General features: G+C 43.3%; 1 protein-coding gene, 1 long non-coding RNA gene and 1 pseudogene across 2 annotated transcripts; 2 read left to right on the top strand and 1 right to left on the bottom strand.

Moving 5' to 3' along the window:
• Positions 1-27047: 27047 nt before the first annotated feature.
• LOC108175811 (uncharacterized) lies at positions 27048-54408 on the bottom strand. The gene is made up of 4 exons (XR_001792479.3): positions 53211-54408; positions 49364-49425; positions 36454-36776; positions 27048-30411 (listed from the first exon to the last, which is right to left on the bottom strand). It is a non-coding gene; the product is annotated as an uncharacterized lncRNA (long non-coding RNA).
• ORYCUNV1R1651 (vomeronasal 1 receptor oryCunV1R1651) lies at positions 30570-31517 on the top strand. Its single transcript, NM_001167332.1, is given in 1 exon segment — positions 30570-31517. A coding segment is annotated over 1 exon segment (948 nt).
• ORYCUNV1R-PS1655 (vomeronasal 1 receptor oryCunV1R-ps1655 pseudogene) lies at positions 49593-50532 on the top strand (annotated as a pseudogene).
• Positions 54409-72089: the final 17681 nt, after the last annotated feature.

Below are 72089 nucleotides of genomic sequence, written 5' to 3'. Positions count from 1 at the left end.
CATCTCAAGTGCAGGTTTTCCATAAGTGTGACAGTGACACTGAGCTTGGCAGGACATCTGTACCCAGACAGAGCTGGGGGAAATGCATGGAGGGTAATTGGGTTGTGTTGGGAGGCAGGAGGGGGCAGAGCTGAGACTGGGCTCCCTCACATCTGCTGTGGGATAGTGACTAGAAAGCCTGGTGCAGAGGCTCAGCCACGTGGGTAACCCCTGGGGAGTGAGGTCTGGGTGGTTCTCCCTCTGGGTCTTTTTATGATGATTTTAGTTGCAGGCTCAATGCCAGGGGGGCTGTAGCCAAGTTCACTGGGGATGGAGGCCATTTCTGCATTTGACCCCAGGAGTAGGCTCAGGGGGTCTGCTGCCTGGATGCGGATCTGAGCTCCCAAAAGGACACTCCTGGGTCCCATGTTCCACCAGGGTTTCATGGCCCCTCCCACCAGAATCCAGAGACTCCCACAGAAGACTGTTGTCTCCCTATGGTGCAGAAGTCTTGTTGTGTGTTCAACAGGAGTGGGGGACTTCCTTACTCCAATTGCCTTACCACTGTTGGTAGACAAGTGTATAAAGTGAGCACTATCTCTTAATAGGTATTTAATGCAGACTGAATTAAAAAGGAAGTTCAAATATTTGTGCATTCTTCATGCATTATAAATGCAACTTCCACAGACAGTTCTGCATATTGGAACATACAGGTTCAGTGATAAAAATGTAACATACAACACTTAATAAGAAATGCCTTATAATAGGCCAAGATGGCGGAATAGTGAGGGCGCGCACCGATAGTCCGGGAAAATTTAGTTTAATAAAAGGGGAGTTACGGTAGCCGCAGAAAAAAGAACCAGGAAAAAATTGCACGGGAATCGTGAATCGGAGGACCTACTGGGAGAACAAGGTCGCCCACCGCGCAGAAGCCAAGTCGTGGGACCGAGCCGCAGAAGCCCCAGTGCTCCAAGGGGAGTGCATGCCACACAGACAACAGCGGGGAGACTTGGGACGCTCAGGGCTCCGAGTCCACACATCGGCGCTGGAAGGGGAGGTGAGCTCAATAACCCGAGACATTGGTGGGGAAACGGGGGTCAGAATCTAGAGGGGGGCAGAAAGTGCAGCAAACTCACTACCGGAAAGAAGGAAAAAAAAGCTTCGGGGTTTCTCTTCCCCCTAACCTAGCAAAGGTTACAAGACTGGGAGGCTAGAAGAATTCCCAAGAGACAAAGAGCAGGCCTGCTCTCTGGATTTACATATCAATGGGGGAGAGCTAAGGAACTGAGTCACTACAATTCAGTAGCCTAGGCAACCCAGTGGGAGTCCAGAGGAGCCAAAGACTGGAAGCTAAATACCATCAATTCTGCACAGCCATGCCCTGCAGTGTTACTTACCCCCTGAATAAATAAAATAAATAAATAAATAAAAAGAGAGAGATTTACCACGCATAACCTGAGGGTGTCACCTTTGTACACCCTTAACCAGGAAGAACCAGGCAGAGCTCTCAGGCCGCACCCATCTCAAGCCTCCAAGGCTCCTCCAACAGCAGGCAGTCCACTTAACACGGACACAGTATAAAAAAAAAAAAAAGAAAGAAAAAAACAAAAAAACGCACAGTGACGCAAGAAGAATTAACTATGCCGAGTAACAAACACAGAAATAGAGGGAGCAAGATCAACGATGACACTATGATGCCTCCAAATAAGCAAAACACCCCAAGCCAAGAGTATGAAGATGATGAGATAGAAGAAATGCAAGATACGGATTTCAAAAAATTTATGATAAGAACATTTAGAAGTTTTCAAAAGCAAATCCTTGAACTACAGAAATCCTTAATGGACAAGATTGAAAATCTCTCTCGTGAAAACGAAATTTTAAGGAAGAGTCAAAATGAAACTCAGACACTAGTAGAACAGGAAAGTGTTATAGTGAAGAGAAATCAAAATGAAATGAAGAGCTCAATAGATCAAATGACAAACACATTAGAAAGCCTTAAAAACAGAATGGGTGAAGCAGAAGAGAGAATATCGGACTTAGAAGATAGAGCACAGGAAAACATACAGTCAAACCAAAGAAAAGAAGAGGAAATTAGAAACCTAAAAAATATTGTTGGGAATCTACAGGATACTATTAAAAAAAACAACATTCGAGTTCTAGGAGTTCCTGAAGGCATGGAGAGAGAGAAAGGATTGGAAGGCCTTTTTAGTGAGATACTAGCAGAGAACTTTCCAGGTTTGGAGAAGGACAGAGATATCCTAGTACAGGAAGCTCATAGAACCCCCAATAAACATGACCAAAAGAGATCCTCACCACGACACGTGGTAATTAAACTTACCACAGTGAAACATAAAGAAAAGATCCTAAAATGTGCAAGAGAGAAACGTCAGATTACTCTCAGAGGATCTCCAATCAGACTCACAGCTGACTTCTCATCAGAAACCCTACAAGCTAGGAGGGAATGGCGAGACATAGCACAGGTGCTAAGAGAGAAAAATTGCCAGCCCAGAATATTATATCCTGCCAAGCTCTCATTTGTGAATGAAGGTGAAATAAAGACCTTTCATAGCAAACAGAAATTGAAAGACTTTGTGGCCACTCGTCCGGCCCTGCAAAAGATACTTAAAGATGTGCTACACTCAGAAACACAGAAACACGGCCATCAATATGAAAGAAGGGAAAGGAAGAACACCTACCAGTAAAAGAGCATGGGAAGCTCAAAGCATATACTAGAAAATATTTCCGGGAAAATGGCAGGGCAAAGTCACTACGTATCAATAGTCACATTGAACATTAATGGTCTGAATTCTTCAGTTAAAAGACACCGTTTAGCTGACTGGCTCACAGAACACAACCCAACTATTTGTTGCCTACAAGAAACACATCTCTCTAACAAAGAGGCATGCAGACTGAAAGTGAAAGGTTGGAAAAAGATATTCCATGCCAACAGAAACCAAAAAAAAGCAGGTGTAGCCATATTAATATCAGACAAAATAAACTTTAATACAAAAACTGTTAAGAGAGACAAAGAGGGACACTATATAATGATTAAGGGTTCAATTCAACAGGAAGATGTAACTATTATAAATGTATATGCACCTAATTACAGGGCACCGGTCTATTTAAAAGATATGTTAAGGGACTTAAAGGGAGATTTAGATTCCAATACAATAGTACTGGGGGACTTCAATACTCCACTCTCAGAAATAGACAGATCATCCGGACAGAAGATCAACAAGGAAACAGCAGATTTAATTGACACTATTGCCCAAATGGATCTAACAGATATCTACAGAACTTTCAACCCTACATCTACAGACTTCACATTCTTCTCAGCAGCGCATGGAACCTTCTCTAGGATTGATCACATACTAGGCCATAAAGCAAGTCTCAGCAAATTTAAAAGAATTAGAATCATACCATGCAGCTTCTCAGACCACAGCGGGATGAAGCTGGAAATTAGCAACTCAGGAAACCCCAGAAAGTATGCAAACACATGGAGACTGAACAACATGCTCCTGAATGAACACTGGGTCATTCAAGAAATCAAAAGAGAAATCAAAAACTTTCTGGAAGTAAATGAAGACAACAACACAACATATCAAAACTTATGGGATACAGCAAAAGCAGTATTGAGAGGCAAATTTATAGCAATAGGTGCCTATATCAAGAAATTGGAAAGGTACCAAATAAATGAGCTTTCAGCGCACCTCAAGGACCTAGAAAAACTGCAGCAAACCAAACCCAAATCTAGTAGGAGAAGAGAAATAATTAAAACCAGAGAAGAAATTAACAGGATTGAATCAAGAAAAACATTCCAAAAAATCAGCCAAGCGAGAAGCTGGTTTTTTGAAAAAATAAACAAAATTGACACCCCATTGGCCCAACTAACTAAAAAAAGAAGAGAAAAGACCCAAATCAATAAAATCAGAGATGAAAAAGGAAACGTAACAACAGACACCACAGAAATAAAAAGAATCATCAGAAATTACTACAAGGACCTGTATGCCAGCAAACAGGAAAACCTATCAGAAATGGATAGATTCCTGGACACATGCAATCTACCAAAATTGAACCATGAAGACATCGAAAACCTAAATAGACCCATAACTGAAACAGAAATCGAAACAGTAATAAAGGCCCTCCCAACAAAGAAAAGCCCAGGACCAGATGGATTCACTGCTGAATTCTACCAGACATTTAAAGAAGAACTAATCCCATTTCTTCTCAAACTATTCAGAACAATCGAAAAAGAGGGAATCCTCCCAAATTCTTTCTATGAAGCCAGCATCACCTTAATCCCTAAGCCAGAGAAAGATGCAGCACTGAAAGAAAATTACAGACCAATATCCCTGATGAACATAGACGCAAAAATCCTCAATAAAATTCTGGCCAATAGAATACAACAACACATCAGGAAAATCATCCACCCAGACCAAGTGGGATTCATCCCTGGTATGCAGGGATGGTTCAACATTCGCAAATCAATCAATGTGATTCACCACATTAACAGACTGCAGAAGAAAAACCATATGATTATCTCAATTGATGCAGAGAAAGCATTTGATAAAATTCAACACCCTTTCATGATGAAAACTCTAAGCAAATTGGGTATAGAAGGAACATTCCTCAATATAATCAAAGCAATTTATAAAAAACCCACAGCCAGCATCCTATTGAATGGGGAAAAGTTGGAAGCATTTCCACTGAAATCTGGCACCAGGCAGGGATGCCCACTCTCACCACTGCTATTTAACATAGTTCTGGAAGTTTTAGCCAGAGCCATCAGACAAGAAAAAGAAATCAAAGGAATACAAATCAAGAAGGAAGAAGTCAAACTATCCCTCTTTGCAGACGATATGATTCTGTACTTAGAGGATCCAAAGAACTCTACTAAGAGACTATTGGAACTCATAGAGGAGTTTGGCAAAGTGGCAGGATATAAAATCAATGCACAAAAATCAACAGCCTTTGTATACACAAGCAATGCCATGACTGAGAAAGAACTGCTAAGATCAATCCCATTCACAATAGCTACAAAAACAATCAAATACCTTGGAATAAACTTAACCAAGGACGTTAAAGATCTCTACAATGAAAATTACAAAACCTTAAAGAAAGAAATAGAAGAGGATACCAAAAAATGGAAAAATCTTCCATGCTCATGGATTGGAAGAATCAACATCATCAAAATGTCCATTCTCCCAAAAGCAATTTATAGATTCAATGCAATCCCAGCCAAGATACCAAAGACATTCTTCGCAGATCTAGAAAAAATGATGCTGAAATTCATATGGAGGCACAAGAGACCTTGAATAGCTAAAGCAATCTTGTACAACAAAAACAAAGCCAGAGGCATCACAATACCAGACCTCAGGACATACTACAGGGCAGTTGTAATCAAAACAGCATGGTACTGGTACAGAAACAGATGGATAGACCAATGGAACAGAATGGAAACACCAGAAATCAACCCAAACATCTACAGCCAACTTATATTTGATCAAGGATCTAAAACTAATTCCTGGAGCAAGGACAGTCTATTCAATAAATGGTGCTGGGAAAACTGGATTTCCACGTGCAGAAGCATGAAGCAAGACCCCTACCTTACACCTTACACAAAAATCCACTCAACGTGGATTAAAGACCTAAATCTACGACCTGACACCATTAAGTTATTAGAGAACATTGGAGAAACCCTTCAAGATATTGGCACAGGCAAAGAATTTCTGGAAAAGACCCGGGAGGCACAGAGAGTCAAAGCCAAAATCAACTATTGGGATTGCATCAAATTGAGAAGTTTCTGTACTGCAAAAGAAACAGTCAGGAGAGTGAAGAGACAACCGACAGAATGGGAAAAAATATTTGCAAACTATGCAACAGATAAAGGGTTAATAACCAGAATCTACAAAGAGATCAAGAAACTCCACAAAAACAAAACCAACAACCCACTTAAGAGATGGGCCAAGGACCTCAATAGACATTTTTCAAAAGAGGAAATCCAAATGGCCAACAGGCACATGAAAAAATGTTCAAGGTCACTAGCAATCAGGGAAATGCAAATCAAAAGCACAATGAGGTTTCACCTCACCCCGGTTAGAATGGCTCACATACAGAAATCTACCAACAACAGATGCTGGCGAAGATGTAGGGAAAAAGGGAACTAACCCACTGTTGGTGGGAATGCAAACTGGTCAAGCCACTATGGAAATCAGTCTGGAGATTCCTCAGAAACCTGAATATAACCCTACCGTTCGACCCAGCCATCCCACTCCTTGGAATTTACCCAAAGGAGTTTAAATTGATAAAGAAAAAAGCGGTCTGCACCCTAATGTTTATTGCAGCACAATTCACAATAGCCAAGACCTGGAACCAACCTAAATGCCCATCAACGGTAGACTGGATAAAGAAATTATGGGATATGTACTCTTTAGAATACTATACCGCAGTAAGAAACAATGAAATCCAGTCATTTGCAACAAAATGGAGGAATCTGGAACACATCATGCTGAGTGAAGTAAGCCAGTCCCAAAGGGACAAATACCATATGTTCTCCCTGATCGGTGACAACTGACTGAACACCAAAAAGGAAACCTGTTGAAGTGAAATGGACACTATGGGAAATGGTGAATTGATCAGCATAGCCCTGACTGTTAATGGACAACTTAATACATTATCCCTCTTAGTATTTTTTTTTTGTCTGTTCTACTTAATATGACTGGTTTAATTCTGTAATTATCACACAGTTATTCTTAAGTGTTGAAAATTAACTGAAATGTGATCCCTGTTAAACATAAGAGTGGGAATAAGAGAGGGAAGAGATGTATAATTTGGGGCATGCTCAGGCTGACTTGCCCCAATTGGTAGAGTTGGAAACATACCAGGGGATTCCAATTCAATCCCATCAAGGTGGCATGTGCCAATGCCATCTCACTATTCCAAGTGATCAATTTCAGTTCACAATTGATCATAATGAAAGGACTAAGAGTCAAGGGGAGCACATAAACAAGTCTAGTATCTGCTAACACCAACTGATAGAATAAATAAAGGGGAGAGTGATCCAACATGGGAAGTGAGATACTCAGCAGACTCATAGAATGGCAGATGTCCTAAATAGCACTCTGGCCTCAGAATCAGCCCTAAAGGCACTCGGATCTGGCTGAAAAGCCCATGAGAGTATTTCAGGCATGGAAAGCCAAGACACTATGGCAAAAAGATCTCTGTGAGTGAGATCCCAGTGGAAAGAACAGGTCTTCAAAGAGGGAGATGCCTTTCTCTGAAGGGAGGAGAGAACCTCCACTTTGACTATGACCGTGTCTAAACAAGATAAGAGTCGGAGAACTCAATGGGCTTCCATAGCCTTGGAAACTCATAACTGGTGCATAGGGAGATTACTGATGCCATAAACAGGAGTGTCAATTGGTAAAGTCAACAACAGGAGTCACTGTGCACTTACTCCTCATGTAGGATCTCTGTCCTTAACGTGCTGTACACTGAGGCTTAATGCTATAACGAGTACTCAAACAGTATATTTCACTTTGTGTTTCTATGGGGGTGCAAACGATTGAAATCTTTACTTAATGTACACTAAACTGATCTTCTGTAAAAAAAAAAAAAAATAAATTATAAATTCCCAACTTGACTCTCACTGGGATTAAACATGACAATAGGTCTGATCTGATTTCATCATCATTTAAAAAAAATCATCTATTATTTTTCACTTTATGTTTCTGTGTGGGAGCAAACTGTTGAAATCCTTACTTAAGGTATACTAAGCTGATCTTCTGTATATTAAGATAATCGAAAATGAATCTTGATGTGAATGGAAGGGGAGAGGGAGTGGGAAAGGGGAGGGTTGTGGTTGGGAGGGACGGTATCGGGGGGGAAGCCATTGTAACACATGAGTCGTACTTTGGAAATTTATATTCATTAAATAAAAGATAAAAAAAAAGAAATGCCTTATAATATACAAATATGTCTGTCACACAGGCAAAACATATCCAGGTGACACATTATAACATCTAAATTTCAACTTTCCAGTGGTGGTTCAGTACATGAAAGTTCTCATGAATTCCCAGCATCCTGCGCCTGAAGTGGCACACTGGGGCTTGAGATCCAGAGGAGTTGGACATCAGACACAGCCTTCACATTGACCTGTCAGTCCTTCTGTTCTGCCACATGCTGAACTATTTATAACTGAAGAGCTCACTTTACTTGGGTTTGATGGGAAGCCTGGCCTGATTACAACATTCAGAAATAAACCATTACCATCGTGCTCCCAAAACACGATGGATTTGTCCTCATAGCTGAAATTTGCATTGGGTACATTGGGAACACATTGCTTCTTTTTTTTTTTTTTTTTGTTTTTTGTTTTCCCCATTCACATTTATTTTTTTTTTGTTTCTTTTTTTTTTTTATCTTTTATTTAATGAATATAAATTTCCAAAGTACGTCTCATGGGTTACAATGGCTTTCCCCCCCATACCGTCCCTCCCACCCACCACCCTCCCCTTTCCCACTCCCTCTCCCCTTCCATTCACATCAAGATTCATTTTCGATTATCTTAGTATACAGAAGATCAGCTTAGTATACCTTAAGTAAGGATTTCAACAGTTTGTTCCCACACAGAAACATAAAGTGAAAAATAATAGATGATTTTTTTTTAAATGATGATGAAATCAGATCAGACCTATTGTCATGTTTAATCCCAGTGAGAGTCAAGTTGGGAATTGATAGTTTCTTTTCTTTTTTTTTTTTTAACAGAAGATCAGTTTAGTGTACATTAAGTAAAGATTTCAACAGTTTGCACCCCCATAGAAACACAAAGTGAAATATACTGTTTGAGTACTCGTTATAGCATTAAGCCTCAGTGTACAGCACATTAAGGACAGAGATCCTACATGAGGAGTAAGTGCACAGTGACTCCTGTTGTTGACTTTACAAATTGACACTCCTGTTTATGGCATCAGTAATCTCCCTATGCACCAGTCATGAGTTTCCAAGGCTATGGAAGCCCCTTGAGTTCTCCGACTCTTATCTTGTTTAGACAAGGTCATAGTCAAAGTGGAGGTTCTCTCCTCCCTTCAGAGAAAGGCACCTCCCTCTTTGAAGACCTGTTCTTTCCACTGGGATCTCACTCACAGAGATCTTTTTGCCATAGTGTCTTGGCTTTCCATGCCTGAAATACTCTCATGGGCTTTTCAGCCAGATCCGAGTGCCTTTAGGGCTGATTCTGAGGCCAGAGTGCTATTTAGGACATCTGCCATTCTATGAGTCTGCTGAGTATCTCACTTCCCATGTTGGATCACTCTCCCCTTAGTGTTAGCAGATACTAGACTTGTTTATGTGCTCCCTTTGACTCTTAGTCCTTTCATTATGATCAATTGTGAACTGAAATTGATCACTTGGAATAGTGAGATGACATTGGCACATGCCACCTTGATGGGATTGAATTGGAATCCCCTAGTATGTTTCCAACTCTACCAATTGGGGCAAGTCAGCCCGAGCATGCCCCAAATTATACATCTCTTCCCTCTCTTATTCCCACTTTTATGTTTAACAGGGATCACATTTCAGTTAATTTTCAACACTTAAGAATAACTGTGTGATAATTACAGAATTAAACCAGTCATATTAAGTAGAACAGACAAAAAAAAAATACTATGAGGGATAATGTATTAAGTTGTCCGTTAGCAGTCAGGGCTATGCTGATCAAGTCACCATTTCTCATAGTGTCCATTTCACTTCAGGAGGTTTCCTTTTTGGTGTTCAGTCAGTTGTCACCGATCAGGGAGAACATATGGTATTTGTCCCTTTGGGACTGGCTTACTTCACTCAGCATGATGTGTTCCAGATTCCTCCATTTTGTTGCAAATGACTGGATTTCGTTGTTTCTTACTGCGGTATAGTATTCTAAAGAATACATATCCCATAATTTCTTTATCCAGTCTACCGTTGATGGGCATTTAGGTTGGTTCCAGGTCTTGGCTATTGTGAATTGTGCTGCAATAAACATTAGGGTGCAGACCGCTTTTTTCTTTATCAATTTAAACTCCTTTGGGTAAATTCCAAGGAGTGGGATGGCTGGGTCGAACGGTAGGGTTATATTCAGGTTTCTGAGGAATCTCCAGACTGATTTCCATAGTGGCTTAACCAGTTTGCATTCCCACCAACAGTGGGTTAGTGTCCCTTTTTCCCCACATCCTCGCCAGCATCTGTTGTTGGTAGATTTCTGTATGTGAGCCATTCTAACCGGGGTGAGGTGAAACCTCATTGTGCTTTTGATTTGCATTTCCCTGATTGCTAGTGACCTTGAACATTTTTTCATGTGGCTGTTGGCCATTTGGATTTCCTCTTTTGAAAAATGTCTATTGAAGTCCTTGGCCCATCTCTTAAGTGGGTTGTTGGTTTTGTTTTTGTGGAGTTTCTTGATCTCTTTGTAGATTCTGGTTATTAACCCTTTATCTGTTGCATAGTTTGCAAATATTTTTTCCCATTCTGTCGGTTGTCTCTTCACTCTCCTGACTGTTTCTTTTGCAGTACAGAAACTTCTCAATTTGATGCAATCCCAATAGTTGATTTTGGCTTTGACTCTCTGTGCCTCCCGGGTCTTTTCCAGAAATTCTTTGCCTGTGCCAATATCTTGAAGGGTTTCTCCAATGTTCTCTAATAACTTAATGGTGTCAGGTCGTAGATTTAGGTCTTTAATCCACGTTGAGTGGATTTTTGTGTAAGGTGTAAGGTAGGGGTCTTGCTTCATGCTTCTGCACGTGGAAATCCAGTTTTCCCAGCACCATTTATTGAATAGACTGTCCTTGCTCCAGGAATTAGTTTTAGATCCTTGATCAAATATAAGTTGGCTGTAGATGTTTGGGTTGATTTCTGGTGTTTCAATTCTGTTCCATTGGTCTATCCATCTGTTTCTGTACCAGTACCATGCTGTTTTGATTACAACTGCCCTGTAGTATGTCCTGAAGTCTGGTATTGTGATGCCTCCAGCTTTGTTTTTGTTGTACAAGATTGCTTTAGCTATTCGAGGTCTCTTGTGCCTCCATATGAATTTCAGCATCATTTTTTCTAGATCTGCGAAGAATGTCTTTGGTATCTTGATTGGGATTGCATTGAATCTATAAATTGCTTTTGGGAGAATGGACATTTTGATGATGTTGATTCTTCCAATCCATGAGCATGGAAGATTTTTCCATTTTTTGGTATCCTCTTCTATTTCTTTCTTTAAGGTTTTGTAATTTTCATCGTAGAGATCTTTAACGTCCTTGGTTAAGTTTATTCCAAGGTATTTGATTGTTTTTGTAGCTATTGTGAATGGGATTGATCTTAGCAGTTCTTTCTCAGTCATGGCATTACTTGTGTATACAAAGGCTGTTGATTTTTGTGCATTGATTTTATATCCTGCCACTTTGCCAAACTCCTCTATGAGTTCCAATAGTCTCTTAGTAGAGTTCTTTGGATCCTCTAAGTACAGAATCATATCGTCTGCAAAGAGGGATAGTTTGACTTCTTCCTTCTTGATTTGTATTCCTTTGATTTCTTTTTCTTGTCTGATGGCTCTGGCTAAAACTTCCAGAACTATGTTAAATAGCAGTGGTGAGAGTGGGCATCCCTGCCTGGTGCCAGATTTCAGTGGAAATGCTTCCAACTTTTCCCCATTCAATAGGATGCTGGCTGTGGGTTTTTTATAAATTGCTTTGGTTATATTGAGGAATGTTCCTTCTATACCCAATTTGCTTAGAGTTTTCATCATGAAAGGGTGTTGAATTTTATCAAATGCTTTCTCTGCATCAATTGAGATAATCATATGGTTTTTCTTCTGCAGTCTGTTAATGTGGTGAATCACATTGATTGATTTGCGAATGTTGAACCATCCCTGCATACCAGGGATGAATCCCACTTGGTCTGGGTGGATGATTTTCCTGATGTGTTGTTGTATTCTGTTGGCCAGAATTTTATTGAGGATTTTTGCATCTATGTTCATCAGGGATATTGGTCTGTAATTTTCTTTCAGTGCTGCATCTTTCTCTGGCTTAGGGATTAAGGTGATGCTGGCTTCATAGAAAGAATTTGGGAGGATTCCCTCTTCTTCGATTGTTCTGAATAGTTTGAGAAGAAATGGGATTAGTTCTTCTTTAAATGTCTGGTAGAATTCAGCAGTGAATCCATCTGGTCCTGGGCTTTTCTTTGTTGGGAGGGCCTTTATTACTGTTTCAATTTCTGTTTCAGTTATGGGTCTATTTAGGTTTTCGATGTCTTCATGGTTCAATTTTGGTAGATTGCATGTGTCCAGGAATCTATCCATTTCTGATAGGTTTTCCTGTTTGCTGGCATACAGGTCCTTGTAGTAATTTCTGATGATTCTTTTTATTTCTGTGGTGTCTGTTGTTACGTTTCCTTTTTCATCTCTGATTTTATTGATTTGGGTCTTTTCTCTTCTTTTTTTAGTTAGTTGGGCCAATGGGGTGTCAATTTTGTTTATTTTTTCAAAAAACCAGCTTCTCGCTTGGCTGATTTTTTGGAATGTTTTTCTTGATTCAATCCTGTTAATTTCTTCTCTGGTTTTAATTATTTCTCTTCTACTACTAGATTTGGGTTTGGTTTGCTGCAGTTTTTCTAGGTCCTTGAGGTGCGCTGAAAGCTCATTTATTTGGTACCTTTCCAATTTCTTGATATAGGCACCTATTGCTATAAATTTGCCTCTCAATACTGCTTTTGCTGTATCCCATAAGTTTTGATATGTTGTGTTGTTGTCTTCATTTACTTCCAGAAAGTTTTTGATTTCTCTTTTGATTTCTTGAATGACCCAGTGTTCATTCAGGAGCATGTTGTTCAGTCTCCATGTGTTTGCATACTTTCTGGGGTTTCCTGAGTTGCTAATTTCCAGCTTCATCCCGCTGTGGTCTGAGAAGCTGCATGGTATGATTCTAATTCTTTTAAATTTGCTGAGATTTGCTTTATGTCCTAGTATGTGATCAATCCTAGAGAAGGTTCCATGCGCTGCTGAGAAGAATGTGAAGTCTGTAGATGTAGGGTTGAAAGTTCTGTAGATATCTGTTAGATCCATTTGGGCAATAGTGTCAATTAAATCTGCTGTTTCCTTGTTGATCTTCTGTCCGGATGATCTGTCTATTTCTGAGAGTGGAGTATTGAAGTCCCCCAGTACTATTGTATTGGAATCTAAATCTCCCTTTAAGTCCCTTAACATATCTTTTAAATAGACCGGTGCCCTGTAATTAGGTGCATATACATTTATAATAGTTACATCTTCCTGTTGAATTGAACCCTTAATCATTATATAGTGTCCCTCTTTGTCTCTCTTAACAGTTTTTGTATTAAAGTTTATTTTGTCTGATATTAATATGGCTACACCTGCTTTTTTTTGGTTTCTGTTGGCATGGAATATCTTTTTCCAACCTTTCACTTTCAGTCTGCATGCCTCTTTGTTAGAGAGATGTGTTTCTTGTAGGCAACAAATAGTTGGGTTGTGTTCTGTGAGCCAGTCAGCTAAACGGTGTCTTTTAACTGAAGAATTCAGACCATTAATGTTCAATGTGACAATTGATACGTAGTGACTTTGCCCTGCCATTTTCCCGGAAATATTTTCTAGTATATGCTTTGAGCTTCCCATGCTCTTTTACTGGTAGGTGTTCTTCCTTTCCCTTCTTTCATATTGATGGCCGTGTTTCTGTGTTTCTGAGTGTAGCACATCTTTAAGTATCTTTTGCAGGGCCGGACGAGTGGCCACAAAGTCTTTCAATTTCTGTTTATTTCACCTTCATTCACCTTCATTCACAATTTTATTTCACCTTCATTCACAAATGAGAGCTTGGCAGGATATAATATTCTGGGCTGGCAATTTTTCTCTCTTAGCACCTGTGCTATGTCTCGCCATTCCCTCCTAGCTTGTAGGGTTTCTGATGAGAAGTCAGCTGTGAGTCTGATTGGAGATCCTCTGAGAGTAATCTGACGTTTCTCTCTTGCACATTTTAGGATCTTTTCTTTATGTTTCACTGTGGTAAGTTTAATTACCACGTGTCGTGGTGAGGATCTCTTTTGGTCATGTTTATTGGGGGTTCTATGAGCTTCCTGTACTAGGATATCTCTGTCCTTCTCCAAACCTGGAAAGTTCTCTGCTAGTATCTCACTAAAAAGGCCTTCCAATCCTTTCTCTCTCTCCATGCCTTCAGGAACTCCTAGAACTCGAATGTTGGTTTTTTTAATAGTATCCTGTAGATTCCCAACAATATTTTTCAGGTTTCTAATTTCCTCTTCTTTTCTTTGGTTTGACTGTATGTTTTCCTGTGCTCTATCTTCTAAGTCCGATATTCTCTCTTCTGCTTCACCCATTCTGTTTTTAAGGCTTTCTAATGTGTTTGTCATTTGATCTATTGAGCTCTTCATTTCATTTTGATTTCTCTTGACTATTACACTTTCCTGTTCTACTAGTTTCTGAGTTTCATTTTGACTCTTCCTTAAAATTTCATTTTCACGAGAAAGATTTTCAATCTTGTCCATTAAGGATTTCTGTAGTTCAAGGATTTGCTTTTGAAAACTTCTAAATGTTCTTATCATAAATTTTTTGAAATCCGTATCTTGCATTTCTTCTATCTCATCATCTTCATACTCTTGGCTTGGGGTGTTTTGCTTATTTGGAGGCATCATAGTGTCATCGTTGATCTTGCTCCCTCTATTTCTGTGTTTGTTACTCGGCATAGTTAATTCTTCTTGTGTCACTGTGCGCTTTTTTTTTTCTTTTTTTTTTTTTTTTATACTGTGTCCGTGTTAAGTGGACTGCCTGCTGTTGGAGGAGCCTTGGAGGCTTGAGATGGGTGCGGCCTGAGAGCTCTGCCTGGTTCTTCCAGGTTAAGGGTGTGCAAAGGTGACACCCTCAGGTTATGCGTGGTAAATCTCTCTCTTTTTATTTATTTATTTATTTTATTTATTCAGGGGGTAAGTAACACTGCAGGGCAGGGCTGTGCAGAATTGATGGTATTTAGCTTCCAGTCTTTGGCTCCTCTGGACTCCCACTGGGTTGCCTAGGCTACTGAATTGTAGTGACTCAGTTCCTTAACTCTCCCCCACTGATATGTAAATCCAAAGAGGAGGCCTGCTCTTTGTCTCTTGGGAATTCTTCAAGTCTTGCAGGCTTGTAACCTTTGCAAGGTTAGGGGGAAGAGAAACCCCGAAGCTTTTTTTTTTCCTTCTTTCCGGTAGTGAGTTTGCTGCACTTTCCGGCCCCCCTCTAGATTCTGACCCCCGTTTCCCCACCAATGTCTCGGGTTATTGAGCTCACCTCCCCTTCCAGCGCCGATGTGTGGACTCGGAGCCCTGAGCGTCTCAAGTCTCCCCGCTGTTGTCTGTGTGGCGTGCACTCTCCTTGGAGCACTGTCGCGCAGACCCTGGGGCTTCTGCGGCTGGGTCCCGCGACTTTGCTTCCGTGTGGTGGGCGACCTTGTTCTCCCAGTAGGTCGTCCGATTCACGCCTGCTCCATTCAGAAGGGTTTCCCCTGCAATTTTTGTTTGGTTCTATTTTCTGCGGCTACCGTAACTCCCCTTTTATTAAACTAAATTTTCCCGGACTATCCGTGCGCGCCCTCACTATTCTGCCATCTTGGCTCCGCCCCACATTGCTTCTTGTGTTATATACGTACACCTTGTTCATGCAACTTCATCTCAAGGACATAGAGTGATTGTCATGCACCTGACCTTGGTCAATGTCTTGACCATTGTATTCAGGATGGTACCAGATATTACATCATCTTGTGGAGTAAGACGCCTTCTGGACAGTGTTGGTTGCAAAGCCGTTTTGTACACATCCAGTTTCCTGGGCTCTTTCTATCTGCACCACCTCCTGAGTACATTTCAAGCCATCACTATGAGTCCCAGTCATTCTATGTGGGCCTGTCTGAAATCAAAACATACTGCATGAGGCCCACTTGGGCCATATTCTACTTCTTTCCCAGGCCACAGCAGAGAGCTGGATCAGATGTGGAGCAGCCAGGTCTTGAACTGATGCCCATATGGGAAGCCGGCACTGCAGGTGGTGGCTTTACCTGCTATGCCACAGTGCCAGCACCAGTGTTTCTTAAAAAGTTGAATCTCAAGGGCTTATTTACCAAAGGAGGACAACTCTCTCATTCTGTTTCAGCTGGTGCATTTTTTGCCCATTCCTAATAATCAAAGTCCTTGTGCAGTTTTGAGCAGAACCCACTGGTGGATCAGAAGAGCAATGGGTGTCAGATTCCCAGCATTCTCTCTGAGGGGCTGATGAGTAGGAAATGCGAATCAGTGCATCGGTCTCTCACTCCCACACAGTTTTGTAATTTTGTCTACAATCAGTATTCATTTAAAAATTGTGTATTTATGCATTTTGATTTATGTGAAAGTCATGGCCACAAGTATTTGGTACTTGAGCCATTGTGTTCTGGTTCCCAGGGTGTGTGTTAGCAGGAAGCTAGGTGGGAAGTGGAGGCAGGGCTTGATCCCAGGCTCTCTGATATGGGATGCCAGTGTTCCAGTAGCAGCTTAATCCACTCCACCACAATGCCTGCCATACAGGATCCCTCCCAATGGCTGCTCTCCATTCCAAAACCCTCAAGGATGTGGAAGTGCAAGCCTTCAAATACAGACCATTGCTTCAAGTAACATTATGCAAGGAAAGAGTTTCTCAAAGGATTTAGCTCAGTAAGATAGAATGAGAAGAGCAACTACAAGTTTCTTTAAGCTTTTTGGATACTAATACAGAAACCCCTCAAGCTACTTTTAGAAATCTTCCTTATTAATGAAAGCATCCCCATCAGGGAGCTGGTGTGGGGAAAGATATTCCTTGAAATGAGCTGTGAGGACAAAGCAAAAGCAACCTGGGTACTCAGAAATAGGTGACTCTTTGGGGAAATCCCCATTCAATGGGGAATCTGCATGGTGGAGTATTTTGCAACAGTTCCTGGTGAGCTCCATCTGCCCATGCGGTGGCTCTCAGGGGGCGGGGACAAGATTGCTTGTGGTCGGTAGCATTGACTGGCTGCTCCCTGTGGTCCTCAGCTCTGGCCTCCTCATTCTGAATCTTGGCAAGCCCAGCTTCACTCCTTCCCCACAATCCTGTTGCAGAGACGTGGAGATCAGCTTTATGACTGCACAACACCCCATTTCCTAGGAGGCACCCCCTAGGGCTAGACTCACAGGTTCCAGCCAGAAGTTCAATGTGGGATGGCACTTTGTCAGCTCAGCAAGAGCCCTTGCTGGTTCCTGCCTCCATTCTATAAATGTCCAAGCCTCTGGGATTTTGAGGGTCTTTGCATTTCTTCGTGACATTTTGGGTTCAGTCTGTGGGTCCCACACTGTGGAGAAGCAGCACACTTGGCTGAGTGCTTGCATCCTCAGAGCCACAGTGAAGAGTGCATGATGCTCAGCAAGCAAAGGAAAGCCAGTGCCCCCCAACAAAGCTGTGTAAGTGTCAGAGCAGCTTCCTGTTTCTCTACTTGAGAAAAGGATGTTTTTGCTAAGCTGCAGATACATGCTGGGACCTCAGCAGGCAAAGTCTGGGTGAACTGGGTGAACTGGGTGATGGCAATGCACCTGCTCTGCTGTGAAATGACCAGAAACTGAAACCAAAGGACCTGGCCGAGCTAGGGAATCTCAGCCTGATTCAGTGTTGGTGTCCACGGACACAGAGCTGTGGCAGAACGCAGCGCCACAAAGTTCATTAGAGCTTCCAACAGTATCGAAAGTTTTAGGAAAAGTTTGGATCACTCTGAAGGCTTAGAGCTAATATAATATTTGGCAACATCTCCCATCAGTTTATGAGAGAATTCCACTTCCTACACTATCATCAGTGGCCATGGCAACAGGGTTAAAAAATAATTTCAGGGGTGGCTGCCAGGTGTAGTGGTCAAGCTGCGGGTTTGGAAGCCCACTTCCCACCCTGGAGTACATGGCTTTGATCTCAACTCTGGCTCCTGTGTCTGACCCTGGCTGATGCAGACCCTGGGAAGCAGTGGTCGTGGCTCATGCCATGGGTGGTTCCTGCCACCCATGATGGAGACCTAGATGGAGCTTCTGTCTTCCAGCGTCAGCCTCTTCATGTCTACTGTGGCCATTAGGGGAGTGAACCACTGGGTGGAACCTCTCCCTATCTCTCCCTTGGTCTCATTGTCTCTTAAAAAATAAACATCAGTTTCTCAAAAAAATAAGACATAATTTCAAGATCAAGAATTTGATGTTGCTTTGCTATTTTCCACGCATATTTCTTTAAACTGAATTTATCTGGGACAGTTGAAGATCATTTTGCTATTGTCTTCATAGTCATTGGATTACAAATAGAAAAATGAGTTCTTTTCTCTGACCAGTCAGTGAGTGAACCTTCATTCCATTGGGTTCCAGGAGCACGTTAATGCAGAAAGCAAGAGGCTTACCTTAGGAAATGGTGCTCACTTATTTCAGCCAGTTGCATCACAGACCAGCAAAGCCCATTACCGACACAAGATCACTCTTCAAATCCTCTTCCCAATGCTCCCTCCCTCCTCATGGGGAGCAGCTTTGGGATGCTTTCTTGGGTTAGAAAAATGGAACACTACTCACATACACAACCATTATCTGTCAGTTATCAATAAAATGGTTTGGAAAATAGAGATACTGACTTAAAATGTTTAAATAAAAGTCAAGGACCATGTCTGATCTTAGGAACTCTGTGTGTGATTGGAGACCCCTCAGTGAGGGTTCAATCTTTCCCTCTTGGTGACTTATGAAGACAAACCAATATGACACAGAGACCATGAGTAAGACTCAACAGCCTGGGTATTAGGATATAAAGTGCACATCAAATGCCATATAACAGCAAATTATTGTGTGGACATCTGGCATCTGGGGCCCTCTAACCTAACATTCTTCAACACGCCAGGTTACCTAACTTCAGAGACAGAGTAAGCCCAAGGCTAGCGAGGCATCCAGGGCAAGATGGGGAAGTCCCAGATAGAAGGCTGGGTTCCAAGGGAGGCTGTGTGAGCCTGGAGAGTGGGGCACTGGCTGTCCAAACAGTGTGGATGTCTATGGGATAGGAATGATACTGGTGTGCGAACAGCATAGCAATTGTGGCAAAAACCAAGACCTGGAGGCTGGTGCTGTGACATAGCAGGAAAAGCTGTGATGCTGGCCTCCCATATGGGCACTGGTTCCAGTCAAGGCTGTACCACTTCTGATCCAGTTCCCTGCTAATGGAGCTGGCAAAGAAACAGAGGATGGTCCAAGTTCTTGGGCCCCTGCACCCCATATGGGAGACCCAGAAGAAGCTCCTGGCTCCTGGCTTCATCCTGGCCAGGCCTGGCTGTTTCAGCCATTTGGGGAGTGAAACAGCAGATAAAAGGCCTCTTTCTCTCTCTCTCTATTTCTCACCGTGCCTTTCAAATAAATAAAATAAATCTTAAAATTAAGATGCGCAGTGAGAAGTGATTCATTGAGGCCAATGGAGTTTGTAGAAGAGGAAGAAAGTCCTTGAGATAAGGAGTGAGGCTTCCAAAGTGAGGCCATTATCTGATCCTCTCCCCTTATCTACAGTCATCTCCTCTGACCTACAGGGGTCTTTCCCAGGGCCCTCCAATGAAAACCTGGAGGCGAAGATGGTATGGAACCTTGCATTCACTGTCTGTGCTACACACATGTTGCTATGAGCATGTGTAATGCAAACATTAGGCACAGAGAGGGGTCAATAATACTCAATGACGCAACGGAGCACTCAGAGCAATACACTGGGATTCAAGTCACATGAATGTGATCTCTCTCAGAATACCTCCTGTTGTGCAGGAGTCAGCTCAGTGTTTGATCTTACTCTACTTAGTAAGGGGAGAACATTAACCTCACTTATAGGTAGTGCTCTGTGGCTTCTGCAGTTATGGACTGCCAGCACCACGGCTCTCACATGCTGGGGCCATTATTCATGAGAATAAGGGTTACTTCATCAGGCACAGCAACCCGGTGGGTGTCTATTCCATAGCAGAGATGGACATTAAGTGACTAACTGGCAGTTAGTTCCCAGTAGGAGAGTGGGAGATTTTGTCAAGCTACTGCAGTGGCATGCAATATGTTTGAACTGCTTATTTCTGGAAATTTCCATTTAGCTATTTCAGATCCAGGCTGACAGGGGTAATTGAAGTCAGGTAAAGAGAAGCTTCAGATAATGGGGTTGGCAGTAACTGATCCAGGCCTGACGATTCTTGCCATTTCAATGCCTTCATCTCACATTATTTAAAAACATTTTCCAGGACAACAGTTCTGCCTAAACCCTCATGTGTCAGGCAACACAGAATCAAAACAGAACAGATTGTTTCAGTGGCGGTCAGTGGTTGAGATGAAGACCATCAGGGTGGGGTTTCAGTAGAAATGGGAACTAGGAAATGAGGGGGTCTTGAGACTTGGAGGCCATGGATAGTATGGAGGAAGCTACATCATCGAATGCACCCAAATTCATGACCACAACATATGAGTGTGAGTGTGAGACAGAGGAGGTGGAGAGGGGCAGAGTGAGAGAGAGACACGTTTAAGCCACACATGCAAGACAGTGAGCCACACCCCCAGCCCCCAGGCTCACAACCTTCACTTGGGCATGGATTGGAATGCTGCAGGTGAGCTGCTTCCCTGGGCTTCCCTCGGCTTCCTGCTGCTGTACCATGGGCTCGGGTACAGTGTTGGGGAAGGAACAGACAGAAGCTCACACCTGGGTGGGGCCTGCATGGAGGCCTGAGGGCTCAGTGTGTGAGGTGCTCCCTGAGAAGGAGCGAGAGCTGCTGGGGGCGGCAGAGGCACACAGCCAGCAGCTGCAGGCCTTGTCGAGGCAAACGGGAATGGACAAGGAAGCTGGGTGGTCTCCCCTTCCCTGGGACTTCCTGGAGAGCGGGTGAAGGCAGGACAGGTAGTGTGTTCTCGGTGGGCGGGCCCAAGGAAGGTGCTCCTCTTGACCAACATGGACAGCAGTCCCCATGCCAGGGCCACTGGAGCCCAGCATCTGACAGGTGAAGCCAGGTAAGCTGGCAAGCGTCACGCTGATGAGTCGGGTTGTGTCTTTCTTGTGCTGTGCCTTTCAGCGCTCATGACAATGACTAGTATGTCCCTTTGATGAGAGAGCACAGGAGTGGCAGAAAGTGACAAGTTCATGTCCCTGCCCCGTAGACTGGGAGCTGAGGGTTATGCCACGAAGATAGGTCACAGAGTGCATGGGTAAATGGAAAAGAGAGTGACATTTTATTGTGGTGCAAACATGTTGAAATCCATGCATAGTTGTTTTTTTTTATATATATAAACGCACCCATTCCATGGCCTTTTTGAAGTTCCTTATGTGCTTTCCACATTTGATTTGCACCAAATGTATCTCTGAATTACGTTTTCCATAACTGTTAGATGTATTCATCGGGCAACTCAATGGAACCCACGGCTTGGTTGTGGGTAACTGGACTGGACAGAAGCAGCCCTAGGAAAATGAGGAGCACGCAGGCAATTTGAGAGGCATTCCCAGCTCAGGGCCTCACAAGCACACGCACACACTGCCAAACAGGGTCTCTAATAGTTCATCTGTGTGTGTGCAGCACAGAAATAGTTTAATAGTTTAGTGCTTTCATTTGTTTCCATCAACTTCCCTGGAAAGTTGTTTGAAGTCATCCTGAAATTCAGGGACACCAGCTAAAGGCCATGAAGTCCTCATTTTATTCCATAACCCAGGATCAAATGCACCTGTCTGCTCTCCAGGACACAGAGAGCCGTGCATGGTGGAAATCCAGGCATAGAAACAAGTAGAGTAACACGACATTTACCCACTGCAGCATGGACGGAGTAGTTGGGAAGTGGAATACAATGCAGCAGGGAAGATTGATTCACTACAGTGTAAAAATCTAGCTCTTGTTGTCACAACAGACATTTTCAAGAGCAAAGTTTGAATTTGTTAAGAATTTATTTGCACAAGGCTGCTCACAAGAGAATCTGTTAAAAGCCCAAGATCCTAGGCTTTGAAACTCAAACCTATCCTGGTGTTAATCTAAAAAGTGAACCACTTGGTAAACAATCGGGAACATTAGCCCTGGGAGATTGGAGGAGGTTATTAGTTTCAGGAGCACTTGTTTTAATGTGTTCAGCTTCTGACAGTGAGCTACTAATCATCTGTGTGTGTGGACACAGGTTCTGTGGGTATTTGCTTATTTTATTTTTAAAAAATGTACTGATTTAATTAAGAGGCAGAGAGAGAGGTCTTCCATCTGCTGAGTCACTCCCACAGTGGCCACAGCTGCTGGAGCTGCACGAAGCTGAAGCCAAGAGCCAGGAGCTTGCTCAGGTATCCTATTGGGTGCAGGGGCCCAAGAACTTAGGTCATCTTCCACTGCTTTCCCAGGCCACAGCAGAGAGTTGAGTCGGAGGTGGAGCAGCCGGGTCTAGAACCAGCGCCCATATGGGATGCCAGCACAGCAGATAGAGGCTTGGCCTACTACACCACAGCACTGGCCCTGTTACTCAGTTCGTAGCCCTTAGTGTGTAGGAAGTGTTCAACAGTTTAAATTGCAGCAGTTCCAATCTTTACAGGGTGGGAAACAATTTTAAAAGGAGAAAACCGCTCTGCATCAAACCATGTGCGGCTCACGCTGGGAGCTTCCTGTGTCGGTGCTTACAGCCCAGCCCCCTGCTCTGTGCCCGCTGTGCACTGTGGGACACGAGCAGTCACAACTCCCTGAACCACGTGCACTGTGCATTGCGGAACACGGAGTACTCTGTGCATTGAGGGACTAAAGGAAGTTACAACGCCCTGTAGTGCGCGCTGTGCATTGTGGGACACAAAGAGGTTACAACTTCCTGTCCCGCGCACGCTGTGCAGTGTGGGACTAGGAGCGAGGTGTAACTCCCAGCTCCCATAGGAGGTGACACGGGGGGCTGTGCCGACGGGAGTGTGAGCTCTGGGGTCCGCTCAGGGCCGGGCCATGTGGAGGGCTCAGGAGATGCAACCAGCTGTGGGAGACAAACTTCTGATGACGTGTGTCGTCCTGAAGTTTACTTTCTGACGCTGCTCAGCTGGGGAAAACGCAGCCCCAAGCGCCGAACTCGTGCTGCCCCTGAGGAAACCCCGTGCGCCCCCCCAGGAGACTCATTGTGCATCTGGGAGGGCGATTTGGGGCTCTCCCGGGGGCGTCAAAGTGACGACAATAAACAAGGCGGCGGAGGCAGCAGTGACAAGGTGACCGGTGTCCACCGGGAGGAGACGTCCTGCCGGCCCGGGCCTGATCCACAGTCAGTGCCAGGCAGCCCCAGCCTGTGCAGGACGCCCCCGGTAAGGACCCTGCACCCCCAGCCTGGGGCGGGAGGGCGGCGAGGCCTCTCCCCCTGCCCGCTCCCTGTTCTGTGTGTGTTCCAGGGTCTCTGGGTTTTTGTTTTTTCAGATGTGTCCTGCTAACACTGTTTTCCTGTACCGTGTTGTTTCTCTGTCCATCGCTCTATTTGTTTTCACCACTTCCTTCTTTACACCGAGGGTCTCTGAAGCTCTCCAGATCGCTCGCTGTCCTGTGTGCACCGAGTGTTCTTTGCTTTTCTGCTGTGCGCTCCTCTTTCCTCTGAACACCTCAGTGGTCCTTATTACATTTCAAGTTCTGCACCTGGAATTCCATCTTGTTACTTCCCATTCTGTTAAGTCCTGTTGTTTACAGCGTCATTGCATTTTGTTACTTCCCTATCAAGTGAATGGATCCACATTTTAATTTTAAAGGGATTCATAATTAGATAAACTTGTCATCATTTCCAATTAGAGGTTTTACATGTTTTATCATCTGTGAGTGCTGATGTTCATCATGTTCGTGTTGAACAGTATCAATTATAGGATTTTCTTTTTTTTAAATGCTTTTTATACTGACTTTGCTCTCAGCAACCTAAAATTCTTCAGATCAGAGCAGGCATGGGTTGTGCATCGCATAGGGGCACTGGTTTGAGTCTTTGCTGCTCCCCTCCTGGTCCGGCTCCCTGTTGGTGCAGAAGATGATCCAAGTACTTGGGTCCCTGTGCCAAACCTTGTGCTGGGGTAGGAGACTTGGGTGGAGCTCCTGGCTCATGGCTTTAGACTGGCAAAGCCCAGCTGTTGAGCCATTTAGGGAGGTAGCCAGCTGATGGAAGACCTCTCTCTCTCTGCCTCTCTCTGTCACTCTCTTTCTCAAACTCTACCTTTCAAATAAGGAACATAAATCTTTAAAAAAAAGAGAATTTCTCAAATTGATGAGGTAATTTTGCAAATGATTCTATGAATTACTGTCTTCAAACATATAACAGCTGAGATAAAATCTGTTATTTCTTTGTAATTAAGTTTATTGTTTCTTAAAATAGACCTCTCTAAAGGCAGGAGGAAGACACATGGAGATAGCAGATGTTTCATTTATATCCATTCTCAACAAAAAAAAATTTCAGTGTTGAACCATTATTTGGTAATGTTGATATATAGATATTTTACCGTGTAGTGTTAAACCTTTCTTTCTGCCGTGTGACATCAATCTTAAACATTTCTAGTGGTCATTCTCTTGGTCATTGCTAGACTCCTTTTGGAGAGCCCTGGATCAATTCTATAAATTGTGGGACTGCTTCTCATTTGCTTCCTGAACGAGATGGCCTCAGCATCATACTTTTCACACCAGGTTTATTTGGTTTTCCCGCACTGTGATTGACAAAATGCTCTCTCTTTCTCCCTAGGAAGTGTTTATAGATATTTTTTTCCCACACCATTGAAGCATTCTCTGGAATTCCTCATGGAATGATTTTTTCCTGCTGCTCAATTTCATCCGGGGAAGCTTTGCACCATTGTGACTTTCTACAGTTCTTGTGTTTTTATGGTGAGTTAAATTTTCTGAAAATTTGTCCCTCAGTCTCAACCATCAAGTTTATTAGCATAATCACTATATCATCTTTAGAAAATACAAGTTCTTAGTTGTTGTATTTTCAACATTTGAAGTCTGATATTATTGGTGTCTTCTCTTTAGGAAGGCAGCCATCTCTCTAGAGGGTGAATCATTTTGTTCATCTTTAGAAAAATGGCATTTTGACTTTATGTTTCCACAGTGCATTTCACAATAGTTTTTTCCACTTTGTTCTTACTATGCAATGCTTTTCTTATGAACATAGTGAGAAATCAGTGTTAGGAATTAAAATGTTCTTTTTGTAATTCAGCACAATTGTGTAAGATACCTGTTCAGTTAAGTTCAATTCTTCAGGCTTGCTCTCATTCACTTCAGTGTTTGCTGTATGGCTGAATAGATTGCATGGTGCACGTGATAGCGTGAACGGGATTCGGGCATTTGAGAGTGACTTGTATGTTCTTCAAGGCATTAGGTGCAGCAAAATAATTCATGTGCTTGAGTTTTTTGTAGCCTGGCCTTCTGTCTGCTGGTTCCATGGTTACTGAAGGACTTTGGTTAAATCTCCTACTACAATGGCAGATTTTCCTGTTTTTTTTTTTTAATCATTTCTTGTGTTTTTACATTAAGTAATGCTGCTGTTGTTTAGTATTTACAAATTTACAAATTTATTTTTACCATGGTGGATTTCATTATATCCAGTTATTCTTTTCCCTAAATGTTGGATTTGTCCAATGTTATTCTGCATGCACCTGCTTTCTGTTACTTGTTTGGTAGTTTTTACATTTTCCTTTTCTTTATTTTGAAACTTTCTTCTTAATTTCAATTATTTCAGAAGATATTTTCTTTGTCTTATTTTGAAAGATTTACTTATTTGAAAGTCAGAGTTACACAGAGAGAAGGAGAGGCACAGAAAGAGAGAGAGAGAGAGAGATCTTCTATCTGCTGGTTCACTCCCCAATTGGCTGCAATGGCTGGAGCTGTGCTGATCTGAAACCAGGAGCCAGCAGCATCTTCCGTGTCTCCCATGTGGGTGCAAGGGCCCAAGGACTTGGGCCCTCTTCTACCCCTTCCAGGGCCATACCAGAGAGTTGGATTTGAAGTGGAGCAGTTGGGACTCAAGAAGCACCCATACAGAATGCTGGCAGGCAGCACTTACCCGCTACGCCAGAGCGCTGGCCCCATTGTCTTTGTCTTGATGTTCAGTTCATCTCATTTTTATATGGACACTCCAATGTCTACTGATTAATATTGGCCCCATATATCATGTCCTGTTCAGTCACTTTTTGATTGTATGTTGTTTGTATATACAATGTGAATGCCATGGGCAGCACAGAGCTGGGATATGATATTTTTGACTCTAAAATTCTCTGCATTTTTCTTGGTGGATTTACCCCATTTTTATTGACTTTTAAGCTTTATGGAGGTATAATTCACAAATAAAAGCTTGTATTTTTAGCTAATATATTGGGATGATTTGATACACTCTGTAATGAGTTCTGCCTCTAAGTTAATTAATGTAGCACTCAACTTACACAGAAACCTTGGTGTGCATGGTTACATCTTGTAAGATCTATGTTGTTAGCAAAATACAATTTTACAATACAGTATTAGCAACTATAGTCAGCCCTTGTTACTTTAGCTAGCTAGAATTTATTCATCTGAGAACTGTACACTGTTACTAACACCTCTCCATCTGTCACCCCCGTCTCCCAGTTCCTGGTAATCACCATCTCCTTTATTTTGCTAACTGTGGTATTTTATATGCCAGGTCATACAGTCTTTGTCTTTCTGTGCTTTGACTCTTTTACCTAACATAACATCCTCTAGGTCCCTCCATGTTGTCATGAATGGCTGTATTTTTTCCCTTTTTATGGATGAATAAAAATCCCTTTGTGTGCACATTTTTCACCTCCTCACCTGTTGATGGATCCTAAGTCTGTGCTGATATCCTGGCTTCTATGAATAATGCTGCACTGAACATAGGAGTGCATATGTATCTTTGATATATTAATTTCACTTCTAGTCAATATTTATCAAATTCTTGGACTCCAGTTTTCATTTTGTGAGGAAACCCCATGCATGTTCCTATAAGGATCATTACGTTTTATTTCCAAGAGTATACAAGAGTTCCTTTTTTAAAAAAAAGATTTATTGGTTTTGAAACATGGAGTTACAAAGGCAGAGGCAGAGAGAGGGAGAGAGGGAGGGAAGAAGGGAGAGAGGTGGGGGGAGGTCTTCCATTGGCTGACTTACTCCAAAAATGGCTACAACTGCTGGAGCTCTGCCGATTCGAAGCCAAGAGCCAGGCGCCTCTTCTGGGTTTCCCATGTGAGTGCAGGAGCCCAAGGACGTGGGCCATCTTTTACTCCTTACTCAGGCCATAGCAGAGAGCTAGATCAGGAGTGGAGCAGCCGGGACTCAAACTAGCATCCATATGGAATGGTGGAACAACAGGCAGTGGCTTTACCCTCTATGCCACAGTTTTGGCCCCAAAGATTTCCTTTTTATTCATACCCTAAACACTGCTCTCCATCTCTTGTGTCATGGATACTGACCATCCATCACTATGAGGTGGTGTCCCTTTGTGTTTTATTTGTTATATCCTGATGACTAGAGGTATTGAGTGTCTTTTCAAATTCGTGCTGGCCCTTTGTATATATTCTTTAGTACAACATCTATTCTGACCCTTTGCCCTAGTCATTACATAGTTTGCACATATTTTCTCCTAGTCTATGGGCAGACTTTTCATGTTGATTATTTCCTTTTCTGTGCAAAATTTTCTATTTTGGTGTAGTCTGGCTTATATATTTTCTATTTTCTTGTTGGTGATTTCAGAGTCATAACCAAATACCATTTCCCAGATATTACAATACCTCTTTATTATAAAGATTTATTTTTATTTATTTGAAAGAGAATGAGACAGAATCTTTTTTTAAAAAGATTTATTTATTTATTTGAAAGGCAGAGTTACTGAAACAGAGAGAGAGAGAAAGGGAGCAAGAGATAAAGAGGAAGGGAGAAGTCTTCCCTCTGTTGGTTCACTCCCCAAATGGCTGCAATAGCCAGAGCTGAGCCAATCTGATGCCAGGAGCTTCTTCCAGGTCTCTCATGTGGGTGCAGGGTACCAAGGACTTGTGCCATCTTCTGCTGCTTTACCAGGTATATTAGCAGGAATTGGATCAGAAGTGGTGCATCCAGGACTTGAACCAGCATCTGGGATGCCAGTACTGTAGCCTGGGGCTGCATCACAGCATCAGCATCAGTGGGTCTCTTCTTAGGTTGGTTCCTTGCTGTTTAGGTGAGTATAAGTCTCTGATATAGTTTGATGTCAGGACATCCGATGATCCAGCTTGGGTTTGTCTATTCCAGTGTCTTGTGCACCATACGAAATTTAGAACAGATTTTTTTAGTGTCTGTGAAGAATGCCATTGGAATTTAGATAGGGATTGCCTTGAATCTGTAGATCACTCTCAATATATGGATATTTTAACAGTATGAATTATTCATTTTCCTGCTTTGTTTCTATGGTTCTGACTTCAAGTTCAACTCGATGATACAATTCGGAGAGACTTTAAATTGTGAACAGCAGGTATGTGGAGTGAGCAGAGAATTTGACTGAAGAATGAGCTAGTGACAGGCCATCCTTGTGATACTGGACAAGGAATGAATGGTCGAAGAGCCTGAAGGTGAACTAGAAACTGTCATCCTGTACATTAAAGACAGGATGCTTTAAAAACTGCATTTGAATATTTATGTTATGAAAGGCAGACAAGATTGGGAGGGAGAAAGGGAGAAAGAGCATGGAAGCGAGTGAGTGCAAAGTGACCCAGGGGTTCCCGCCCTGTGTTCCTGAAACAGTCAGAGCCGGCCATGGTCAGGAAGCAGGAGTTCACCTACACCTTCCACATGAGTGTCACGTGCTGATTCCCTCAAACCATCATGTGCTGCTCCTAGGATGTGCATTTCCAGGAAGATTGATTCAGAGGAAGTATCAGGATTCTAACCTGGGCACTTTGATGTAGATTTTGGGAATCCCAGATTCTTTCCATTCCTCTTAATGCACTCCCGAGGATAGTTTTTAAGAAGATTTATTCATTTATTTTTAAGTCAGAGTTACACAGAGAGAGAAGGAGAGGCAGAGCCAGAGGTCTTCCATCCACTGGTTCACTATGCAGTTGGCCGCAATGGCTGGTGCTGTGCCAATTCCAAGCCAGGACCAGATGCTTCCTCCAGGTCTTTCCATGGTGGTGCAGGAGCCCAAGGACTTGGGCCATCTTCTGCTGCTTTCCTAGGCCATTGCAGAGAGCTGGATTGGAAGTGGAGAAGCCAGGTCTCGAACAGGTGCCCACATGAGATGTGGCATTGCAGGCAGCAGCTCTCACTGGCTATCCCAAAGCACTGGCAAATACAGGATACTTTTTAGAATTAAGAGTAGTTAACATTGTTGACCATATTAGGTAACAGAGTTTCAAGTTATTCCATCTAATGTAGTACTAAATTATAAAGAAATTTGAAGGCATGAATAGGAGAACGGAAGACAAGTACTCTTTATGGTTTGTTGCACATAGGATTTCTTTCCTCTGTTAGATGATTAGAAGTCAGCACTGTAGTAGAGTTGATGCCAGATGACAGTTGTTGTGAATCTGGGAATGGAGCTAAGGAAGTTCAGATACTCTATGAATGTGGTCAGTCTGGAGGAGACATGTATGTAATTCACTAACAATCTCTGTAGGAATGAAGGTGATGCCTTACATGACAAAGACATGGTCTCTGAGGGAATGACATAAGCAAAACTCCTTAGTCCAATAAACGGAGATGAAGCACCAAGTCAGCCTCAATGACTGTCATACTCTTCCTGTTCTGTTTGTGAACCAACTGTTTCTGTTGCATGACAATGCACAAAAAATGTTGAGCTAAAGTTTTAGATGTGGTGTAGGGAGAAAGACACAGGATTGCTTTGTTAGACTGCATTCATCAACCATGTATGTGTCTGCCTCTTGGGGCCAGAATGTTTGAGGGCTGTCCTGTGCATTGTGGGAAATTTAGTTGCATTCCCAGCCTCTACCAACTGTGTCTCAGGAGCTCTGCCACATATTTGAGAACAGAAATGTCTCCAAATACTGTAGTTAAATGAGGAGAGGCAAAATCCCCACTTGGAAACCTGGTATTGCATTTTGTAATTTTAGAAATTAATAACTCTTTTTGACTGGTAAAATATGAGTGTTTACTCTGAATTTGTTAAAAATATTCCTTGTTGGAAAGAATTGTGTCTGCTGTGTAAATTCTAAAAAAGCAGTTCAAACACACACACTGGTCTTCATTCATTAGAAGTAGAATATTCTCCAGAGAAGTGAGACATAGGTGAAGAGATTACAAGTACAGTAGTACTCTGAAGAAAATATCACATACAAATTCTTAATTCCCGGAGGGCAACACATCCTCATGCCATAGATGAGGATGTAGGAAGTGAGCATTTGATGTCCACCTTCTTCTTATCATGTAACTGTACTCTGATGTTCACAGGGGGCCTGAAGTCCAGTCCCTGGAAGTAGCAGAGTTGGGCCTGAAATATAGATTTGAACACTTCACCACCTGCTCCCAAACAGAGCTGTTAGTCCTCATATTCTTCTACAGACTGCATTTTTTAAATTTCATAAAACAATCTAATTTTCTGAGGATGCCAATTGAACTTAATTAAAACATCTAAAACATCATGTGACTATGTTACCTAGTGATGTGATTTATATCTTTTTTCTAATATGTCAGATTTGTATTGGTGTCATGGCAAACTCATTGCTCTTCATGACACACATATATACCTTCCTAATCGAGCCTCATCTGAAGAAGCCCATCGATTCAATTTTCATGCACCTGACAGTGGTCAATATTTCAACCATTATGATTCGGTCAATACCAGAACTCATGTCATCCTTTGGAGTCAAAAATTTCTTTGACGATATTGGTTGTCAAACATTTCTGTACGTATCCAGAGTGATTCGAGGTCTTTCCATAGGTACTACATTTCTCCTAAGTGTATTTCAGGCCATCACTGTCAGTCCCAGTCATTCTAAATGGGCATGGCTGAAATCTAAACTCTCCAAGTGGATTTGCCCCTCTTTTCTTTTTTTTTGGGTCTTCAACATGCTGATGCTTGCCAAAATATTTAATCGTATAAAAGCCAGATTGAATTTCACTGTGGTTGGTCAGGGATATGTTAATGCATATTGTCAATCCACGAAGCTCACAGAACATGAATCAATTTCATTCATAAGTATCTTGGTTATTTATGATGTAGTGTTCCTGTCATTTATGATCTTGTCCAGCCTCTTCAAGGTGTGGATCCTCTACAGACACCGCAGGAGGGCCAAGCACTTTCACAACCTCAGCCACTTTTCCAAGACGTCTCCAGAAAACAAAGCCACCTACACAATCCTTTGGATGGTATTTTGCTTTGTGTTCTTTTATTTGTCAAACAACTGCTTGACGCTTTATGGATATTATGCATCTGAGAAAAACTCAAGATTGGAGGGGATTGGTGGAATTTTAGCATCATGCTACCCAACATTTTGCCCCTTTTTCCTGATGAAACATAACAAAATTATTCTCAAACTGACTTCCTTCCTTTCAAATATGAGAATGACCTTTTGTCCACGAGCTTTCAGTGGCTGATCTGACATCATCTTCAACAGAGGAGTCTCCATCAAGTTTTATATGAGGAGAAGAAGCCACAGGGCCATGATGCACTGGAAATGGGGCTAGTTTGAGTTGAACTATGCAGCCCATTTTAAAACATTCACATTTTGCAATTCTAATGTGAATCAAAATGTACTCATCTTCACATAGATTACACAGTGAAGTAACATTCTGGGTTAAATGAATGTGTTGTATATCATGAAGCTAATTTTATCTGCTTGCTTTTGTCCTTTTGAATGGAGTTACTAGAAATACAGAGTCACATTTGGGCTTGCCTTATATTTCTGTTAAACTGTGCTGTTCATAACGATTTCCCATATCCATTAAATAAATACAACCTACCTTGAATATTTCAGGGACTCACCTAGAGGTTGGATGTTTCCCAGCTACCTAAAGATAAAGTGAAGTACAAAGAGCACTCAAGAATGTCTGTGAGGCAGGAAAGATAGTTGTGTCTGTGAAAAGTGCTGTGAAAATAGAGCTGATTAAGAGGATGGGACTCTGTTGGCAATTTAATCCTTAATATTGAGTACAATGCAGGGGTACCTCGGGCATCTGCGTAAATCCATCCATAATGATCCCCTCCCCTTCTTACACTGATGTATTTGCTGTTTGGTTCCAATCCATTGGGATGTCAGTGAGAAGTGTCTCTACATTTAAATACTCATCAGCAGGGGCCTGATCCTTTCCCATTGCTCCATGGTACATTGGCTTACAGTACATTTACTTTGCTAAATCTTTAAACCAACGTCATTTTTTTCTCTGTTTTATCTTCCACAACTTCATTTCTCTGTCTTACCTCATTGTTCAGTTCCAGTCCCCAAGGACAGCACACTGGTGACTGTAGCTTGAACCTTTGCACCAATCTTTGGTCCCAAGGCTAAGGAATTCCACCTCGCCTGTCCAAAGGTTCTGCAATCCTCAAGAGCTCTCATTTCCCCTCTCTGCAGTTTTCTGTGATTCAAACACATTATCTAACACCAGAAGAAGGCTCTTCCCATACAGAAACTGTTTTCTCCATGAGGTTTTAAAATTTGTTCTTTATCAGGATGACATTTGGAAATACGCCTCACAGACCTTCAGGACAGACAACTGTTTCATTCCGTCTTGGCTGTCTGTCCTCCCAAAGTTCCATTTCCCCTCAGGAAGTGTTGCTCCCATTGAGCAGGCACAGGTGCCTTGCGGACAGCACACCCCCCCCCGCCCTCCTCAACATCATGGCTTCATCTTCTTGATCAGTACTGTTGGAAATTATCTTTTCCTAGAATTTCTGAATTCAACTGAAGTCTTAGGATTGCACGTCCTCTCTTTCAAAAGTACTTATTAAGATTTATTTTTTATCTGAAAGTCAGTTACAGAGAAGGAGAGGCAGAGGCAGAGAGAGAGAATCTTCTATCTGATGGTTCACTCCCCAGGTGGCTCCAGGTATCCCTTGTGGGTGTAGGGCCTAAGGACATGGGTTGTCTTCTGCTGCTTTCCCAAGCAGATTATCAGCAGGGAGCTGGATCGGAAGTGGAGCAGCAGGGACTGAGCTAGTGCCAATGGGATACCATTGTTGATGGCAGCACCCAGTACCCAGATCCAGACCAGCACAGCTGCCCTCACGCCTCAACCCTCCCTGGCTGTGCCCGGTGGTGTCTGCTGTGGACCAACGACCCCACTACCTTGCCTTTCTGGTCTCATGCTCATGTCCGTTGGTCCCAGGTGTCGCTACTGTGTGGCCCCTAAATTCGCAGAGGAAATCATGTAGTTGCTGTGGCTCTGTCCTGGGTCACCAGTGGCTGCTGAGAGAGTGCTGAGGCCACTGCTGGCTTAGGTGAAATTGCACTTCCGGTTTGCCGCCTGATGCTCCTGGCCCTGAGCCTCCCAGAAGACTCCAGCCCTAAGGGCGCATAGCAGTGACGTCAGGTACAGGTCCGTATGTTGCTGCTGTTAGGGCCCAGCTGAGGCCTCGCCGGAGGCTTGTTTGCATCCAGGTTTGCAGAGACCACCTCTGTCCTTGGTGAAAACCATGAACCATCCATAGGTATTTCCAACGAAGAGCCAATATTCTTAGGAAATCTCTCAGTGAGGGTAACCATCACTGAAATTTCCTGCATGCGTCCCCTGCACATCCACGGGTTCTCCCCAGGCTGCCTTTTTGACAGAATCTGGTGGACTTGGAGGCTGAGAGAGCGGACATTGATTTTCTCAGGCTTGTGGGGCTGGCGTCTGGGATGAGGGCGCCTGCGTGGCTGGGCTGTGGGAGCGCTCTCCTCCTGGCTGCTGGTGGCTGTCTTGTCACTGTGCCCTCCTGGGGCAGAGAGAGGAACTCTGGTGTTCTCGGGAGGAAAAGAACTCTGACGGGGCCAGAACCCACCCTCACGGCAGCCATCACTTTCCATCCATCAAGACCTCATCTCCAAATACAATCACAAGTGACACTGGGCCTTAAGTGTTTGCATTCCAGGGCAGTACTCAGTCTGTCACACACACGCACACGTGTTGTATTGACATTTAGAAACTGCCATACATTTTGAATATATAACATTTCATGGCAGCGCTTTAGGGGTTTTTGGGGGGCAAAGGCGGTTTCTTTTTTCAGTGGTTTCTGCCTCATCTTCCTCAGGCGACAGATGATGAGTGAACCAGGTCGCATGCAGCGAAAATTTGTGGACTTCTTCCCCCGCCCCCTGAAACCCATAACATTGGTTCCCTGATTGTGTCTGGTGCCATTTGTCTGATCATCCCCAAAGTGGCAGAATCTGAATTCAGCTCAATCAGGTTCAGAATGCATTGTGCTTCCAAAACAGATGGGTGAATCCTAGTAAAATGCCCCTTACAGGATATTTCTTCCACATACCTTGCTTGGAATTTGACAACTAGAAACGTTAGTACTTGCCTTTTACAAGCTTCTTTTCTACCAGTGTCATTGATGGACTTCAATCGTGGTACACTGATTGCTTCCTGTGTTTCTAGTTTCTGGAAGGGTTTTTGCAGTATTCAGGTGATTCTGTCTCTATGTGTTTCAGAACTCGTACAAGAAGAAATCATTACTTTTGGAGGTACTTTAAACAATTTTGTTGATTGCTTCTGTTTGTCTCTTAACCGCATATTTTATAAGTTTTAATTTTTCTCCCCTCCCTTTTTTGTGAGGATAGAAAGACACCCAGATAGGCAGACATACAAATACTACTACCTGCTTGTCCTCTCCTGCAAATGCCCACTGCAGCCAGGTCTTCTACATGGGAGGCAGAAACCCATTTAGTTGAGTCATCAGCTGCTCCCTCAAGGTTTTTGCATCAGGCTGAGCCCATTATTGGAAGCCCCAGAGCTGGGATTGGACTTAGACACTTGGTTACAGGATGTCTGCATCCTGGTTGTCATCTTCACTGCCAGGCCAAAATCCCACCCCTGTCAGTTTTGCATTAGGTACAAATTTTGCTTTGGGTGTTTTTGTATTTACCAAGTAGGAGCATTGTCCCCACCCCTTCCCTGGCAACTGGCTGTTGTCTACCACACACATTGTGAATTAAAATGAATCTTGGTGACTATGTGAATATAGGAATGTACAAAGTGGGAAGACATGGGCTGGTGTTGTCATACTGTAGCAGGTTAAGTAGTGGCCTGCAGAACCCACATCCTACGTGGGTGCCAGTTTGAGTCTTGGCTGCTCCACTTCAGACCCAGGTTCTTACTAATGAGCCTGGGAAAAGCAGCAGAATATAGCCCATGTTTTTGGTCACTGCATCCACATGAGGGACCTACTTGAAGCTCCTGACTCCTCACTTCAGCCTGGCCCAGCCCTGGACATTGTGGCATTCTCGGGAGTGAACCAGCAAATGGAGCACCACTCTCTCTGTTTGCCTCTGCATCTCCCTTTCTCTAACTCTGAATTCCAAATAAATAAATAAAAAAACCACAATTGAATGAAGTATAAACATGGGATGAAACTGACAGTCATATCCCAAAGTGACCATTTCTTCCTACACATTCTTTAATTCTATATTAGCTGCCACTTTTCAGAGATTATGATACCAATATTATCTTTGCACATGCAGATTCATAAAATTTTGGTAAGTGGTATAAATCAATAGAATTATAAAAATAGTGGAAAAAATCCCACACCATGGGAGGAATCTTATCAGCATTCTTACTCATTAACAGAAAGCCCAGAACAACAGCAGCGGTATCAGTTTCAAGAAGACATTTAACACCTTTACCTAACTGCATAGAACAGCAATTCCCACAGTTACTCAAAAGCCTCATGTTTCTTTTCCCAGCACACATGAGGCCCCGATATCAGCAACTTACAGTGAACACAGAGTGAGTGTCCACAGCATTCAAGAGTTTAATTCATTTAGACACATGTTTCCTGAGTACAAAAATAATGAGTTATGGACTAGAAATAACTTTAAAAAGTTACTTTAAGGCAGCGTTACAGAGGGAGTGAGGGACATACAGACAGTTAACCTTCTGGTTCACTCCCCAAATGGCCACAATGGCCTGGGCAGTGGCAGGCCTAAGCCAAGAGCCTGGAGCTTCTTCCCCACCTCCCACATGGGTGCAGGAGTCCATGCCCTTGGGCCATCATCCCCTGCTTTCCCAGGCACACCAGCAAGGAGATGGATGGAGAGTGGGACAGTGGGAACTGGAACCAGTGCCCATGTGGGATGCTGGCACCACATGTAGCAAAGTTACCTCCCATGCCACAGCACCAGCACCACTCTAAATAATTAAATAAGAAGATAACTCACATCCCAAAATGTTCATACTTAATAATAGTATTTCTAGGTAACCATTTAGAGAAAAGTAAATAAATTCCTTCCTATACAATCCATTATGTAAATAAGTGTTGTTAGGTTTGAATATGTCAGGGTTCTGGCCTTTCATCACCCCCAGAAAAGAGATGGAAAAGGAGACAGAGACCTACCTCAACAGACAGGTTGCTTTTAGTGTAGCAAAGAGGGAGGAGAGTCTGTTCTCACAGAGACTGTGTGAGGGCACGTGAGGGGCTGGATTTTATCTGGCTGAGGCAGGAACTTGCTGCGGGTGGGAAGGAAGGCTTTTCAGAAGCCACTGGGAACTTTCCTCTTAGCTGTTTCACAGGCTGCTCCATGCAGGTTATCTGCCAGCTGTTTTGGTAGGAGTCTGGGGGAGGTCGAGCATGGTTTCTGTGCTGGGGTCTCTGGTGGGAGGGAGGGTGACATCTTGTCAAGCCTATTGTCCTTTCAGGGTGAAGCTTGAAATAGAACCCTATAGGAAAAGAATGATACAAGAACAAGTTCAGGAAGGACCAGTATTCTGTGCAGCAGTTTAACCTTCCTCTTGTAAGTCAGCATCCCCACAGAGTGTCAGCTGCCCACATTCAAAACAGCTTCCTTGTGGGTGCCTGAGAAAGCAGCAGAGGATGACCCAAGCTCTTGGGCCCCAGCAGTTCCACAAAGATGGAATTCCTGGCTCCTGGCTTCAGTCTGGCCCATCCTCAAGTCATTTTGGCAGCTTGGGGAATGAGCAGCAGATGAAAGATCTCTATCTCTTTTATTCTGCCTTTCAAATAAAAAGAAATAAATAAATATTAAAAAAGAATAACAATTACTTTCCCTAAGATGTCAATAGGGTTGATAAAGACAATAACAGAATTTCATAGAAAATGATCACAGCTTGAAAAGGGAAAATAAAGTCAGAATCAGGTCTTGACTAAGAAAATTAAGAAACCACTGGTGAGACATGATTGCCATCAGCTGCGAGGAGATGAACTTCTGATGATGTGTGTCATGCTGAAGTTTACTTTCTGACATTCAGCTTGGGAAAACGCTGCCCCAGACAGTGACATTCCACTGCACATGATTCATTTTGCATCTGGGAGGGTGATTTGGGACTCTCTCAGGGGCGTCAAAGTGACAATCATAAACAAGGTGGTGGAGGCAGCAGGTGACAAGGTGGCCAGTGTCCACCGGGAGGAGATGTTCCACTGGCCAAGCCTGATCCACAGTCATTATCAGGAATCCCAGCCTGTGCAAGATGCCCCCTGTAAGAACCCTGCATCCCCAGCCTGGGGCAGAAGTCGGTGAGGCCTCTCCCACCTATTCACACCAGGTCCCTTTTCATGTTTTCATATTCATCCTGCCAGCGTTTTTCTGTGAAGTTTAGCTGTATGTTCTTATTTTTGTTGACACTATGTTTCTCATCATCCCTGCAGTTGTTTACACTCCTTCATTCTTTTCTTTCTCAGTCTCTGAATCTCTCAGGATCCCTCACTGCCCCCCTTCCACTGAGTTCTTTGCTACTGTCCTATGCTCTGCTCTTTGCTTCAGTACCTACCTGGATATTTATGACACTGAAATGAATGTATCTCTAATTTCATTTTATAATTTTTTATTTTAATGTTATATTCCTCTTTATGGCATCATTCCATTTTAAGTTATCACTTCTTGCTTCAAATTAATGTATACACCTTTTTTTTAAAAAAAAAAAAGGCTTCAGTCACACTTAGATCAATTGATATCATTTCTAGTTAGAGGTTTTTTAATCTTATAATGTATTAACTATTATGTTTTCATGTATCTGTTATGTAAGTAGTATCAACCTTTAATTTTTCAGTAATATAAAAGTTCTTATACAGACCTTGCTCATGGTAACCTTGAAACTTCCTCAAATCACTTAAATAATTTAGTCAATGTCTCTATGAATATCTTGATTTTTTAAAAAGATTTATTTTATTTATTTGAAAGAGTTACATAGAGAGTCAGAGACAGTGGTCTTCCATCTGCTGGTTCACTCCCTAGATGGCTGTAAGGGCTGAGCTGCACTGATCCAAAGCCAGGAGCCTGGAGCTTCCTCCAGTTCTCCCACATGGGGGCAGGGACCCAAGAACTCAAGCCATCCTCCACTGCTATCCCAGGCCACAGCAGAGAGCTGGATTAGAAGAGGAGCAGCACAGAGTAGAACCGGCATCTGATATGGGATGTTCCATAACATCCTGTGGCACAGTGGGTTAAAGCCCTGGCCTGAATCACCAGCATCACATATGGGTGCCAGTTCTAGTCCTGGCATCCCATATGGGTGCCGGTACTTCAGGCCAGGGCGTTAACCTGCTGTGCCACAGTGTCGGCCCTGAATATCTTTCCTAAACAATTACTAAATGGTAAAGACTGTTGATTTCTTTGTAACGATATTAATATTATTCTTTTTAAGATATACCCTTGTGGCCAGCGCCGCGGCTCAATAGGCTAATTCTCCGCCTAGCGGCGCCGGCACACCGAGTTCTAGTCCTGGTCGGGGCACCAGATTCTGTCCCAGTTGCCCCTCTACCAGGCCAGCCCTCTGCTATGGCCTGGGAGTGCAGAGGAGGATGGCCCAAGTGTTTGGGCCCTGCACCCCATGGGAGACCAGGAGAAGCACCTGTCTCCTGCCTTTGGATCAGCGCGGTGCACCGGCTGCAGCACACTGGCCACGGCGGCCATTGGAGGGTGAACCAACGGCAAAGGAAGACCTTTCTCTCTGTCTCTCTCTCTCTCTCACTGTCCACTCTGCCTAAAAAAAAAAAAAAAAAAGATATACCCTTGCAAACTTGTGATGAATAAAGTGGACAAAAGATGTTTATTCTCATATCCAATTCAAATCAAGGATTTTCAATACATAATCATTGTATGTTAGCATTGACTTTGTAGATCTTTTATCACGTAATGCTAAGATTACTTTTTGCTCTGTTATAGGAAATTTAACCATTTTTTCCCTCTGTTACAGCTGTGGTTGATCTTACACATATCTTCATAATGTTAACCTTACCCTTCCCTTTTTCCTTTATTTTACTCCATGGTATAATGTAGGAGAAAGCATTCAGAAAGCACATTTTATTATAGAAATTAAAATATCCTGGGCTGTTGCCATGGCTCAATTGGCTAATCCTCCACCTGCAGCGCTGGCATCCCATATGGGTGCCAAGTTCTAGTCCCGATTGCTCCTCTTCCAGTGCAGCTCTCTGCTGTAGACCAGGAGGGCAGTGGAGAGTGGCCCAAGTGCTTGGGCTCCTATACACACATAGGAGACCATGAAGAACAACCTGGATCCTGGTTGGATCAGCACAGTGCCGACAGTTGCAGCCATTTGGGGGGTGAACCAATGAAAGGAAGACTTTTCTATCTGTCTCTCTCACTGTCTAACTCTATCAAATAAATAAATAAATAAATAAATAAATAAATAAAATTATCCTGGGGCCTGCACTGTGGCGCAGTGGGTTAAAGCCCTGGCCCGAAGCACCAGCATCACATATGGGTGCCGGTTCTTGTCCTGGCTTCTCCTCTTCTGATCCAGCTCTCTGCTGTGGCCTGGGAAAGCAGTGGAAGATGACCCATGGCATTGGCCCCTGCACCCCTGTGGGAGGCCTAGAAGAAGCTCCTGGCTCCTGGCTCCGGATCAGCACAGCTCCAGCCGTTGCGGCCATTTGGGGAGGGAACCAGCGGATGGAAGACCTCTCTCTCTGTCTCTACCTCTCTTTGTAACTCTGTCTTTCAAATAAAAAAAATATCCTATTGAGGTAGTATAAACATGCGTCTAATCTGCTAAAGTTAGATGACAATCACTTCACCAAGTGCTTAAGGGAATTGTCACATACTGAGAAAATTGACGTTTTAACTTCTGTATAATGTTGATACTAGTAAAACATCTGGAGTTGAAGGATTTCGAGTTGAAGATGTGCAAACTACTGGGAAGCTTCAGAGGTCTTAGTGGTTTCTGAGCCTCTGTTTGTTCAGTAAAATGATTCCCACCTTACTCTTCCAACTGGGTAATTCTCTTGATCTTTGGTAGACTTATTTAGAGAGCACTGATTGACATTATAATGAATTTGTGTAGGTTATTCTCCATTTGACTGTTGGAGTAGGTAGTCCAAACTCTGTACACTTAGGACTGGATTTATTAGCTGTTGTTATCAGTGCTGTGGTCACTATATTATGTGACTAAGAAAATGCTCTGTCCTCCACCATTCCCTCTCCACTCCAGAATTTGTCTGGTCCCAAGCAGTTGTGGCTGCCTCCTGGATGGCTCTCCACATCCTCCTCTGCCCTCGTCATGGTTTCAATCCCTTGATCAGTGCAGTTTGAAATAGTCTTTTCCTTGAATTACCAAATCCAATTCCAGTTTTGTGACCGGCCGTCCTCTCCTTCAGAAGTAGTTTTGAATGTTGAAGTTCAGCAAATTCTCTGCAATTTCTCCTGCTCCACGGATTTTCGCAGTAGACACCCATGTATCAGCACCCAGATCCAGAAGCAGAACAGTGCCGCTGCCCCCATCCCTCACCATGCCCCCCATCTCCACCATGGTCTGTCCTTGTCTGGTCTTGTGCTGTTGCTCCTTCATCCCATGAGGCGCTCTTGTGTACCCTCTGACCTCTCGGAGGTGTTCTGTGTAAGAGCGCCTCTGTCCTGGGTCTGTGTATGCTGTAAGAGTTGAGGAGTCTCACGCTCAAGCTCTTAGCCATGCAGAGGTGACATCGCAATTCCGGGTCTGCTGACTTGTGTTCAGGCTATGGAGCCCCTAAGGAAGCATCACCCTTAGGTCACGTGGAAGTGACATCATAGATGGAGCCCGGGTGCAGAGGCCACTGGGCCCTGTGCTGAGGCGGCCGGGAAGTCCTCTCTGTTACCAGGTTTGATGAGGCCTTCTCTGCAGCTTGGTGGAAACAATAAACATCCTACACAGGTATTTACACTAGAAAGCCAACATTCACAAGAAATCCCTTGGAGAGAAACTGTCCCCAACATTTCCTCCAGGCTCCTTGCTTTGGCCTGCCTGAGCCCTGTCTGGGCCATTTGGGAAGGGAGCCAGCTGATGAAAGCTCTGTTCTCTCTCTGCCTCTTCCTCTCTGTAACTGTAACTTTCCAAATAACTAAAAATATTTAAAAAGAAATGTAAGAAGGCCACAGTTCCAGTGGAGTGTAAACACGGGCTGAAACTCACAATCATATCCCAGAGGGACCACTTCATTCCTACATATATTTTTGCATTCACATTAGCTGCCAGAGGTTATCTTAATACAAGTTTTATATTTCTATATACAAATTAATAAAATTTTAATCAGTGGTATGAACCAATAGAATGATTAAAAATGGAAATATTGCAAACCACAGTTGGAATCTTATCAGTGTATTTTACTCATTCACATAAGCACAACCCAGAACAACAGCAGGGTGACAAAAATGTGAATAAGACATTTAACACCCTTGACTTACTGCATAGAACAGTAATTCTCACAGTTATGCAAAATTCTTATGTTTCTTTTCACAATAGTAGAGGTACTTGGAAAATGCAACTGTGCAGTGAACTCATAGGGAGTATGCATAGGATTCAAGAGTTCAGTTCATTTAGATACGTGTGGTCTGTGTACAGTCATAATGAGTTACAGAATAGAAGTAAATCATTTTTAAAAACTTATTTATTTATTTGAAATGCAGAATTACATAGAGATAGTTAGAGAACAGATATAGAGAGGTCTTCACCTGCTTGTTATGCAATGGCTAGAGGTGGGCCTTTCTGAAGCTAGGAGACAGGACATTTTTCCACATCTCCCAAGTGGGTGCAGGGGCTCAAGCACTTGGGCCATTTTCTGCTGCTTTCCCAGTCACATCAGCAGGGAGCTGGATTGGAAGTGGAGCATTTGGAACAAACAGGCACCCATAGAGGATGCTGGCACCACAGGCGTCAACTTTATCTGCTACACAACATGCCAGCCCCCAAATAAATTATTGAATAGGAAACAGTACTCATAGCCCTTATCCATACACATTCAACCTTGAGAATAGTATTTCTAGATAACAGAGAAAAGTGAACTAAAATTCCTTCCTATAAAGTCCATTATGTAAATAAGTGTGAGGATTGAATGAGCACCTTTAAGAAACCAATGACACTAGAACAACTACAGCAGGGGCCGGTAATAGGCAGCAGGTTAACCTCCTACTTGTAAGCCTTCCTGCCCATGGAGTGTCAGCTGCCCCTCGGTCAAAGCAGCGTCCTTATGGGGTGCCTAAGTAGGCAGCACTTGGGCCCAGTTTCACCAATGGGATTCCTGACTCCAGGCTTCAGCCTGGAGCAGCCTCGGTCATTTTGACAATTTGGGGAAAGCACCAGCAGATAGAAGATATTCTCTCTATGTCTCTCTCTCTTTCATTCTGTCTTTCAAACAATATATAGTAATAACAAAGTGATTCCCCAAAAAGACATTAGTAGGATTGAGAGGTAAAAACAGAAACTCTTAGAAAATAACTCCAAATTTAAAGGGAAAATAAAGTCAAACTTCAGGTCTTGAATAAGAAAATTAAGAAGCCACTAGTGAGCTCAGGTTTGCCACCAGCTGTTGGAGACAAACTTCTGATGATGTGTGTCATCCTGTAGTTTACCTACTGACGCTGTTCACCTGGGGAAAACACAGCCACAAGCACCAACATTGCACTGCCAGGGAGGAAACCCCTGCACTTCCCAGGAGACTCCTGCATCTGGAAATGTGATTTGGGGCTCTCCTGGGTTCATCAAAGTGACGAGGATAAACAAGGCCATGGATGTAGCAGATGACAAAGGTGACCTGTGTCCACTGGGAGGAGACGTCCTGCTATCCTGGGCCTGATCCAAAGTCAGTGCAGCGCAGCCCCAGCCTGTCAAGGATGTACCTAGTAAGGACGCTGCACCCTCAGCCTGGGGCGGGAGGGCGGCGAGACCTCTCCCACCTGCCTGCTCCCCACTATGCCTGCTCACACCTACTCCTTTTTGTTGTCTTCAGATGCATCCTCCATGTTTCTGTGACCTTTACTTATATGTTCTTGTTCTTGTTGGCACTTTTTTCTTTCATCTCTGTTTTCTCGTGCTTCATTCTTTTCTTTTCCCATTGTCTGAACCTCTCCACATCTCTCACTGCCCTCGGCCACTGAGTGTTCTTTGCTTTTGCCATATGCTCTGCTCTTTTCAGTGCCTACCTGGATGTTTAGGACACTGGAATAAATGTGCCTCTAATTTCATTTAAAAAACTCCTTTCCTACTTTGTTGTTATTGTCATTTGTTTTTTATGCCATCATCCATTTCTAGTCATTAGTTCTTATTTCAAATTAATGTATACCCAATGTACTTAAAAAGGGTGCAGTCACACTTAGATCAATTTATGTCATCATTTCTGATTAGAGATTTTATCACATTGTGACATTTATCCTATGTTTTTGATATACTAAACAGTGCAATTTATGTTAGAAATTCAGATGTTTTTTTTTCTGACTTCACTTTCAGTAACCTTGAAAATTCATCAAATCTTTCAGTAATTTAGCCAATGTCTCTGTGAATGTCTCTTAAAATATATAATCAATCAGTAATAAGACCATGCATTTCTTTGTAATGACATTGGTATTATTCTATCTCTTGAAAGAGACCCCTGAAAAAGCATGATGAATATCAGTAGGAATGGCAGCTATTTTATTTATTTGTCTCAAAGCAAAAACATGGTGATATTTAGCCATTATATGATAGTGTTAACATTGTAGTTATTCTCTCACAGAATATTAAGCCTTTCTTTTGCCATATAATTTTTAGCCATTTATAGGAATAGAATTTATCACAGTATTTTATGTATCAACTGAAGTGCTAATCCATTCTTCTCCTTTAATCCACAACTGTGGTGAACTTTACATCTTTACATGTAACCGTTATAATGTTCCCTTTACCCTTCATATGTAGGTGATCTCCTGGTCAGTTGCTGCACTCATTTTGGAGAACACTGAATTCATTTACAATCAATTTGTGTAGGTTATTTTCCATTTGACACTAGGAGTAGGTAGTCTCATTATTATGCTTTTCAACACTGTTTGTTAATTACTTCAGCCTTATTTATTAATCATAATGTGTCAACAGAATCCTCTTTTTCTCTCTTCAGGAAGAATTTATTGATTTTTTTTGTACCTAACCATGGAAGCATTTGTTGGAAATCTTTGTGAAAATGGTTTTTCTTAAGTCTGGCATGATTGGTGTCTTCCCTTTAGGAAGTGGTACCCTCCTTCTAGAAGTTCATTAACTTTGTTATTCTTCAGAATTAACCTGAATTTTGAGTTTATGTTTCCAAATGCATTTCACAATACATATTGATTTTTTCACTTTGTTCTTCCTAAGATATGTTTATCTTTTGAACATAGTGAGAAATCAGTGTTAATGAAAAATAGCCTTTCCTTGATGTAATTGATTATAATTGTGTTAAGATACATGTTCTGTTACATTCAACTCTTGCACTTTGTTCTCACTGGGTTCAGTGACTGTGGGTGCATTGATCACATGGTGATGTTACAGTTGAGAATGGAGGTTGGGCATTTGTCAGTGACTGCTGTGTTGGGCAAGGCGGTGGGTGCAGAGAATGAACTGACGTGCTCAACTTCCTCATTGTCTGACTCACGGTTTCTGGTGGTTCTGGAGTCTCTGAAAGCCTTTGGTTCCCTCTCTTACTACAATGGTTGCTTCTCCTAGGACTTCTTATCCTTTCACGTCTTTACACTAAACGTTGCTGTTGTTTTGTGTTCACAAACTTATCAGCTTTGATTATTGCCAAGTGGAATTATTATCAAACTAATCTGTTTCCTGTTAATTTTTCCAATGTTATTTTGCATGCACCTGTTTTCTGTTGCTTAGTTTGTAGTGTCATCTTCCTTTATTTTGATTCTTGTTCATTCTTCTTTATAGGATGTGCTACTTGCAGAAACGTTGTAATCCTCTTGAATTTAGTTCCTCTCATATAAATGTGGACAATCACTGTGTCTGCAGATTAACACTGGCCCCATATATCAGGTCCCATTCACTTACTTTTGGTCTAGGTGTGCTTCTGTATTTACATTGTGAAAGTACCAGACAGCACATATTTGGAAAGTGGTATTTAATTAAAGAATTTAATCATTTATTTGAGATGCAGATTTACAGATAGAGAGAGGCAGAGACAGAGAGAAAGGTATTCCATTTTCTGTTCACTCCCCAAATGGCTGGAATTTGGCCAAACTAAAGCAAGGAGCCAGGAACTTTCTCTGGGTGTCCCACAGGGGAGACCATGCAATTGCACTATATTCAACTGCTTCCCAGGGTATAAGCAGAGAGCTGAATCATAAAAGGAGCAGCTGGGATACAAACCAGGGCCCAAATGGGATGTTGATGCCAGGGGGAGGCCTAGCCTACTACACCACAACGCTGGCCCCCGTTACACCTTACATCAGCACCTTTGTGTTTCTGGTGACAAGATGTTAATAAGATCTATGATGTTATCATATTTCAATTATACAACACATTATTAATTATATAATACATTATTAATAGTCATTGCATATTAAAATTACATATTGAGAATTTATCTTCTTAAAATAAAGCTTGTACCCTTTCACTAACAGCTCTAAATCTCTCCCCTGACAGTCACCATGTCTTCTAGAGGATAGAGGTCTTACATAGGAAGTTAGTGCACAGATCAATTTTTGCCACAGTGTCTTGGCTTTCCATGCCTGAAATTCTCCCCTGGGCTTTTCAGCCAGACCAGAATAACTTAAGGGTTGATTCTGAGGACAGAGTGTGACTTAAGGCAATTGTCATTCTATGAGTCTGCTGTATGGACTGCTTCCCAAGTTGGAGCATCTACTCCTTTTTAATTCTGCCTATTATTATTACCAAACACTTATCCTACTTATATGATCACTTTGACACTTAATCCTATCCATAGGCTCACTTTAACACTTAGAATGTATTTTTACCACTGGGCTTAAGGGGATTTAAGGTCCCATGGCAAGTTTTTAACCTGTACCCTTAGAAGTAGGTCCATAGGAATGTATGCAGAACTATACAGCTTACAGGTACAAACTTCATACTTTTCACAATTACGACTTTAGGGTCACAGTGATTCTTCCCTCTGTGCCCACCATCTCACTCACACTGCCAACCCACTTTCATTTCCCTCTTTTATTCTGACTCTTATTTTTAACTAAGATCTATATTCAATTAATTTTATACATATGTGGTTAACTATGTTAAGTAAAGAGTTCACCAATTAGTATGAAGGAAAAAAGGGGTAAGGAAAATAAGATAAAATGAATGAAAAGGAGAAAAATGAAAAATACATAAAACAAAACTGTTCCTCAACAGTGAAGGTATGGGCTGCTCAAGTCATTGCTTCTCAAGGTGTCCATTTTTTCTTCTACAGATTGCCTTTTAGGTATTCTGTTTTTTTGTTTTTGTTTTTGTTTTTGTTTTTTTTGACAGGCAGAGTGGACAGTGAGAGAGAGAGACAGAGAGAAAGGTCTTCCTTTGCCGTTGGTTCACCCTCCAATGGCCGCCGCAGCTGGCGTGCTGCGGCCGGCGCACTGTGCTGATCCGATGGCAGGAGCCAGGAGCCAGGTGCTTTTCCTGGTCTCCCATGGGGTGCAGGGCCCAAGCACCTGGGCCATCCTCCACTGCACTCCCTGGCCACAGCAGAGAGCTTGCCTGGAAGAGGGGCAACCGGGACAGAATCCGGCGCCCCAACTGGGACTAGAACCTGGTGTGCCGGCGCCGCTAGGCAGAGGATTAGCCTAGTGAGCCACGGCGCCGGCCTTAGGTGTTCTGTTATCACAGGTCAGGGTGATCATATATTTGTCCCTTTGAGACTGGCTTATTTCACTAAATGTTTTCCAGTTTCATTCATTTTGTTGCAAATGACCAAATTTCTTTTTTAACAGCTGTGTAGTATTCCATGGAGTACATATCCCATAATTTCTTTATCCAGTTTTTATTTGACAGGTATTTAGGTTGATTCCATGTCATTGCTATTGTGAACTGAGCTGCAATAAACATGGGGGTACTGATAACTCTTTCATATGCTGATTTCATTGCCCTTGGGTAAATTAACAGGAGTGGGATGGCTGGGTCATATGGTAGGACTATATTCATGTTTCTGAGATATCTATACTGTCTTCCATGGTGGGTTTACTACCAACAGTAGTTAAGGGTACCTTTTTCCTTGCTGTGGCTGATGGTTATGAATGCAATGGATCATTCTCAATGATACTGGATGAGTATGACTGTTCAGAACAGTCACCCAGAAACCATCCTCCCACATTTTAAAGATGGGACACCTTCAAAGACATCCTTCCCTGACTTTTAAAACATGAATTAATTAACTAATTAATTAATTATTTTTTACTTTTTGAAAGACGAGAGAGAATGAGCAGGCAAGCTCATCCACTGTTTCACTCCACAAGTATCTGAAACAGCAGGGGCTTTGTCAGGAGGAGCCAGGCATCAGGAGCTCAATCCTCATTTCCCATACAGGTTTCAGAGGCCAAAACTGCCTCCCAGGATGTGCAAAAGCAACCAGGCATCCTAAAATGGGTGTGGTCCTCCAAACAGAGTCTTTACTTTTTCCCCTAGTGCCAACCCCAGGATGCATTTTTATAAATTAGAATAGTCCACAGTTGTTAGTCATATCAGGTATTACAATTTTAAACAATTCCAATCAATGAATCCTAAATTACAAAGAAACTAGAAAGAACAAATGGTATTTTGGAGGCAATGATCCTGTTCCTTAAAAATTGAAGGTTCTTTCCTCCATGTAGATAACAGGAATGCCATTGCTCTAGTAGGGATGACACCAGAAGAGAGAGTTGTGATGAACCTGGGAATGGAGCTGAGGGAGTTCTGACACTCTATGGCCATCCTCAGTATAGAACAAACACACCCAAAGCATGCTGGGGATCTGTGTAGGAAGGAAGGTGAAGCCTAACATGACAAAGGCATAGTCTCTGAGAGAATGATAGAAGCAAACTCCATAGTCCAATACATAGAGATGAAGCGTGAACTTTGTTTATTTGAATGTCAGCCTCAATGTCTGTTGCACCATTCCTGGTCTCATTGTGTTTACAAACTAATTGTTTAGTTTTCATAACAAATGTATAAAAGAAACTTCAGATAAAATTTCAAAAGTGCTGGAGGAGCAAGACATAGGAATGCTTTGTTAGACTCAGTTCATGCATCGTGGTGTGACTGCCTCTAGGAGTGAGAAAGTTTTACATGGTGTCCCATGCATTGTGGGAAATTTAGTGCCAATCCTGGCCTCTCCCACTGAGTGTCAGGAGCTCTACATCACATTTGAGAACAAATATATCTCCAAACACCAGAGTTAGATTAAGAGAGGCAAAAGGCCCCACTTGGAAAACTGCTATTTCTTTTTGTATTTTAAACATTATTTAATTACATTTTAAAAAGATTTATTTGAAAAAATTACAGAGAAGGAGAGGTGGAGGCAGAGATAGAGAGTGCTTCCATCTGCTGGTTCACTCCACAAATGGCCACAATGGTCATGGCTGGGCCAGCCGAAAGACAGCTTTTTCTGGGTCTCCCATATGGATATAGGGGCCCAAGCACTTGAGTCATCTTCTGCTATTTCCTAGGTGCAGCATCAGGGAGCTGGATCAGAAGTGGAGCAGCTGGGACATGAATGAGCAGCCATATTTGATGCATTTGGCACAGGCAGTAGCTTTCCCGATACTCTGATGTGTCAACACCAACTCTACATTTTGAGTGGCATGATATCTGAATGTTTAAATTTAAAACTGGTCTAAAATAAAATGTTCCTTATTTCAAAGAATTGTGTCTGCAATGTTCAAACTCACATACCACACTATATAAATTAGAAGTAGAATATTCTTCAGAAAGGTGAGATTATACACATAGGTTAGAGATAACAAGAGCTCTAGTATTCTGAAGAAAATATCACATGCAAACTTTTCATTCATAGAGGCCCACAAGTCTTCGTGGCAATAATGAGAATGAAGGATGTGAGCATTCAAATCTACCTTCTTCTTATCACCTACCTCTACAATCCACAGTTCAAAGGATGCCTGGAATCCAGTCCCCAGAAGTCCCACGGCTGGATCTGAAACAGAAGATTTAAACATTTCTCCACCCATATCTCAAACCATGTTCCTAGCCATTATATACTTCAATGGGTATCCATTTCTTATAATTTCCCAGTGCAATCTATTTATTTTTCCACAGAGGCCAAACTTACCTAATTAAAACTTTGAAAACATCATCGAGATACTGTTTCCAAGTGACACAATTTATCGCTGTTTTCTCATAGCTCAGATGTCCACCAGTGTCATGGCCAACTCACTGCTCTTCACGATCTATATTTACAACTTCCTCATCCAGCCTCAGCTGAAGAAGCCCACAGACTGGATTTTCATGCACCTGACAATGGCCAATATTTTAAACATTATTTTCCATTCAATGCCAGAAATCATGTCATCATTCGGAATCAAATGTTTCTTGGATGATACTGGTTGTCAAATTGTTTTGTACATATACAGAGTCACCCGAGGTCTTTTCCACCTCTCTCCTGAGTGTATTTCAAGCCATCACTATCAGTCCCAGTCATTCTAAATGGGCATGGCTGAAGTCTAAACTGACCACCTGGATTTTCCCGTCTTTCCTTTTCTTCTGGGTCATCAACATGCTGATCTACATCCATGTCATTAAAGAGATGGGAACCAAAGTGAATTTCACTATGGTTGGTCAGGGATATGTCAGTGCATACTGTCAAACCAGGAGGATGAACATGGGCTATCCTGGGCCATTTGTAAGTTCCATGGTGACTCACAATCTCCTGTTCATGGCACTGATGATCTGGTCCAGCCTCTACATGGTGGGGCTCCTCTACAGACACCACAGGAGAGCCTGGCACATCCACATCTCCAGCCAATCCTGGCAGAAATTTCCAGAAAACAGAGCCACCCACACTATCCTTTTGCTGGTATTTTGCTTTGTCTTCTTCTATTTTTTACATAACCTTTTGACCCTTTTTGTGCTTTATAGAACTGAGAAAAATACAAGATTGGAGAGCATTAGTGGATTTTTATCCACATGCTACCCGACACTCTGTCCCTTTTTTCTGATGAAAAATAACAAAATGATTCCCAAATTACTCTGCTTCCTTTCAAATATGAAAATGACCTTTCCTCAGAGAGCTTTCAGTGACTGATCTTACATCTTTATCAGAGAGGTCTGCACATAGATTTTATGAGGAAATGAATCATGTGACCATGGGACACTGGAAACAGGGCTAGTTTGAGTTGAGCTATGCAGTAGTTTTTATATACATTTAAATTTTTAAATGTTTTTTAATAAAAATGAACAAATTAATTTTCACATTATTACATATTTGTTATTGTAATTAGATTAAAATAAAGTGTTATATATTATTAAAGCTAATTGTAGCTGCCTAGTTTTGTGTTTTTTAATTCAGCTATGAGAAAATACAAAGTTGGGGCTAGCACTGTGGTGCAGCGGGTAAAGCCCTGGCCTGAAGCCCTGGCATCCCATATGGGGGCTGGTTCAAGTTAATCTGCTCCTCTTCCAATTCAGATCTCTGCTATGGCCTGGGATAGTCCTTGGGCCAATGTATCCATGTAGGAGACCTGGAAGAGGCTCCTGGCTCCTGGCTTTGGATCAGTGCAGCTCCGGCCATTGTAGCCATCTGGGGAGTGAACCAGCAGATGGATGACCCCTCTCTCTGTCTCTACCTCTCTCTGTAACTCTTTCAAATAAATAAATCTGAGAATAAATCTTTTAAAAAAATGAAAATGAAAATACAAAATTAACACATGTGCTTGCCTTAGCTTTTTGTTCCTAAGAATCCATCCAAAACCAACAAAATACTCAAATCATACATTTGAAAGACTCATGTAGATGGATAGCATCAGTGAACTAAAGCAATAAAACACAGGAACTAATGAGATTCCTAAAGAATGTCTGTGATGCGGGAAAAAAATATATATATATAAACAGCTATGGCCGACATTGTGCTATGGTAGGTAAAGCCGCCACCTGCAGTGCTGCAATCCCATATGGGCACTGGTTCGAGTCCCAGCTGCTCCACTTCTGATCCAGCTCTATGCTACGGCCTGGGAAAGCAGAAGATGGCCCAAGTCCTAGGGCCCCTGCACCCATGTAGGAGGCCTGGAAAAATCTCCTGGCTCCTGGCTTTGGGTTGTGCAGCTCTGGCCATTGCAGCCATATGTAGAGTGAACCAGCGGATGGAAGACCTCTCTCTCTCTCTCTCTCTCTCTCTCTCTGCCTCTCCTTCTCTCTCTGTGTAACTCTTTCAAGTAAATAAATCTAATAATTTTTTTTTTTACAGGCAGAGTGGATAGTGAGAGAGAGACAGAGAGAAAGGTCTTCCTTTGCCATTGATTCACCCTCCAATGGCCGCCGTGGCCGGTGCGCTGCAGCCGGTTTACCGTGCCGATCCGATGGCAGGAGCCAGGTGCTTCTCCTGGTCTCCCATGGGGTGCAGGGCCCAAGCACTTGGGCCATCCTCCACTGCACTCCCAGGCCACAGCAGAGAGCTGGCCTGGAAGAGGGGCAATCGGGACAGAATCCGGCGCCCTGACTGGGACTAGAACCCGATGTGCCGGCGCCACAAGGCAGAGGATTAGCCTAGTGAGCTGCAGCGCTGGCCTTCAAGTAAATAAATCTTTAAAAAATAAAAATAAAAAATAAAAAAGCTATGAAAATAGAGCTGATCAAGAGGATGGGAAGTCTTGGGGGGTTCAATCCTTAATGTATAGTAAAATACAAGGCTGTCTCTGCGTCTTCATAAACCCACCCACAATGATCCCCTCCCCTTCTCAGGCTGACGTATTTGTCATTTGGATCCAGTCACTTGTGCTGTCCTGAGATGGGTCTCTGCAGTTCAATAGTCACCAGCAATGGCCAAAGGCTTTCCCAGTGCTCTGTGGTGCATTGGCTTGCAGTGTTTCCCTTAGCAAGTCTCTTTCTTCAATACTATTTTTCCTTATATTCAGTTTCCCCAATCTTACAGTCTGTGTCCCACTGAAGTTATTGATGAGTTCCAGTCCTCAGGGACATTGCAAAGGGCTCTGCAGCCTGAATCCTTGCACATCTCTTTGTCCCCGAGGCTCATGGGTTCCACCTCATCTGTCCCCTAGATTCCAACGGTTGCATCCCGATCTTTTAAGAGTTCCCATTTCCTCTCTCTTCAGCTTTCTGTGGTTCAAGCACAATGTCGAACACCAGAAGTCTTAGGGTCCAAAAATGCCCACTGCCTGAGGAACGACTCCAAGAGACTTTCTCTCATGCAACCAGCAAAGGGTTAAAGATTTATTGATCCAACATGTTGGGGCTCTCTGAACATACAATAACAGAGGAGCCTCGAGGAGCTAAAGTATAGGATTTATAAAGGCAAAAAACGCAAAATTGGGAGGGGGGTTAGAATACATGGTTGCTAAGTGGTTGCTAAAATCTTACAATCAGCAATTATGATCTTAAGACATAGACAAATCACATCTTCATTATTAGCCCAGGTAACCCATGTGCAACCTTTCTACTTTAAAGCTTGAGCAATCATGCTAGGGGGTTTTTGTGCTCTGCCAAGGGTGATGCAGTGCACTGCTATTGTCCGACTATTTGAGATCATAGTTTCAGACCAGAGTCTCACGGTGGGGGGGTGCTTTCCCAGAATGGAGTCTCAAGTGCTCCAAAATGGAGTCCCTACTGTCAAGGTGCTACTTCACTCTGTCTTATTTTCACAGCTGCACCAGGAAGGTTTAAACCTGTAAGCTTAAGCTTAACTTTTTACACCCGCACATATACAATTTTAACTCTTCGGAAGGAGGCTCTTCCCACGGAGAAACTCACTTTTGTCCATGAGCTTTTAAGAAATTGTCCTTTAGCCTGCTGTGTCAGTTAGGGTGAGGTTTGGAAACCTGTCAGAGACCGTCAGCTCCGGTTCTGTTCCGGTCCTTGGTGGCAGGCTGGCCTCCTCCAGATCTCTGCTCTCCCCCTCCTCCTCCTCCTCTTCCCATCATGGCTTCATTTCCTTGATCAGTAGTTTGACGTTTTGTTTTCCTTCAATTTCCAAATCTTCTCAGGTTGCACTGTTGGACATGCACTTGCTCAACAGTATTTTCTGAATCTTGTTTTTGAAAGTCCCGGAAATACTCAGCAACTGATCTAGTTCCACAGGTGTCCCAGGGGACATACGCACACAGCAGCTCCCACGTCAGGAAGCCGACGAGTGCGGCTGCCTCGAGCCCCTCACACCTGCCCCGTCACCAGCCCGCGGTGCCTGCTCTGGACTAAGAAGCCCTCACTGCCCTTGTCTGCTCCTCCTCTCTTGTCCATCGTTCCTGTGTCTCTGTGGAGCGGACCACGCGACTCCTCCCACGTGGTCCTGCAACTGCTCCCCTCGCACCCTGCGCCAGCGGTGGCTGCTGGGAGTTCTGAGGGTGCCCCCGCCCCCACCTGCCGCTGGCCGCTCAGCAGTGAATCGTACTTCCGGGTCTGCGCATGGTGCTCCGCAGTGATCCTCTCAGGAGGCAGCACCCTGAGGACACAGAGAAATGACGTCATAGAGGGAGCCGAATGCGGACGCTGTGCGGGGAAGGCCCTGCAGAGGCCTTGGGGTGAGACCTGTGTGTCTCCATGTTTGATGTGTGCCCGGTTTTCTCAACTTGGATAACAAAAGCAGTGAAGAAACTCTACAGGGACTTACAACGCAAAGCTGACAGGCACAGGCTGCCTTGGTCACTAGAAGTTTTCCTCAATGTGTCTGTTCCCGAACACAGTCTAATCAGGCTGCCATTTTGACAACATTGTGGACTCCAAAGAGCAGAAATTCATTTCCTCCCGCGTCTGAGATGAGGGCACCAGCACGGCCGGACCCTGGCAGGGCTCTCATCTGGGTTGGGGAAGGTGGTCCTCTTGCTGTACCCTCACATGGCCTTTCCCGGGTGTGTGTGCGTGGAGACAGTGGCGCACTGGTCTCCCTTCCTCTTATCACAAGAACAACCCTAACGGGTCAAGACCCATCCTCGTGGCCTCCTTTGACTGTAATCATGTGACAGTCACATCTCCCAACACCATCACATTTGGGGTTAGGGCGTCACAATGCCATTTCAGGGGTCATAGGCAGTCTGTGACACACACACACACACACACACACACAGAGGGGACTTATCTCTACACAGAAACCTTCACGCTTGAAGCTTCCCATATTTATATGCTAAAAATATATAACTTCTTGTGCCACTCCTTTGGGGGAATTGGGAGAAGCAAAGGTTATTCGTTTCCTTTGAAATGTTTTCTGCCTCTTTTTCCGCTGGCAGCAGATGATGAGTGAACCAAGTCCTATGGGGTGGTCTGCAGACTTCTTGCTCTGCCCCCACAAAATCCCTGAAAATTGGTTCCAATTTGATTGTGCTGGAATCTGTTCACTTGGATCACCCCCAATTTGGCAGAATCTGAATTTAGCTCAAGCAGGTTCAGAACACGTGGTGGCCACTACACAAATGGAAAATCATGGCAGAATTCAAAGCAAAGATTTGGACAGTGAGAGAGAGAGACAGAGAGAAAGGTCTTCCTTTGCCGTTGGTTCACCCTCCAATGGCTGCCATGGCCAGTGTGCTGCCCCTGGCGCACTGCACTGATCCGAAGGCAGGAGCCAGGTGCTTCTCTTGGCCTCCACTGCACTCCTGGGCCACAGCAGAGAGCTGGCCTGGAAGAGGGGCAACCGGGACAGAATCTGGCGCCCCGACTGGGACTATAACCTGGTGTGCCGGCGCTGCAAGGCGGAGGATTAGCCTAGTGAGCCGCAGTGCCAGCTGGCAAAGATTTATTATTGAAACACTTTGGATTTTTGCAACTAGGATCAGGGAGAGATGTCTTACACACTGTGTTTCTATTATTATCATTGACAAACTTTGTTTAGTCCTTCATCACGTTTCATTGATTGTTTCCTGTGTTTTAAGTTTCTGGAATAGTTTTAGCAATATTCAATTGATTCTGTCTCTGTAAGCTTTTTAGAAACATGAAAGAAGAATTCACTATGTTTTGATAGATGTTTAAAAATCATATTGATTACTTGTTATTCAACTGTTTCTTTTATCCTGAGCATCTGTGAAACTCTCCAGATCTCTCACTCCCAAGTCTACTGAATGTTTCCTTTTCTGCTAAGCTCTCCTCTTTTCTCTCAATACCTAAATGGATATTATCTATTTACATTGGAAGTAATGTGCCTCAAATTTTATTTTATGAGTTCCTTTTATGCTCTATTGTTATTTTCTCAGCAACATTCCATTTTCAAATAACCATTTATTTCAAATTAATGGGTACATATTTTTATTTTAAAAGATTTATTTTATATGACAGAGTTAAGGAGAGACACACAGAGAGAGATCTTCCACCCATTGGTTCCTCCCCCATATGGCCACCATGGCCAGGGCTAGTCCAGGGCAAAGTCAGGACCCTGGGACTCTATTCAGGTCTCCCATGTGGGTCGTAAGACCCAAGCACTGTCAGTATCCTCTAATGTTTCTCAGGTGCATTAGCAGTGAGCAGGTCAGAGGTGGAGCAGCCTAGAATCCATCCAGCACTTACATGGGATGCTGGCAGCACCATACCCTGTTGTTCCATAATGCTGGCCCTCACATTTTTATTTTAGAAGGTTTCAGTCACAGGTAGGTTAATTTACACCATCATTTCCAATTAGAAATTTTATATATTTTATCATATAATTTTGAGGCTAATCATATATTCATGTTGTTTAACTGGTGTCTTTAATTTATTAAAATAATTTTAGCTGGAATATGCAAATCAAAATAATTTGTATACTGATTTAGCTCTCACTAATCCTGGGACCCCCTCTGCTGGGGTTTTGGGACCTGGCACCCCACCCCCACCCCCTTGGCCCCAGTAATCACCATGTTGTTCTGTTGTAATCTCAGATCCGCATTTTCATCTTTCACATACGGGAGAGAACGTGTGGCATCTTTTTATGTCTGTATCTTGTTTCACTGAACATCTTCCCGTCTCATACGTGGTGCTTCAAGTGGCAGGATTTCATTCTTTCTCATCATTGAAAAATATCCTGCAGCGCACATTGGCCACATTAAAAACATCCATTCATCCGTGGTTAGAGGCTTGGAGTGGTTCCCTACATTGGTGTCTGGCTTTTGTGAATAGCGATACAATAACACGGTGCCATTTGTTTGCCTTTGACACAGACATTTCACCTCCTCAGGGTGTAAACCCCCAAGTGGGATGACTGGGTCACCGTGCAGCAGATTTACTTTCATCTTCTTGTGCAGTTCCCATACTTTCAGTCTATACCGGGTGAGCTAATAATGCACATCCTGACCCACCACGTGTGGCTGCCCAGAGCAGCTGCCTCCACCCCAAGCCATCACATCAGTCAGCATGGAGTAAGTGGCTTATTTTGTAATTCACATACACTTACACGTGTCTGAGCATGAAGACCATCCAGGAGATTGTGATCAAATCAAAAGGACAAAATAATGTACAGATGACTGGCCCCAGTGAGATGGAAATATTTCTTTGATAAAATGCTAATTAAATAGTTGTCTCACAGGAGCACAATGAACTTCCAAAACCAAGAGGAACAAAATAGAAATTTAAGAGAAATCAGGCAGACATGGTGGCACAATGGCCTAAGTCACCACTTGCAGTGCCAGTATCCTTCCTCAGAGTGCTGGTTGGAGTCTTGGAAGTTCCACTTCTGATCCTGCATCTTGCTGCTGCCCCTGACTAAGCAGGGAAACACACCCTCTGCCAACCTTGTGGAAGACCAGGTCAGAGCTCCCAGCTCCTGGCAACAGCCTGGCCTGATCAGAACTGCTACAGCCATTTGGGGAGTGAACCGGCACATGGACAATCTCTCTCTCTCTCTTTCTCTCTCTGCCCACTATACCTTTCTTTCTTTCTTTCTTTTTTTTTTTTTGGAAAGCCAGAGTTAGAGAGAGAGAGAGCGAGTGAGAGAGAGAGAGAGGTCTTCCTTTTTTTCTATTGGTTCACCCCCAAATGGCTACTATGGCTGGCGTGCTGTGCTGATCTGAAGCCAGGAGCTAGGTGCTTCCTTCTGGTCTCCCATGCGGGTGCAGGGCCCAAATACTTGGGCCAAACTGCACTGCCTTCCCGGGCCACAGCAGAGAGCTGGACTGGAAGAGGAGCAACTGGGACAGAATTGGGCACCCCAACCAGGACTAGAACCAAGTGCTGGCACCACAGGCGGAGGATAAGATAAGTGAGCCTTGGCGCCGGCGACTATACCTTTCAAATAAATAAATGTTTATAAAATAATTTTTGTTGAATTCTCACTATGATATTCTCTTTCTCCATTCTACCCTTCCCATCCATCCTATACTCCCTCCCTCCCCTTTCTCTCTTAGAAAAATAAATTCATAAGAGAAATCTAGAAAGTTTAAAACAATTTTGTAAAAAATCAAAGAGTTCATGGAGCTAAAAATTATCAAAAGAGGACATACAGGAGTAAATGAGAATTCAGAGGGGGCAGAAGAAGACAAATGAGTACAAGGCTCATTCAAAGAGGCAATCGCAGAACACTGCCATAGCTGGAAAGAGATGTGAAAATCCAGGAGTTGAAGGTCAAGCCCAAAAAATCTACCCCAGAATGTGCTGGAAACAAACTCTCCCAGGGCATCGCCAAGGAGGATCCTTAAAGCAGCAGGAGAAAAGCAGCAAGCAACTACAAGAGCTTCCAGAATAATCCACGGTGCACTGCTCGGCAGAGCCCGGCAGGCCGGGAAGCAATGGGACAGAGGGAACAAAAATCCACCCCCAAGAATAAGGTACCCACAAAACCGGCTTCCAGAAGCCAAGGAGACACAAAGATCTTTCCAGACAAAGGCCTTCAGACCTACCCATCAGCAATGTGACCAGGAACGCAATGGGGCCCCTTCTGCTCATGCACCTGCAGCAGGCACCTGAGGCCCCAGAAGCCAGCGCGCTGGAGGCTGGGTGCTGGGAGCCAGGCCGTCCCTCTTCAGTGTGGCCGGCTGGCATGCGAACTCTGCAGTGTGCCTGCCACATTGGAGCCAGTGGCAGTGGATTCTGGTTTTGGCTTCATCTTACAGAAGGGAGCCCCGAGGCCCAGAGGGGAGCGAGGAGCCGGAGCTGGGTCCCTGCCCCCTGCGGGAGTCAGCTCTCCTCAGGGTCCCTTCCTGTGGCACCCTGGGGAGAGTCGCGGTGCCCTGTCCTCCTTCTTGTGCCAGCGGCTCGGGCTGAGCTCTCTGCTGCCATCTGCTTCACATGCCCACTGGGCACCAGGCCCAGCAAGTACAGGTGTTTGTTCCTTGAGAGCAGAGCTGAGCAGGTAGAAGGCTCAGGTGTGCCTTGTCGGGGAGGGGCCCAAGTCTGGATTTGTGCTCCACCATGTCGCAGATATGTGACCTGGGGCAGGCTGCTTGCCCCCTCTACGCTTCTGTTTTGTGCTCTACAGAACGGGAGTCAGAGCAGGATGCAGCTCGCAAGGTGGTTGAAGGGACTAAGTGTGCAGTACGGAGCCTGACCATGCTGTGGGGGTCTCTGTGTGTCAGACACCCACCGAGAGCAGATGCTGGTGTGGTACCGGGGCCATGCAGTGGTGACCACGTCCCCCGAACCCTGCTCCTGAACGCTGACCACAGGTCCCCCACACAGGAGAGCCTGTGCCCTAGGCTGACAGGAGAGCTGACATGGGCAGAAAGTCCTGCCTCCCTGTCCTAGTGTCCTTTACCCGGGCTGCAAAGGGCAGCTGTCCTTAGCCTGGGGGTGGAGGGTGAGAGTGGAGAGTGACTGCCTTGACCATGACAGTCCTGTTGGCATCTCAAGTGCAGGTTTTCCTGAGTGTGACAGTGACACTGTGGTTGGCAGGACGTCTGTGCCCAGACAGAGCTGGGGGAAATGCACGGAGTGTAAGTGGGCAGTGTTGGGAGGCAGGAGGGGGCAGAGCTGAGACTGGGCTCCCTCACATCTGCTGTGGGACAGTGACTGGAAAGCCTGACGCAGAGGCTCAGCCACATGGGTAACCCCTGGGGAGTGAGGTCTGGGTGGTTCTCCCTCTGGGTCCTTTCATGATGGTTTTAGTTGCAGGCTCAATGCCAAGGGGGCTGTAGCCAAATTCACTGGGGACAGAGGCCATTTCTGCATTTGACCCCTGAGGAGGTTCAGGGGGTCTGTTGCCTGCATGCAGGTCTGCACTCCCAAAAGGACCCTACTGGGTCCTGGGCTCAACCAGGGCTTCATGGCCCCTTGCACCTGAATCCAGAGACTCCCACAGGAGACTGTTGTCTGCCTTTGGTGCAGAAGTCTTGTTGTGTGGGCAACAGGAGTGGGTGACTTCCTTACTCCAAAACCTTACCAGTGTTGGTAGACCGGTGTTTAACCTGAGCACTGTCTCAGAATAGGTATGTAATGCAGAGTGTAGTAAAAAGGAAGTTCAACTGTTCATGCATTCTTTATGCATTATCAATGCAATGTTCCACAGACAGTTCTGCATACTGAAACATACAGGTTCAGGGATAAAAATGTAATATACTAATTTTAATAAAAATGCCTTGTAATATATAAATGTCTGTTATGTAGGTGAAACATATCCAGGTGACAGATTATAGTGCATCTAAATTTCAACTTCCCAAGTGGTGGTTCAGTACATGAAAGTTCTCACGAATTCCCAGCATCCAGCATCTGAAGTGGCACACTGGGGCTTGAGATGCAGAGGAGTTGGACAATGGACATGGTCTTCACACTTACCTGTCACTCATTCTGTTCTTCCACATGCTGAACTATTTATAACTGCAGAGTACACTTAACAGTGAAACCTGAATTGGGTTTGGAAGATCAAGCAAAGAAAATGTCAAATTGTGCTGATCGATGATAGGAAAACAGGCTGGGGAGGGAGGCAGAGATGGGACATGGGAGGGCTGTCCAGGGGCATGCATCCCCATGGGCTAATAAAGAACCAAGCCAGAGCAATGAAAAGAATAGGTAGAGGAAAGGCACTCATCAAACAATGAAAGGCAATTTGCCATGCTGAAGAACACTTCTCTTGCACACCAGGCCACTCCCTGGATGGAAGAAAGGATACAAGAATACCCCTATATTTTTTAAGATAATGACCATTAAGCTCTCTGACTGTTAAGGATTAAAATCACAAGTTCAAAATCCTTTTGAGAGAAAAAAAATCACGCTCTTCAAAGGAAAACCATCATTCTGGCTCTGGAACTCTTGTCTGAACTACAGAGAGGTAGAAGATACTGCAAAAAAAAGTGAGGGGTAGAGGGAAGCCCGCCAAACAAATAAAAACAATACCAAAAACCTTGTGTCTAGGCAAAGTAGGAGCCTGCATTCATGTGAGGGACAAAGTATGCAAGGATCCAAACTACTCATCACTTGCACCGTAACCCTGAGGACTCTGCATGAAGAAAACGGAGGTCTCTTCTGTCGGGACATACAAAAACCGTGAATATGTGAGCAGTAAGAGTGTGACAAGTGACTATATCTACAGCGAATGCACACTAATTCACTGCAAAACAAGTCACTTCTGAGAAAACCATTGCAAGTAAAGAGATGCATTCAACAGAATTCTGTAAGAGCCTGGGTGTAACATGATGAGTACATGAGTCTTAATCACAAGTGGGGTCACTGTTATGCCTGGGTTCACACAGATGCTGACACACATGCCTGCATGCTGCTCTGTGTGAAAGAATGAAACTCCCAGGACTCCAACTTCTCTTAACATCCTGTGTTTTGTATGCCTCATCTCACATCTGCTTGGACTTTTTCCTATACCATGAACATTGCATGCACTCTATTTTAGTTATTAGGTTTTGGGTTTTGGTCACATGCTATCTTTAAATTATTACATTGACTGCTCATAGAGATAGATAAGTGAATTTACTATGAGATCACAGTTTAATATAAAAAAATCAAGCCCCAGATGTAATTTTTTAAGTCTTCCAGAATCAGAGCATTAATCTCCATCTCCCACAGAGTTATGTAATTTTCTCTACACTCAATATTCTTTTAAAATGGTGTATTGTTGCATTTTTTATTTGAAAGGCAGGGAGAGAGAGATTGATGGAATTTTCATTGGCTGCCTTTTGCCCCAGTGAATGCAAGAGTTGGAGCCAGGTCAGCAGAAGCCAGCAGCCAGGGACTCCATCTGCATCTCCCACATGGGCAGCAGAGCCACAAGTATTTGGTACTTGAGGCATCATCTGCTTCTTCCCAGGCCATGTGTTAGCAGGGAGCTGGGTGGTAAATGGAGGCAGGGTTTGGTCCCAGGCTCTCTGTTATGGGATGGAAGTGTCCCAGCAGCAACTTAATCTGCTCAACCACAATGCCAGCCATACAGGATCCCTCCCAAAGGCTGCTCTCCATTCCAAAACCTTCAACGACACACAAGTGCAAGCCTTCAAATACAGACCATTGCTTCAAGTAACATTATGCAAGGAAAGAGTTTCTCAAAGGATTTAGCTCAATAAGAATGAGAAGAGCAACTACAAGTTTCTTTAAGCTTTTTTTAAATACTAATACAGAAACAGAGGTTCAATTAAAAAAAAATCTCTTAGTAGAGTTCTTTGGGTCCCCTAAATAAAGAATCATGTCATCTGCAAAGAGGGATAGTTTGATCTTCTGTATATTAAGATAATCGAAAATGAATCTTGATGTGAATGGAAGGGGAGAGGGAGTGGGAAAGGGGAGGGTAGTGGGTGGGAGGGACGGTATGTGGGGGAAGCCATTGTAATCCATAAATCGTACTTTGGAAATTTATATTCATTAAATAAAAGTTAAAAAAAATAACCACAAAAAAAAATCTCACTTAACCCTAAAGCTACTTTTAGAAAGCTTCCTTATTAAGAAGAGCATACCCATGAGGGATCACTCTTCACCTCCCCTTTCCAATGCTCCCTCCCTCCATGTGGGGCCCCAGCTTAGGACTGCTTTCTTGGATTAGAGAAATGGAACCCTACTCACATACACAGTCATTATCTGTCAGTTAATAATAAAATGATTTGGAAAATGGAGATACTGATTTAAAATGTTTAAAAGTCAAGGACCGTGTCTGATCTCAGGAACTCTGTGTGTGACTGGAGACCACTCAGTGAGGGTTTAGTCTCCCTCTTGGTGACTTATGAAGACAAAGCAATGTGACACAGAGACCATGAGTAAGACTCAACAGCCTGGGTGTTAGGATATAAAGTGCACATCAAAGACCATATCACAGCAAATTGTTGGGTGGACACCAGGCATCCAGGGCCCTCTAACCTAATATTCTTCAACATGCCTGGTTACCTAACTTCAGAGACAGAGTACGCCCAAGGCTAGCCAGGCATCCAGGGCAAGACAGGGAAGTCCCAGATAGAAGGCTGGCTGCAAAGGGAGACTGTGAAAGCTAAGGAGAGGGGCACTAGCTCTCCAAACAGTGTGGATGTCTATGGAATGGCAATGATACTGGAATGCAATCAGCATAGGAGGTGTGGCAAAAATCAAGAGAAAGGGGCTGGTGCTGTGACATAGCAGGAAAAGCTGCTGACTGTGATGCCAGCCTCCCATATGGGCACTGGTTTTAGTCCCAGCTGTTCCACTTCTGATCCAGTTTCCTGCTAATGCACCCGGTAAAGAAACAGAGGATGGCCCTAGTGCTTGGGCCCCTGCACCCCACATGGGAGACTCAGGCTCCTGGCTTTACCCTGGGAAGGCCTGGCTGTTTCAGCCATTTGGGGAATGACCCAGCAGATGGAAGACCTCTCTCTCTCTCTCTTAACTGTGCCTTTCAAATAAATAAAATAAATCTGAAAATTAAGATGCTCAGTGAGAAGTGATTGAGTTCAATGGAGTTTGTTTGTAGAAGAGGAAGAAAGTCCTTGAGATAAGGAGTGAGGACTCCAAAGTGAAGCCATTATCTGGTCCTCTCCCCTTATCTACAGTCCTCTCCCCTGACCTACAGGGATCTTTCCCAGGGCCCTCCAGTGAAGGCCTGGAAGCAAGGATGGTACTGACCCTGCATTCACTGTCTGTGCTATACACAGGTTGCTATGAGCATGTGCGATGCAAATATTAGGCACAGAGAGGGGACAATAATACTCAATGACACAACGGGGCACTCAGAGCAATACACTGGGATTCAAGTCACAGGAACGTACTCTCTGTCAAAATACCTTCCTGCCTGCAGGAGTCAGTCAGCTCAGTGTTTGATCTTATTCTGCTAAGTAAGTGGAGAACTTTAATCTCTCACTTAAAGAGAGCACTCTATGGCTTCTGCAGTTATGGACTGCCAGCACCAATGCTCTTAAATGCTGGGGCCATTATTCATGAGAATAAGGATCACTTGATCAGGCACAGCAACCCCGTGGGCCTCCATCCCGTAGCAGAGATGGATATTAAGTGACTAACGGGCAGCATGTGTCTCCTGGCTGGAGAGATGATTTGTGTTCCCAGTGGGAGAGTGGGAGATTTCATCAAGCTACTGCAGTGGCATGCAATATGTTTGAACTGCTTATTTCTGGAAATTTCCATTTAGCTATTTCAGATCCAGGCTGACAGGAGTAATTGAAGTCAAGTAAAGAGGAGCTTCAGATAATGAGGATCGGCAGTAACTGATCTGGGCCTGAAGATTCTTGCCATTTGAATGCCTTCATCTCACATTATTTAAAAAAAAAAAACATTTGCAGGACAACAGTCTTCAGTGTTCTGCCTATCTTGGTAAACCCTCATGTGGCAGGTGACACAGAATTGAAATGGAACAGATTGTTTGTTTCAGTGGTGGTCAGTGGTTGAGATGAAGACCATCAGGGTGGGGTTTTAGTAGAAATGGAAACTAGGAAATGAGGGGGTCTTGAGACTTGGAGGCCAGGGATAGTATGGAGGAAGCTACGTCATCGAATGCACCCAAATTCATGACCACAACTTATGAGTGTGAGTGTGAGTGGGGGGGGAGTGTCAGAGTGAAATCAAGACAGGTTTAAGGCACACACACAGGACAGAATCACAGTCCCAGCCCCCATGCTCACAACCCTCACCTGGGTGTTGGGTTGGAATGCTGCAGGTGAGCTGCTTCCCTCAGAACCCTCGGCCTCCTGCTGCTCTTCCTTGGGTGCAGGCACAACATTGGGGAAGGGGCAGCACAGAAGCTCCACACCTGGGTGGGGCCTGCATGGAGGCCTGAGGGCTCCCAGGGTGGGAGGTGCTCCGCCAGCAGGAGCAGAAGCTTCTGGGTCACACAGCCCCAGGCCTTGCAGAGGAAAACAGCAAATCCCAGGGAAGCTGGGTGCTCTCCCCTTCCCTGGGACTTTCTGGAGAGCGGGTGAAGGCAGGACAGGCAGGCTACATCACAATTTCGGGTCTGCTGGCTGGTGCTCAGGCCACGGAGCCAAGCAAGAGATATGGCCCTTAGGTCATGGGGAAGTGACATTATAGACAACCTGGGTGCAGAGGCTTCTGGGCCCTTTGCTGAGGTGGCCCGGGATGTCCTCTGATACCAGGTTTGATGAGGTCATCTCTGCAGCTTGGTAAAAACAATAAAGATCCTACACAGATATGTACACTAGAAAGCTAATATTCACAAGAAATCCTTTTGAGAGAAACTGTCCCCAACATTTCCTCCAGGCTCCTTGCTTTGGCCTGCCTGAGCCCTACTTGGGCCATTTGGGAAGGGAACCAGCTGATGAAAGCTATGCCTCTTCCTCTCTGTAACTGTAACTTTCAAATAAATAAAATCTTTTAAAAGAAATGTAAGAAGGCCACAGTTCCACTGGAGTGTAAACACGGGCTGAAACCGACAATCATATCCCAGGGTGACCACTTCATTCCTACACAATTTTTTGTATTTATATTAGTTGTCACTTATCAGAGGTTGTCTTAATACAAATTTTGTATTTCTGCATGCATGCAAATTAATAAGATTTTGACAAGTGGTGCAAATTGATAAATGATTAAAAATGGAAGAATTGCAAAGCACAGTGGGAATCTTATCAGCGTACTTTACTCATTAATGTAAACACAATGCAGAACAACAAAAATGTGAGTAGGACATTTAACACTCTTGACCTTCCTGCATAGAACAGTAATTCCCACAGTTACACAAACTCCTCATGTTTCTTTCTATAGCACAGTTGAGGCACTTGGAAAAAGCAACTGTGCTGTGAACACACAGTGAGTGTCCATAGGATTCCAGAGTTAATCATTTAGACTTGTGTGATCAGTGTACAGTCATAACGAGTTACAGACTAGAAGCAAATCACTTTTAAAAAAGACTTATTTAGGGGGCTGGCACTGTGGCACAGTGGGTTAACATCCTGGCCTGAAGCACTGGAATCCCATATGGGTGCTGGTTCAAGTATTGGCTGCTCCACTTCTGACCCAGCTCTCTGCTATGGCCTGGGAAAGCAGTAAAAGATGGCACAAGTCCTTGGGCCCCTGCACCTGTGTGCAAGACCTGGAAGAAGATCCTGGCTCCTTGCTTCGAATCAGCACAACTCCAGCTGTTGCAGCCAATTTTGGAGTGAACCAGAGGATGGAAGACTCTCTATCTGCCTCTCCTCTCTCTGTGTAACTGAAATACATACAACTTTAAAGAAAAAATTTAAAAAGACTTATTTATTTGAAATGCAGCATTACAGAGAGACAGAGGGAGAGAGAGAAAGGTCTTCCACCTGCTGGTTCTATCCCCAAATGGACCCAAAAGCTAGAGATTTGCCTTTCTGAAGCCAGGACATCGGACATTTTTGCACATCTCCCAAGTGGGTGCAGGGGCACAAGCACTTGGGACATTTTCTGCTGCTTCCCCTGTGACATCAGCAGGGAACTGGATTGGAAATGGAGCATTTGGGACAAAAAAAGCACCCATAGAGGATGCTGGCACCACAGGCGTCAACTTTATCTGCTACCCAACATGCCAGCCCCCAAATAAATTATTGAATATGAAACAGTACTCATAGTCCTTACCCATACACATTCAACCTTAAGAATAGTACTGCTAGATAACAGAGAAAAGTAAACTAAATTTCCTTCCTATGTGGTCAACTATGTAAATAATAATACTAGAACAAGTACAGTAGGAGCCGGTAATGTGCTGCAGGTTAACCTCCTGCTTGTAAGCCAGCATGCCCATGGAGTGTCAGTTGCCCCTCTGTCATAGCAGCTTCCTTATGGGGTGCCTAAGTAGGTAGCACCTGGGCCCAAGCAGTTTCACAAATGGGATTCCTGGCTCCTGGCTCAGCCTGGAGCAGCCTCGGTCATTTTGACAATTTGGGGAAAGAACCAGCAGACAGAAGGTATTCTCTCTCCCTGTCTGTGTCTCTATCTCTGCTTTCAAACAAATGTTTAAATATATAATAATAGCAAAGTGATTCTCCCAAAAGGCATTAGTAGGATTGAGAGGTAAAAAGAGAAACTCCTAGAAAATAACCCCAAATTTAAAGGGAAAATAAAGTCAAACTTCGGGTCTTGAATAAGAAAATTAAGAAGCTACTAGTGAGGTCATGATTGCCAGCAGCTGTTGGAGATGAACTTCTGATGAGTTGTGTTGTCCTGAAGTTTACTTTCTGGCTGCTCAGCTGGGGAAAACGCAGCCCCAAGTGCTGACTTGGCACTGCCTGTGAGGAAACCCTGTACATTTCCCAGGAGACTCATTGTGCATCTGGGAGGGCATTGGGGGCTCTCCTGGGGGTATTAAAGTGATGACAATTAACAAGGTGGTGGGGGCAGCAGTGACAAGGTGACCGGTGTCTACCAGGAGGAGACGACTTGCTGGCCCTGGCCTGATCCACAGGGCCAGGCAGCCCCAGCCTGTGCAGGATGCTCACAGTAAGGACCCTGCACCTCCAGCCTGGGTGGGAGGGCAGCGAGGACTCTCTCCCTGCCCGCTCCCCACTCTGTGTCTCTTCCAGGGTCTCCCTGTTTTTTTTTTTTTTCAGATGTGTCCTGCTAACACTGTTTTCCTGTACCATGTAGTTTCTCTGTCTATTGCTCTATTTGTTTTCACCTCTTCCTTCTTTACACCGAGGGTCTCTGAAGCTCTCCAGATCACTCGCTGTCCTGTGTGCACCGAGTGTTCTTTGCTTTTCCGCTGTGCGCTTCTCTTTCCTCTGAACACCTCAGTGGTCCCTATTCCATTGCAAGTTCTGTACCTGGAATTCCATCTTGTTACTTCCCATTCTGTCCCGTCCTGTTGTTTACAGCATCATTGCATTTTGTTACTTCCCTATCAAGTGAATGGATCCACATTTTAATTTTAAAGGGATTCATATTTAGGTAAACTTAAGTCATCATTTCCAGTTAGATATTTTTTCATCTTAATTTTGATGTTTATCATGTTTGTGTTGAATAGTATCAATCTAATTTTTTTTAGAAACTCAAATGGTTTTATTTTTACTGACTTTGTTTTTTCAGCAACCTTGAAAATTCCTCAAGTCAGAACAAGCATTGTGGTGCATCTCATATGGGCGCTTGTTTGTGTCCATCTGCTCCACTCCCAGTCCAGCTCCCTGTTGGTGCAGAAGGTGGCCCAAGTGCTTGTGGCCTGTGCTGGGGTAGTAGACCTCGGTGACACTCCTGGCTTCAGCCTGACTCAGTTCCAGCTGTTGCAGTGTTTTGGGGAGGGAGCCAGCTGATGGAAGACCACACTCTCTTTGTCACTCTCTTTCTGGAACTCTACCTTTCAAATAAGGAAAATAAATCTAAAAAAAGAGATTTCATCAAATCCCTTAGGTAATTTTGTCAATGATTATGTGAATTTCTGTGTTAAATCATATAACTGCTCTGGGTATAATCTGGTCATTCCTTTGTAATGATGTTAAGTTTATTCTTTCTTAAAATAAACCCCTCCCAAGGCATGTGGGAGACAAGTGGAGATAGCAGATGTTTCATTTATATTCAATCTCAACACAAAAACTTTCAATAATCAATGATTATGTGGTAATGTTGATGTGTAGATATTTATTGTGTTGTGTTAAACCTTTCTCTCTGTCATGTGTCACCAATGTTAATAACCATTTCCAGGGGTGATTCTCTTGGTCATTGCTAGACTCCACTTGGAGAGCACTGCATTCAATTCTACAAATTGTGGAACTGCTTCTCATTTGCCTCCTGAATGAGATGGCCTCAGCATCATACTTTTCACACCAGGTTTATTTGGTTTTCCTGCACTGTGATTGACCGAATGCTCTCTCTCTCTCTCCCTAGGAAGTGTTTATAGATGTTTTTTGTCCCACAACATTGAAGCATTCTCTGGAATTCCTCATGGGGTGATTTTTTCCTGCTACTCAGTTTCATCCTGGGAAACTTTGCATGTTCATAACTTTCTACATTTCTCATGTTTTTATGGTGAGTTAAGTATTCTTGGAATTTGCCAGTGTGTCTCAGCCTTCCATGTTTATTAGCATAGTCGTGATATCATTTTTAGAAAATGCAAGTTCTAAGTTTTGTTTTTACCATTTGAAGTCTTCTATTATTGTTATCTTCTCTTTAGAAAGTGCAACCATGTCTCTGGAGGGTGGCTAATTTTGTTAGTCTTTAGAAAAAAATGGCATTTTGTCTTTATTTTCCACATTGCATTTTTCTTTATTTCACAATGATCATAGATTTTCCCACTACAAAATGCTTTCCTTCTGAACATAGTGAGAAATCTGTTAATAAATAAAATGTTTTCCTTTTGTAATTCCTCTTAATTTAGTAAGATAACTTGTTAAATTCAACTCTTCAGCTTTCCTCTCATTCACTTCAGTGTCTGCTGGTGGCTGCATTGATTACATGGTGCACATGATAGCTGAGAGGGTGGGTTGGGCATTTGACAGTGACTTGTGTGTTGGTCAAGGCATTAGGTGCTCGAGATTTTGTAGTTTGGCGTTCTGTCTGCTGGTTCCATGGTTACTGAAGGACTTTGGTTCAATCTCCTACTACAATGGCAGATTTTCCTTTTTTTTAAATATCATTTCTAGTGTTTTAACGTTAAATATAGATGCTGTTGTTTTGTATTTACAAATTTCCATATTTTATTTTTATCAAAGTGGATTTCATTATATCCAGCTCTTCTGTACCCTAAATCTTGGTTTTGTCCAATATTCTGCGTGTACCTGCTTTGTGTTACTTGATTGGTAGACTACATCTTCCTTTTCTTTTCTTTTTTTTCCAAAAAGATTTATTCATTTATTTGGAAGGCAGAGTTATGGAGAGGCAGAGGAAGAGGCAGAGAGAGAGAAAGAGAGATTCCATCTGCTGATTCACTCTCCCATTGGCCCCAACGGCCTGAGCTGGGCTAATCCAGAGTCAGGAGCCAGAAGCTTCTTCTGGGTCTCCCACACAGCTGCAGGGGCCCAATTACTTGTGCCATCTTGTACTACTTTCCCAGGTCATAGCAGAGAGCTGGATTGGGAGCGGAGCAACCGAGACTCGAACCAGCGCCCATATGGGATGCTGGCACTGCAGCTTAACTAGCTTTGCCACAGCACTGACCCCCATCTCCCTTTTCTTTATTTGGAAACTTTCTCTTTCTTTCTAATTCCAATTAATTTGGAAGACGTGTTCTTTGTCTTGAAGTTCAGTTCATCTCATTTTATATGGACACTCCCTATGTCTACAGATTGTTATTGGCCCCATATATTGTGTACTGTTCAGTCACTTTTGGATTATATGTGCCTTTGTATTTACAATTTTGATTGCCATAGACAGCACATAGCTGGGATGTGATATTTTTGACTCTTGAAGTCTTTGCATTTGCTTGGTGGATATAGTCCATTTTTCATCAATGTTTTCAGCTTTATGGAGGTACAATTGAGAAATAAAAGCTTGTATTTTTAGCTAGTATATTGGGATGATTTGATACGGATACTACCTCTAAGTTAATTAACGTAACACTCACCTTACACAAAACCTTTGTGTGCATGGTGACAGCTTGTAAGACCTAAGCTGTCAGTAAAATTCAATTATACAATACATTAATATCAACTATATTCACCCATGTTATTTTAGCTATCTAGCATTTATTCATCTTATAACTCTTCCCTTTCACTAACACCTCTTCATCTCTTTCTCAGTTTCCCAGCTCCTGGTAATCACTGTCTCCTTTATTTTGCTAACTTTGGTATTTTATTTCCCACATCATACAGGCTTTGTATTTCTGTGCTTTGATTCCTTTACCTAAAATGATGTTCTCTAGGTTTATTCATGTTGTCATGAATGGCTGGATTTTCCCCTCTTTTATGGATGAATAGAATTCCTTTTAATGCACATTTTTCACCCATTCCCCTGTTGATGGACACTAAGGCTGTGCTCATATCCTGGCTTCTGTAAATTATGCTGCACTATCCTTGTGTGCATATGCCTTTAATATTAATTGCACTTCTATTAGATATCTGTCCAGTTGTTGGACTGCCATATAAGAAGGTAGTTCTGGTTTTAATTTTGTGAGGAAACTCCACACAATTTCCCATGAGGATTGTTGCATTTTTATTCCCAACAGTGTACAAGAGTTTCTTTATTTTATCATATTCTAACTAGTGCTTGCCATCTCTTGTGTCATGGGTAGTGGCTATCCATCGCTGTGTGGTATATTGTCTCTTTGTGATTTTATTTTTGATATATTGATGATTACAGGTACTGGGTGTCTTTTCAAATACTTTTGGTGGCTTTTCATAGAGCTCTGGCCATTTGTGTGTCTTCTTTAGAACAACATCTATTCAGACCCTTTGCCCTGTTCATTACACAGTTTGCACATATTCTCTGCTAGTCTATAGGCAGACCTTCATGTTGTTCATTATTTCCTTTTCTGTGCCAAAGTTTTATGTTTTAGTGTAGTCCAGCTTGTATATTTTCTATTTTGTTGTCAGTAATTTCAGAGTCATAACCAAAAAATCATTGCCCAGGTACATAAAAGACTTCTTTCTTTTTTGTAAGAGGATATATATTATTTATGAGAGAGAGACAGGGAGAGAGAAAGAGAGAGAGACAACTTTTATGAATGTTCCAGTGTCAGGTCTTACATTACTATCTTTATTCCTATTTGAATTGATTTTTGTCCTTGTTGTAAAGTGATTCACTGTCATTTTTCTGCATATATCCAATTATATCAATATCAGTGGTTTTACACAGTGGCCTATCACCATTGTATATTCTTGGTGTCCTAGTCAAAGATTAGATTACCACATATACATAGATTTACTTCTGGGATCTTTGTTTCATTGGTCAGTGGGTCTTTTCCTAGTTCTGTTCCATACTGTTTAGGTGAGTACAACTCTTTGATATAGTTTGATATCAGGACATCTGATGTTCAGCTTGGTTCTCCTTACAGGATTGGTTCATCTAGTCCAGTGTCTTGTGTTCCATATGAATTTTTATAGATTTATTTATTTATTTGAAAATCAGAGTTACACAGAAAGAGGAGAGGCAGAGAGATAGAGATAGAGATGGAGAGAAAGAGAGAGGGAGAGAGAGGTCTTCTATCCACTGGCTCACTGCCCAATTGGCCATAATGGCTAGAGTTGCACTGACCTGAAGCCTGGAGCCAGGAGCTTCTTTCAGGTCTCTCATGTGGGTGCAGGGGCCCAGGGACTTGAGCTGACTTCTACTGCTTTCCCATGCCATAGCAGAGAGCTGGATTAGAAGTGGAGCAGCTGGGACTCAAACTAGAGCCCATATTGCATGCTGGCACTGCAGGTGGTGGCTTTACTCACTATGCCACAGTACCAGCCCCTCTATATGAATTTTAGGATAGATTTTTTTCAG

The sequence above is a fragment of the Oryctolagus cuniculus genome, chromosome 18 (genome assembly GCF_964237555.1).
Source record: "Oryctolagus cuniculus chromosome 18, mOryCun1.1, whole genome shotgun sequence".
Taxonomy (NCBI): Eukaryota; Metazoa; Chordata; class Mammalia; order Lagomorpha; family Leporidae; genus Oryctolagus; species Oryctolagus cuniculus.
The sequence above is the reverse complement of the archived record's forward strand: the minus strand, read 5'-3'. Positions and strand labels throughout refer to the sequence as shown.